The sequence below is a fragment of the Coptis chinensis genome, chromosome 2 (genome assembly GCF_015680905.1).
Source record: "Coptis chinensis isolate HL-2020 chromosome 2, ASM1568090v1, whole genome shotgun sequence".
NCBI lineage: Eukaryota > Viridiplantae > Streptophyta > Magnoliopsida > Ranunculales > Ranunculaceae > Coptis > Coptis chinensis.
The window spans coordinates 109,157,543-109,227,817 of NC_141457.1; the positions used below are offsets into that span (position 1 = coordinate 109,157,543).

The following is a 70,275-nucleotide window of genomic DNA, read 5'->3' on the forward strand; positions in this document are numbered from 1 at the left end:
TATCACTCATGACAACCTAAAACAAACATCACTATTATGAGTTTCACCAATGAATATCTACTAGATAATTCTAGGTCTCAAAAAGACTTCTTTTAGATTCATTCACAATAGCCTTGGCAAGACACCCCCCACATTTTGAAGCATTTTTGGATAGGCCCAAGACCTTTCCATACTTTGTAGTTCAATGTCTTTCCAATTATCTTGTGAGATGAACTATGGTAAAACAGTGTTATGCATATGGGTCACCACCCCCCACAGTTCAATAGTTACTCAACCTAATCAAACTTACATGCAAAACACATTATACCGCTACAAACACTAAAAGAAACAACAACAATAAAATGCACTCTTATGACAAGAATATATTTTACTCAAATATATGATTCTGGATCATATAAACATAGTCATATTATGTTCATGTTATCTATATGAAAGGAAATCCACAAAAGATTCTAATGAATCTTAAAGAATAGAAGAATCAGATGAAAAGGGTTTTACCCGAGATAATATCATTATCATCCTTCTTTTCATCATTCAACATTCCAACTATCATCATGGGAGACAATCCACGACTTGTACATCACCTTGGCTATTTATCCATAGTCATAGAGGATAATGCCTAATAAGACAATCCACAAGCGTTACATCTCTTTGTCTAAAATAGTCACTGGAGGATATTGTCTAAGAAGACAATCCATAACCTTACATCTCCTTGACTAAATTAGGTTTAGGAGGATATGATTGTTTCCCATATTGTTTCCTCTAAATGACAACAATAACAATACTCATTACTTAATAATATATGACATGGTTAAACTTCATGTCAATGTTAAATAATGCATTCATGCCAAACATGGTAAATATCATATCATAGGTTCGGAAAAGTAAACTTTAACCTGTACCCTCACAACAAAAAGTATAACGATATTTAAGCAAATCTAGCCACTGAATATGCAAAACAACTGAGGACTTCACCTCCTCTTTTTACATTAGCTCAAGCAAGATAGGATACCCTATTAACAAGACCTCAAGTACTACCATAACATCTAATGGCTCAACCCATTAATGTCTTCAACTAGAAAAATTTACCAATAAACTATTATCAAGTTTAAAGTAAATCCATCCACGATGATTAATATCCAAAACTAGCATGCTACACAACTTTAACATATGCTATATTAGATATAAGCTACAAGTTACTTCATCTAACATGTATTTTCACAACAGTACAATTATAACCATCGTCTAACAACACGTTCACTCAATAAAGGTAAGCAATTATGCATTGAATACATTATAATTACTATCCAAGATTTGAGTGTGGTTGATATTAACTATCTTAAGGTCACTCTTAGACCATCTACATACATCTACATATGTACAAAGAAAATAATATCAAACTACTTCTAGTCAAATCAATTAATATCTTAGTGATAAACACGTATAATTTGTTGACTAGGTTATTAAAGAAGTTTAAGCTTAGGGATTTTCCTCCTAAGAAAACTAGCATGCAACTCAAGGCAAGAATATCACCATATAATTAAACCAAAAGAATTGCAAAGAGTGAAAGAATACGATACCTAACCGATTGAAAAACCGGATTACCATATTTTCCTCCTTCTAGAAAAAACAGTTCAAAAGAACTGTAATTCTGAACCAGCTCAGGACGAATTGGGTATCAAGCCTTATACCACTGGAAAGCTCTTTGAATCAGCTATCCAACACAAGAAGCGGATTGCAAAACCGAGCTCTGAGCTGAAAGTTATAGCAGTTTCCGTAAATTGTGACGCAAGCTGTCAAAAAAAGACGAACTTTGACGTTTTTCTTGATAGAAATCTCATATTTGACTCCCACAAACGTAGGAGAAAAGTCTACAACCATATAGTGTTTGATAAACCACAAAAGATCAATAAATATTCAATCTTTAATTGGTTTCCCTATCAAAAACGAAATTATTAGAAAATTTCTAAAGTCATAACCCAATAACACAAACAATAACTCAAAGTAAAAGACTTATCTTTTGATTGTCGTATTAAAGCACTCTCCTTTGTTCTATTACAAAACTGATTTCGCCCCCTTCCAATGGTGCGAAAAGGCAACAGTGGCCTTCCTCACAGATTCAATGGTTAACAAAGTTCTGACTTTGCACTAGAAATGCACTACCCCCTCTGAACGTTAATATAACTCTCTCTATAAAGAAGAAAGAAGAAAAGAACCTGGTTTGAGTTTCGCTTCTCCGAGTTGAGTTTCGATCAAGTCTATTCTCTCTATGGACTCACAAATCCTATTTATAGAGGTTAGAGAAAGAGAGACCAACTCCTAATAGAACACCGAAACTTGTCGCTTAAGAAAAAGGCAAAACAAGTTTAGGCTATTGGTCAAACCACTACCCACAACAAGAAGCCAAGCCCAGCCCGAACCTTACCCACGATGTGGTGGATAACCAATGGGACTATCTACTATGCACTAAAGTGGAGAGAACACATATGGTTCATCTCCTCCACTTTGCACACACACTCACAAGTATTTCGAAATACACTTAGAGATTCCAACAGGAACTACACACAAACTAAGAATCTTTTTCTTCAAGTTCCATTCACTATCAACATAATGTGCAGTCACACACAAAGGCTTGTATGAGGCAAAGAAACTACGAACTCTGCTTTTATTGTTTCCATGAAGTGACTTTAGGGAAGCCCCTAAGAACATCTTCTCAAGTTTCCCATATCTGCAAGTAATTGAGTTTAAGTGGATGTGGCATTGAACTCTTGCATCGCCAAATCGGACATTTGACATGTTTGAGGTACCTCGATCTCTTTACACTTTCATTAAAAGATTGCCCGAAGATCTTTTATGACCTCGTCCAATTGCGTAACTTGAATCTTTTAGGGTGTTGTAATATTACCGCGACTAGAATGATGAGAATCATGACACGATTGAGACATCTCAATATAAAGGGTTGTAAATCACTGACTTGGATGCCAGCTCGAATAGGAGACTTAATTGAACTTCAGACCTTACCAATTTTTATAGTTGGGCAGGATGCCGAGAGAAGCCTTGAGGAGTTGCAACTACTAAACCTCCAGGGTGAGTTAGAAATCAAACACTTGGAGAATGTGAAAAATACATGGGAAGCTGCAGAAATTAAGTTGAAAGAGAAACAGTTTATTGAATTATTAGGACTATCCTGGGGAGAAGATGATTTGGATTGGAATGTGAGAAAGGAAAACAAAGTGAATCTCTTCTATTTCATATGATGAATAAAGGAAGTCCCTCTTCTCGACTTCGTAAAGAAAGATTGTAATATCGGTTGGGAGGCAATGTGGAGGAATTGCTTGAATGTCTCCAACCAAACACTAACCTGAAAATGCCGCTTCGAATGGATATCCAGGGAAAAAGGTTTCCATGTTGGATGGGGAATCTTCAACTCCCAAATCTTATAGAACTTGTGTAGTTCGACCGCAGAAAATGTGAACATCTCCCAGGACTTGGGCAGCTCCCCCTCCTCAAGACTCTTTACATGCATGGAATGTATGATGTGAAGCACATTCGGTTTGAGTTCTATGGTAATAACCCATATAGACTGTTTCCATCTTTGAAAGAACTTACTCTAATAGATTTTCCGAATTCGGAAGACTGGTTATGTATGGTCAGTAAAGAAGCATTCCCTAGCCTGGTCAAGCTAACTATCAAAAAGTGTCCCAAGTTAAAGACTATGCCATGGTTTCCATCGCTTCAATGTTTGGAACTACAAAATTGCAGTCAGGTGATATTAAGGTTCGCATCAGTCTAACGGCGAATAGGAAAATCATGCGTGTGTTTACTTTTTCATTTTAGACACAATTGAAAAGACCAAAAGGTTCTTTTATAAATTACTATACACACCAATAATAAGGTTAACTTGGTAATCAACCAACTAATTATTTGTTAAGTGAGGATTTTTTTGAAAATTTTGCTGACGTGGCTCACTATGAGCATCCTGGGAGAATAGATATTAATTTTGAAATCAAACACTTGGAGAATGTGAAAAATACATGGGAAGCTGCAGAAATTAAGTTGAAAGATAAACAATTTATTGAATTATTAGGACTATCCTGGGGAGAAGATGATTTGGATTGGAATGTGAGAAAGGAAAACAAAGCTGAATCTCTTCTATTTCATATGATGAATAAAGGAAGTCCCTCTGTTCGACCTTCAGAAAAGAAAGATTGTAATATCAGTTGTGGAGGCAATGTGGAGGAATTGCTTGAATGTCTCCAACCAAACACTAACCTGAAAATGCTGCTTCTGAATGGATATCCAGGAAAAAGGTTTCCATGTTGGATGGGGAATCTTCAACTCCCAAATCTTATAGAACTTGTGTAGTTCGACCCAGAAAAATGTGAACATCTCCCAGGACTTGGGCAGCTCCCCCTCCTCAAGACTCTTTACATGTATGGAATGTATGATGTGAAGCACATTCGGTTTGAGTTCTATGGTAATAACCCATATAGACTGTTTCCATCTTTGAAAGAACTTACTCTAATAGATTTTCCGAATTCGGAAGATTGGTTATGTATGGTCAGTAAAGAAGCATTCCCTAGCCTGGTCAAGCTAACTGTCAAAAAGTGTCCCAAGTTAAAGACTATGCCATGGTTTCCATCGCTTCAGTGTTTGGAACTACAGAATTGCAGTCAGGTGATATTAAGGTTCGCATCAGTCTAACGGCGAATAGAAAAATCATGCGTGTGTTTACTTCTTCATTTTAGACACAATTGAAAAGACCAAAAGGTTCTTTTATAAATTACTATACACACCAATAATAAGGTTAACTTGGTAATCAACCAACTAATTATTTGTTAAGTGAGGATTTTTTTGAAAATTTTGCTGACGTGGCTCACTATGAGCATCCTGGGAGAATAGATATTAACGTAGGTAAGATGCTAGTGACTAGACTACTGTTAATACCAAGATTGGTTACACTAAAAGCTCAAATGCAATTACTAATTGGGCTATGTTAAACTTATACCAAAAGCCCAACCCCATCTCACTAAGCCCAATTAGGTTAAAGCCCAATGCCAACACAAGCGCGCCAAATTTCTCTCTCTTTGAGTCTCGCGCCTCACTTTCCTCTATTCTCTGTCTCACTTGAATTTTTCAAATGGAACAAGAAATTAAAGCTGACTTTGAAAGCAGTGGGTTTACTCTTGATCAAGAAGAAGACATATTGAAGAAATGTAAGTCGCCCCCCTATATTTTTTTTTCCTTGTCATTAATAATTTATTGGTAATGACTATTTATTACTGTTACTTTTTTTTTGTTTAGGTCCCTGTATAAATTACAAACAGAAACTATGATGACGCTTGGCCAAAACTGAGTATATTCAACACCTACAAGGGACCATAGTCTTGATAAGCAAGTTAAATAAATTGTGTACCAAATTGTGTTTCATCCATTCTACAGTTGAGATTAATTTCTGATTAATTCCCTGAAAGTAGATCAAAGTGCTTCCATTTTCCATAGATTACACTAGTGCAAACCATACATCTAAACAAGACTACCGAAAAATATATACAAACTTGCAAGAAAATTCGCAATTGCAGTCTTGCGGCAAAATGGAAAACTATTACAAGGTGAAAACTTCACTGCTTTATGCACACACTTCAAACACTAGACGAGTAGATGAGGCAATGAAAAACAACATGTTCGAATGGTCATGGTATCCTCTGAAATTAAGTTTACAATACCTGATCTACTCCCAATGAAAGACCGTTCATGACCTCAACAAACTTCCCAATATTCATCTTCACAATAATATTCCCAGATGATGTGCTACACATATCTGACATAATGACATTCAAAATATCCACTCAGTATGATTGATGTGATCCCGACTCTCCCCCATTGTCTTTAACACACGCAACAAACATAGGATCAAGGCTACTGTATGGCGCGGTCTCTAAAAGCCTGCGAAAATATGATATCTTCAATCCATAATTTCGAGCAATATCTGATCGAACCCACCCTGAGTAGTTGTTAGTAGCACCAGTGACTACAACTGCTGTTTTTTCATCAGCAAGATCCACCATCGCCTCTGGTTCAGTAGTGGAAGAAGCATCGACCAGAAAAATATGACTAAAATGGCCGGAAGTTATGCCTTCATGGCTTCATTGTGTAGCCGAAAACTACTCACAAATGTTGATAGTACCACCTTAAATCTGTGGAGCTCTTGGAGAGGTGGACATGTAAAACACTCTCTGTTATAAGGGCACAACGGAAGGATTTCATAGGGTACACCATCAATCTCTCGAAAGGCAGCGTTAGCTCGAAAAACTTGAGATTCATGAATCTCCTCCATCAAGCTTTCCATTAGCACATCACATGTGTTATTGGTAGGTGCACTTATAAGGATTCGCAACCAGGAGACCTTCTGCAAATTTGGAGGACTGCTTCTCGAATTACCAAACCAGTTGCCGATAGTCTCTTTTCTCGAACAGCAGATCCTGTACTTGACAACCTTCTTGTAGTATATACAGAGAGCTGACCTACAACTAGGAAAGGTGGAAAAGCGTTGAGACTTAATATACCGCAGACTGCAGAGACCTGGTCCTTGTTGAGGTTTCGGAGGGAAGTGACGACACTTGGACTGGCCCAGCTAATCCTACTTTTCTGGCTTGGAAAGAAAAAGTTGCGAAACAAACGGTCAGTTGCTGATGCGACTGCTTGGTGACAACGTTTTAAGCAGACTCTATTGAATGAGAAGCTAACATCATATCTGCTTGTCGAAGAATGCTGCCGATGAAAATCATCTCCAAACTCTGCTAACACAAGATTACTTTTTACCACACGGTACAGAATCCCCTGTTCACGAAAAATATTAGAAACAAGTAAAGGTAAGAACTGTAAGACTCAGACAATGAATATAGAATCTTAAACTTTTGTTACAATGAGAGCAACGGTAATGTTTTATTTAGATTTATGAAGTATGCTTAAGCTGGAGTCAGGGTGTCTAAGTGTGTTTAACATCAGACCGTTGGCAAATAATAAAGGTACAAAATACACTCACCAACTCAGTCTGCGTCAAGCTTTCTTCAGGTTTGATTTGGCTTCAACTTGCATATTGTACCATAAGACAGCTGACAGCCTATCTCATCCGGTTTCCAATAAAATCAATGCAGACATGATAACTGGTTGGACTTGACTAGTTCATGGTTTCACATACGAATGTCTTGTAATAGTTAACACTAGCGGCACAAGCCTGATAATCACTTGCTACTCGGTGCCAAAGCCCATTAGAATGGTTATGTAGAGATTGAGTAGACTAAAGGCTTCCAACATAGATCCAAGTTAAACGTGAGAGTCTAGTTTTCTTTTCTTTTCTTTTTTTCCCGGGAGGCCGGGATAAATCAGCATTTACATGTTCTGTGTTCTTACTAGTTACTAGTACTCATCATAAATTATTAAAGATGTGGAACAGGATATGATATTGGATAAAATAGAGACTAACCTGAAATGGTTTTCCATTCTTTCCTGAAGGATGTACAAGAACAAAGTCCCTTGATAAGAGGAAAGGCCGCTTCTCAGGAACAGAATCGATTCGAAAGGCTACAAAAAGCTTGTCTTCATCATTCTCAATCAAGTTCTTGTTCTTGCTAGACTTTGAATATATCGCTGCTTTATGCAATTCTAGCTTGACATCATGTAAACAGTAATCATTCCATTTCTGATACCAATAAAATTCCGGTTAGCTAAAGCTTGACTCGAGCAACATCATTGTATCATAGCATAACTGCATATCTAGCCATACTACATACGAATTTCATAAACTAAATAATTAACAACTATTGCAAAATATGCATGCCCAGGTCCAGTTAGTTGCTAGTTTCATTGTTATGCAAACAAAAGTTTCAACAGTTTTGTACCTCGATGTAGTAATCCTCGGCATAAAGCAAAGCAGCAAAGTAGTTCCCATAGGTTGACAGAGTCAAAGGTTTGCGGAGAACTTCAGGTACGATGTCCTTCTCAATCAATTTCTTGATATCATCTGGAATTGAATAAAGAGGAGTAGTAGTACCCTTCTGAGCCCAAACATAATTAGTTTTGTTGGGTCCATTTGAAGGAGTTGGAGTTGATGGAGATGGAGGGGTATGTAAGGAACAAAGCGCAGGCGGCTTGAAGGAATTAGGTGGAAGTGGATCTGCTGCTGCTCCATTCCTATCTGGAACTGATGAGGTAGAGGTATTAGGAGCTATTGGTTTCTTTTCCTCCAACTTCGAAACATATTTCTTGGCAGTTGTAGTAGTTGGAATTGAACTGGGAACTTTTATAGAACGATTACGTGATTCTTGAGTCTTAGTTAATGAACCCGTAGGATAATGGGTAGATAAAGGAGGAGTTGGTGGCGGTGGACTGTATATTGGCTTCTGAACAAAGTAAGTTGACGAAAAAGAAGAATATCCATCTGAATTGCCGTGGATCAGAGGTGATCTTACTGAGTTGACACCAGAACGTTCGTTAAAATCGTGATGAAACTCAAATGATTCTTCTTCAACACAGCAAAACATGCACCGCAGAATTTTAAAAAAGCCTACCATCTTCCCTATGTAGTATTCTACACAGTGGAACCAGGAAATTAAGTGAGGTTGAGCCACCCAGACAACCAAACATAACAAAAAATAACAAATAAAAATAATCATTTTTTTAAAACTAATATTTCAAACTCAAAACAAGTCTAAGATAAATATCAAAATTCATATAAAATGATAGCAACAAATGTATTATAAAAAAGAAAAAAAAAAAAAGGTGGGATGTAGAGTGTAACTATATTAGTGTGTTGCTGTTTTCGGGTGGGTTTGGTTTCCTTTTTACGTTGTTCTTTTTCTTATTTGCTTGTGTTTTAGCAGGTTTTAGTTACGAGGGAGAGGAAATAGTACGTGAATATGATGAATAGTGTTTTTTTTCTTGTTTTTTTGGGAAAGTGAGTAGTAGAGAATAGAGATAGTGTTTTCATGGGGAATTGCTTTAGTCGGAAGCCTCCACCTCCACCTCGATCAAGTATACACATTATTAAATGTATACTGACACACAACTAAACACTATTAAATGTAAGCAACATAGTTAAGAGATGGGAATTGAACCTCGATCAAGTATAGATATCTAGGGTATTGAGATGATCCAATAATAAAAGCTTGTCTATGCTACTGAAATATGCTGTATGCACTTCATCTGCTACCGCCACCGCCACCGCTCTAATGCAAGTGTTGTTTGATAATTTGATTATCCCAATTCCCAAATTTTAATGGTTTTAAATAACCGCCAGTAAAGTGCGCTTTCCTCTTTCCCCATGGTAATACTATCTATTCTCTAAAGTTTAGTACGAACACTGTTACAATTCAAGAAATTGGTCCCAAGCCACCACTTTTTTTTTAAAAAAAAATCATTCTCAAGGACAATTTTCAGATGAAAATAACTTGAAAACCTATTTTCAAGTAAAAATAATGCTTAAAGACAAAATAGCCCAGATTTGAAATAAATATTTTCATATTATACCATTTCGATCGTTTTGCTATAAACAATAAATGTTCATACCTTATGTTGATGTATAAACAATTATTGCCTTATGTCCTGATAGGTAAACATACCTCATACAATATATTAATGTATGAACAGTGGTTGATAATAGCTTATGTTAAGGTATAAACAATGATTGTTCATACTTCAATAAGTGTTATTATTAATCATACATTATGTTGGGGTATGTATATTGATTGTTGATACCCCAAATAAGTATGAACAACGAGTGTTCATAGCTCTTGTTAAGGTATGAACAACCTAAATAGTAATGAACAATGATTGTGTATACTACAATAAGCTAAGTGTTTATTGTTGATTATAGATTATATTGAGGTATGAACAACGATTGTTCGTACTATATACACTGGGTTGTTTCGGGTGGGGCGAAACATTTATTATTTTGCGTTAGGGGTATATTTGGTTTTTCATCTACCTGAGCCGTTTTTAATTTCGCAACAAAGGTATACTTGGCCTTGTGAGTGATTTAAAAAAAAATGGTTTGAGAGTTACTTTTTCCCCTGATCTGTCCTGGAGAGTAACTCCCTGTAAAATTCACGTATTCAGTGTCTTGTCCAGCTATCCTAACCGCATTGGGTTGGGCACTTGGTCCCATATTTACTATCCTAAAATATTTGGCACCACATTTTTTGCAACCCAGCCCAGCTTGGAAATGGTACGGGTTTCAACCCGAATCCGAACATATCCGAATCCATTTTACCATATATGGTTTATGTTTGTGACTAGAATCTGTCCCGAACTATTTTAACAAGATTAATATTTTGATGCCTAAAAAATAATTTATATATGAAAATTATTAAAATAATGTATTTTTTTTATGTTTTTGAATGGATATGGATATCCAAAATCCGACCCGAATATAGAATCCAAATGATTCTAATATGGTAAAGAGTTTTGAGTGAGAATCCGACCCGAAACCCACTCCATTTACACCCATACACGTCCCTATGACTACATTCTCTCATAGTAAAGATGTCGGCCAAACTCTCTAAAGCACATAGTTGGAACACCGAGGGTGATAATATTATTCTAAGGTTTTGGGATGTCAATCCAATACCAAGGAGAGCACCAAGCATCAAGCAATGCTGTTGGATACCTACTGACAAGTGACAACAATATTATCAAGCTTAATACCGATGGTTCAACTATGGGTAATCCAGGTCTATCAGGTATTGGTATAGTTTTTAGAAACTGCTTGGGTGAATTCCTTCTCATTGTGTGGCAAAATATTGGAGTGGGTACAAACTTCAAAGCTGAGTGTCTAGCAATTATTGTGGGGGTCGAAACGGCTTTACGCAAAGGTTGGAAACAACAATGGGTAGAGTCCAATTCTGAAGCGGCTGTCAAGACTTTTGAGAATGACCAGATCCCTTGGGAGCTTGTATCGAAATAGTTGAGCTGCAAACTTGAATTTCAATCCATCAAATTCACCGCAATTTGGCGAGAGGCCAATATCACTGCAGATGCACTTGCACGAGTTGGTGGTGGTCTGCAAAATCAAGAGAAGTTCATTTACCTAGGAAGACCAAGTTGGATTCACAAGTGGAAAAGCTCATTTCCAAGTCTTCTACAGGTTTAAATGAATTATAACTAGATTTAGACTTGATTTGGCTAAAATATTGTGTATAGCATGATGTTGCCTACACTAATCATTTTTGTACTGTTTCCCATTTCTTTTAATACAATTTAAACTTATCTAGCAAAACAAAAAAATAGCAAAACAAAAAAAAACATTCTCTCGTAGTCTCAGATATTATCAAGGGTATTACCAAGGGTACCCTATAGACATGGAGTACGTATTCTTTAAAATTTTAAACACGAGACCAAATGATTTTGTGTTCCAATTCGTCTATACGAGGTTGTTTTGTCGGCATTATTACGCACTTTTCTTTAACCAGGGCTGCATCGAGCAACTAGTATGAAAGGGGTTGCTTTTAAAGTATTTTTGACTTTTATGTTTATTTTTCACACTCGTAAAAGCAAGAGCCCATCATGTACAAGAGTTGTTTCTAAGCATTTCTCCTTTCTACTCTAAGAAAAAAGACAAAAAAATAACTTTCAAGTAGAGAGACGCCAGTTGTCTCTCTCTTTGTTTGTAAAAGCAAAAGTAGAAAGAGTAGAGAAAGTGAAGTACGTGATGGGCAACAACAGTTGGGATCGGAGATGAATGTCATAGGTTTATTTTTCCCTTACTGTAGTGAGTAAAAGGAGTGGAAGGAGCTGAGGTTGTTTTTTTATCTACATTATTTCTCAAAACTGTGAGCTTGGTGGAAAGGAGAACCTACACTTAACTATCTCGTTTCACATGTGTTGTGCCGAAACTGCCAATGGTAAGTCGATCTACTACTTACCTTTTATTTTATGATGACTACTCAAGTTTCTTATTTAAAGCGCATCCTTTTTTTTTTTACATAACTTTTGGTTAATTAATTACTTTCCTTTATTGTTACTCTAAAAGTGTAAAGTGTCTGAAGATATGCATATAATATCATATCATTCTATTACATAAAAGATTCACTTGCTTATTACCAAGTTCTAGTTTTTCTTATGTACACTTGCAATTTTGAATTTTGAATCCACTGGCAGTTGGTTAGTTACTTGGCCTCGCAAGTTGACTTGTAGTCCCATGTTGGGTTGGATACGAATTAGAAAATACAATAAATTTGAGCCCACTTAAATTGGTGAACCGCAAAAAACTGCAAAGTATATTAAAAACACGCCGAGAGATAAACTAACAGGAAGCGGAAAAAAAAAAAAAAAAAAATAGTTGCAAAAAAACAGAGGGCATCTAAAAGCCTCTATGTTTAACTAGGGCAAAAAAATTTCTCTCTCTCTCTTCTCCATCTCTCTCCTCTAAAACTGGATTAGTAGTGGAAAATATCATTATAAGGTTTTAAAACATTAAATTGGATTTGATATAGAATCTAAAAGAACTACTAGGGTTTCTGGAGATTCAGATTTGATTTCTAATTTCCAATAAATTTGACAATCAATTTCGAAGCAAGGACATATAATATGCTGAGATCGATGAAATCAAAAAGAGTTTCTTGGCCATCAGATGTAAATCTTTGTCAGGTATAACACGTTATCTTTTTTTTTTGTCTAAAACTTGTAAATTTGATTGATCTCTGCGTTTTTCATTCTGTTTTGCTCATCCAGTTGCAATTGTTGGTATTGAAGTTGACTGGATTCACAAATTCTTATCATTCAAATTAACTTTAATAATTAAGGTATAATCTATAAAGTGGATTGATAAAAGCCCAATCTTTGCGTTTCGATTCTTCAGATAGGGTTTTTAATATCCCTGACTGTGTTTTAAGTGAAACGACTTTGTGTTACAGTGACAGTGAAGATGTGTCTGTAATCTCGCTACAGTTACAGGAGTTTAATCGTTGGAAAAAAAAAAGTTAATAAATATGAAAAACCTGCATTTTTAATCACTGAAGAATATTGTAAAAGGGTCGATTGAATGTAGAAAATATGCACTGGCTCATCGAATGAAGGAGGTGACTAGGGTTAGTATGAAAGTAATGGGAAAGTATATGTTCCTGTGCTGAGCAATTATATGGAAGGATTTGGACGAAGTGTATATGAAAATTTGTGGTTTCTGCACACTAATGCAATTCGGAAGACATAAATACACTGAACATGGCTTAAAATTTTCTGACAGATTAATCGAAAACTCTGATGGCAGTTAAACTGCATAATGGTATACTGTAGGCTAGACTACTTACCAAACCTTGTGAAAATGGACTTTCAAGTTAACAGAAAAACATGACTAAATGGCATCTTATTCAGCACACAGTCGACTCTGTCAAACATATTTATCGTCATATTTAGTCGAATCAGGGGCTTATATTTTGTTATAAACTGATTTATGTAACAGTATATGAAAAGTTGCAGTTACTCATTTCTGCACACTGTCACAAAGTTGCAAGCCATAAACCCAGATATTGAACACCAATCAACTAATAGCTCGGACAGCAGATTTATCTTAATACAAGAGAATGATCTAGATATTCTGAAAACCCTGCAGTTTATGTGGGCAAAAGTAACTATTGATTTGCTACATTATTTTCCTTATAGGAAACCAAAATGTGAGATCTATTTGGTGCTAGAACATGATTTTAACCGAAAAGGGAAAAAAATACGAGGAAAAAGAAAATTTACACAGTTTGCAATAATCATTATGCTCAAAAGTAAAGAAGTTGTCTAATTATTAGAAACAATGTGATGCCAAATAAATAACCTGGAAAATCAAATAAAAAAGATTTGAACAAAATGACAGCAAGAAAAGCAACAGTTTGCTGGAACACTGGAGTGCATAGCTTCACCGAAACGTCCAATGAAGATACTGTGGATCAGGAAGAAGCTCATTATGAAACTAATGAAAGCAACTTTTCCTCCTTACCAACCATGGCATATGATGTCTCTAATATTAGTAACTGCTATGCTGTATTGTCCTTAATATTGTTACAAGAGGCATCAGCTGTTGCAGAGAACAGTGAACTTGATCTATAGATCGGTCATAACTAGACGGCAGAAATGAGTGTATTGCTTAGATATGATTATTTATGGCCGTATCCCATCCAGGTAATGGACTCACTTATAACATATCATAAGTATATCCATAGTATATCCTTGAAGAATGAGATTATGCAACCTAGATTAGCCGTGGAAAGATCCATAGTATAGAGCATGACTTATACTTGCATATTTGGTCAAGAGTATATCTACACACAAGTACAAGCATAACATATCATAGTCTAGTTGGAACAGGAGGAAGCATTGTTGAATTTGTATGTGTGTGTTTTGTGATAAATAATAATTTAAGATAATCATGAGTAAGATCGTGAGACAGTACTCCTCACATTCAACTCTATACTAAAGTTACACGCTGCAGCACCAAAATTTTATGGATGGAACAATTTTTATGATCTTGTTGGGCTAGGCTGTTGCCCTAATTTACTGAGTTTTGAAGTTATGTTGAGCATGATCACTTTTATATGGATTGCGAGGGACTGCATGCCTTTTTTGTTTTTTTGCTTATATATTTGTTTGTAATGCTGTGCTGATGTGATCCTTGTTTTTCGAGCTGTTAGACTATCGAAAAATAGATAATACTCTTTGGCAGTAAATTGAAAGCCTTTGAAATAATAGTTTACCCTCTCTAGTCTGATGTTTTGGTGTTCAAACTGAAGCTTACTGCTACATTTTGTTTGGATTTTTGTATCGGACATAATAAACCAGTACAAGTGCAGGCTAAGAGCTGTGTCAGAAATGCCTACCAAAAGTTTATCTTGTCCAGTGTCTTGTATGAATTCTTAGATGAATAGGTGTTTAATTATCTTACATTTGATCAGTTATCGTTCTCTAGTTTATTCCTTGGATGTGTGACCTGTTTTGGGAGACTAATCCAATGAGCACAGAAAGAGTTGGTTCAATGCACAATTGCACATGTATTTTCTGCCTTGCGAGATTTGTGTTACTGAAACGAAAAAGTACAGAAAGACAAGGTTGAAAAACCTGTTAAACGGGAACCAATTAAGAAACAGCAAACTAGAACCATCGAATCATATAATAAGTGTGCAGACTCATCGATTGTGTTTAAGCCACTTGCTGTATAATAATAATAGTAAAAGAGAGTGCCCTACAGCGAACCGTCAGATAAATCTGAGAATTTGCAGAAGATTTTTAAGTTGCTGACAGAACCCTTGACAACCAAGATGATTCTAAGAAGTGACTCCAAACACAGTTTTAAGTCACTATTGGACATGCTTAACTAATTACCAGCCAACTTATATTATGACGAAATTTGTGTGTCAATAACGAATTTTTTTAAAAGAGACGAATAATCACTTTTAATCCGTGACAAGAAGTTGAAGTTCTTTTGGAGAGATCCAAATCAATCATTATGGAAAAATGAAGGAGCGTCTGGGAGTAAGAGTTTGAATTGTCTCATTGATAATATTCGCTATTTGGTATATCTGGCATTCTCGCGAAAGATGAGCTGGATACTTATTGAAGAAACACTGCCAAGGTTGTCAGCAGATTTTGCTAACTGATACTTGTTTTTCGTGAACATTTGGTCTGGTGGTAACTCCTCTCACGATACCAAATGGTTGATAAATCGTACATTGCACTTTGTTGCTAACGGTTGATAAGAATAGAGTTTATGATTGGTGTTAAGATTAGTATTTGTTGAACTTGATTAGATTTTGATTAGTGTTCCACTTCTTTGCCCTGTAGACTTATCCTTCAAGTTTATTCTCTGCATTGTTATCCATAGATCATTTCATGCATCGTTATGAATCTCCTTATATATATTCTTGATTTAAGCTTGTACATTTTGAAGATTATTTCTATTTCACAACTTGTAGAACCTTGTTTATATTGTCATTGGTTCTTAATCAAGCCTCGTAACATGTGGGTGATCCAATGGTTTCTGATGAACAGGTAAGGCTTTTTCTATCTGAGGATTCTCCTTCGCAAGTTGGACTAGGAGCTCAAGATAACCTCCAAGTGAAGGCGTCGTGGTTATTGCATTCATCTGGAGTTGGTTTTGAAGACCAATTGCCGCCTGGTTTTGAAGGAGCTCAGTCTACTAATCAGTTGACGAACAAACTGTCTCAAATCCCATTGATCAAATGGGAATGCCCTCCCAGAGTAAGCTAGTGTTTGCACATCTCTTTTGTATTCTCTTTAGTTGGCAATGTCAATCATAAATTTTAGGTGTGCTGTCACTTTTTTAAGTTTAACTAGTTCTAGTTGGACCTCTTTCATTGAAATATAAGATCTGTAGTGCAACCTTTTGACTGCTGGGTTGTTATTCGGTGTATAGTTTTTGTTAAATCCACATTGGCGAGTTGTTGCTGGCGAAGAAAGCAAAGAGGCGGAGGTTCAAAAGCAGCGGGAGATGAGAGTGTTTGAAGCTATTTATCCTCGCCCTTCTGCCATACCTGCAAGGTCTGTCTTGCCTCCCTGCAAAGCTTCATTAGGTTTCTTTTTATTTTATGCTAATCTTATACATTTACTCTGCACAGCCCATCTGTTTCATCAGAACTGGAAGATTCACATAATGAAGATCATCAGATTACTCTTATTCCCATCACTCCCATTGAAGATGAAGATGTGGCTCAACCATCATCAGATTCAATTAGAACAAATAACAGTCCCATAAATTCACAGCTGCAGTCGTTACCCCAAAGCCTGGTTCAAGGATTTACGCAGAAACCTCAGAGGAATATACTCACTGCTCCAAAGCCTCTTAGTTCCAATGAAAAATCTAGTGCTGGGCTTGTTCAACCAGATGTAGTTGCAGCTGCCTCTGCTGCCTTAACTGCATTCATGAGAAGTAATGAGCAAGGGAGCTTGATTGATCAGGAGTTGCTCATCAAAATCCTCAGCAACCCAGAAATGATAAAAAATTTGGTTACAGATTATGGACCAGCAGCCAACGTACAGAGTGTACAGATGCCAAGTACATCGTCATTGAACTTGTCAGTCACACAGCCAGGTATACCACCTGGTTATATCAACAGGGTAGAACCTAATATACCCTTGTCAGTACCACCTACATCTGGACTCTTCCATCCTGTGACAAATGCAGTGACATCCATGCGGCATGCACTGCCTTCACCTGGAATTGCTCATATAACCACACCTGCAGTTAAACCCCCTCCTGTGAAGGATATGAACTATTATAAAAGCTTAATACAACAACATGGTGGAGAAAAACCAGAAGCTCATGACAGGACACCTCAGTTCGTCAACCACCATCACATGGGAACTAAAACAGAACCATTACAGAGTTCCAAACTAAGAGAACCTAAAACCAAGAACAAGAAACATTGCCTCTACTTCAATAGTTCTAGAGGATGCAAAAATGGTGCCAACTGTGCATTCCAGCATGACATGTCAGTTCAGCAGCGGATTGGCAGCGTGCAGGAAGCACAGAGTGCAAAGAGAATGAAAGTAGATAGGCAACTTACAGGAAGAATATGAAAGAAATATTTAGGAGTACTTGCATGTCTTAGTTTCAAGTGAAAGTTGGTAATGGATTCTTGGAATCTCTTGCATCTCGTACAGTAAATAGAAACTTTCTATTTATTTCTTGCCTTTTTTTTCCCGTCCGTTCTTGTAGAGAAATGACAGAAATTATATTTGAAGAGAAATAGCTTTGATAGTTAAAATTGCAACCATTTTTTTTCCTGAATTTAAGGGGTATAGTCCTTCTACAATATGCTTCATAAAATGGAGATGGGGCAATTGTTCTTTGTTCGGATCACATAATATGCTTCATAAAATGGAGATGGGGCAACTGTTCTTTGTTCGGATCACATGCCTCGGCAAAATCCTTGGTCGACATATGTTTGTATCAAAACCGTTGAGTCTCCCTTTTTCTGGGGGTGGCTCTCTTATATGCTTAAAAGAAAAGAAAATTAATAAAAATAAAAATAACAGCAAAGGGTCTGAGAGTTTGACGCTACGATATAACAGAGGCAGTAAATAAAATAAGCATTGTCGAATTTAGAATTTTGTTTGCTACTTGGCGTTCAGTACTTCAGTAGGTCTACATCCAAAAGATGGTTTGATTGATGGTACTCCAGTTTATATCATTGTCAAATGAAAACTTATGGTTTGATTGATGATACTCCAGTCTATATCATTGTCAAATGAAAACTTATGTTGTCCATTCTATACAAGTACCGACTCTTGTTAGCAAAACAATACGGAAATAATTCAAGAATTATTCGGTGAGTCAAAAAAACGGTACTGTTAAAAATTCACAATACAATAATTATATTGTGCTTAATTAGTACGCGTTTTAAACGTTTGGCTTAAAAAATTCGGAAATCAAAATTCGTAATATTATATTTATAAATATTAATAATAGTTATTATTCTTTATAATATAACAAACATATCCAAACAGTTTAACTAAGAATATATTGAAACCAATTGAACGGTACCTTAATTTATATGCTATTTGATTGAAATTACAATTTAAACTTCAAAACATACACTCTAGCATGATAATTTAAATATTATCAAAAACGTATAAAAACAAAACTTTTGAATTAAGAATGTAAAAGTGGAGACTTATAAGAGTGAGGACAATAAATACATAAAAAATAACAAAAACACAACCGAATTTTCATTCATTTTTTTTAATGCCAACAACCAACGAATTTTTGAATTGAATTTTTGAAAAATTCGCCAAAAACCGTATTATTCCAAATCTTTCAAAAATTTGGAAGTATTAAACTAAACTAACTTATTGCCCTTCAAAGATTCTATTCGCAAAATATTCGGCGAATTGCTAATATATACAACACAAGTTGTGAATGAAGGGTACCGACATCATCTAATATATACAACACAAGTTGTGAATATTTTTCTAGGAGTTGATTGAGAGCTGTAAATGAATTTAAAACTGTTGATCACCCAATAGAGTAAGACATTAAAGCTTCAATTCAAGATTAAATTGCATAATGAAAATACTTCAATCCTTATTAACAATTTATCAGTTCCAACTCATCCAAAAGTGATACATTTTAAGAGATCAGCTTCAAACTGGATGAATTGCAATAACTAAAGCCTCAATAAGTTGCTGACCAACTTTTGCCTTGATCAGCTAATATTTTCTCAGCTGAATGAAGCCCCATAGATCTGGTTCTGTCATTAAAACTAAGGGGGCACATACAGCAAAGCAAAACCATTATTTTTTCTCTTCTGCCTTCCTTGGCTGCAAAAAATGAAACAGTTGGTGATATGAGTAAATGAACTTTCATGAATTCCAGTGTTTGGAATTTTATTCGAAAACAGAACCACTATTATTCTGCCGAAGCAGTAACTTGTCTTCCTCAACTGTAGGATGCAGCATTGCATCCTATTTCCCAGTACATGTCAGAAAATCATACATCAATAAATGATAACTCGTACGATTAGTAAATATACCAAATGCTTTTGTTAGGCTTTATTTAAATACATTTACATTAAAACACTGAAACCTGTTTTGCTTACATCTGATATCCATGATGTGATATATGGTCTGGCAGAATTCAGGATAGCAGACATTCAAAACTCTAAATAAAGTGCCTTTGGTATATTAAGTGTATTCGTAGACTAGTAGTAGCATAAACAAGTAAATACCGAGAAAGAAGAAACTAACTGTACAAACTATCGGACCCTTAGTTGTATCAAATTAAACTTTCTAACTCCAAAAATATCCAAATGAAGCAATAAACAAGAGTATACATCTTAGTTTACCTAGAACCGATAATAAAGACATTGGCTGCGTTTGGTTCACGGAAAATGGGAGAGAAGAAAGTGTTTTCCTGGATTCTAAATTCTCTTGGGTGTTTGGTAGACCATGGAAAGTGATTAACAGAGAAAACCTTTTCCATTTAGGGTCAATAATGAGGAAAACAACATCCTTTTTTACAAGAAAAAAGTTGCTTTCCTTATTCTTTAGACTGAGATTTGGCTGCAGTTCCATCGCTATCGCTCAAGAGAAACCGAGAAAGTCACTCGTAAATAGAAACCGGGAAGTTTTTGGTGGGGTTTGATCCAGTGGACCAGTTTTTTGAATTGTGAACCAAACAACTAGAAAACACATTCTTCATAAATGGATTCTGATAAATTAGTTTCTGAATTTTTCACTTTCTTTAAGATTCGAATTTTTTTGAACCAAACACTGCCAATTATGTCCAAAATAAATGGGCCAACACTGGAACTGAACAATTAGTATAAATTATGCTTAATCGGTTATCAGTATTTCGAACATAATGTGAACATGAGAGTAAATTGTATTACAACAAACAGACCAGATACCTGAACTGAAGCCTAAGCCCCATGTAACAACTAAGTGCCTAACAATTATTATTCGAGTCCTCTACTTTATCGTACTACATGTGACATTTACGATTTGTCCACGTAAACCACTAATCCAAGCACGACCTACAGTAATAACCATGTCATAGCAAACACCACCATCAGTGTACACCAACTGTTCGACCAATTGGCCAAAAGCAAAAAAGCACTTCGGTTCAAGACCTCTAATTATCGTACTACATGTGTAATTTGCGCTAATAATGATGATACTATGTACAACAGCCAATAACTAGATTAATATACAAATATTTGTCTACGGGCACCATCTGTTCGAAGAAATGTCCGAAGGAAATAATTTGCTAAATCAAAGGAGAAGAAATCACCTTAGTTCCAGGAAAGCTCTGATTAATCTCCTCTTCAGGAATCATAACAGGCCAAGTCTCATTATTATCACGAAACATTTGCTCAGTCTCTAAATACTGCCCCTTCTCCAAAATCAGCTCTCTAATGCTCTGTGCAGATGTGCTGGCAGCATCAAAAACTTGCTCAACTCCGTTAACAAATGTGACTTTGATTTCTGGTGGATGGTCGTCGGTTCTTCTTTGCACTTGAAGTTGACAGGCTGGGTTGGATTCCTTGGCTTTTCTAGCATTGCATTGGGCTAAAAATTCCATGCATGCAGCAGTACGTGGGTCTAGTGCATTGAATTCAATTCTCACTTTTGATAAAAATTTCAACATTTTTTTTGTCTCCTAATAAGAGAGACGGCGGTTTGCTTGATAGAGCAGACTCAGGGAGTGATTAGTATTATTATGTAATGTAATACAATAATGACTCGTGAAAATGGGCCCATGGGCTCGACGGTGGGTCGGTGGAAGGGCCGAACACACTCTTTCGTATAGGACAATGAACAATTTTGTTACTTGCTAATTTCTAATTTTGTTACTTGCGGCGGAGGTGTTGGGGCCTGGGGGTTGAAAAACACTTTGTTCTTAAAAGTGATGCATGTGGAAATGAAATTGAAATAAACTACATATGGTCATGGCACTCTTACTGGAGGGAGAAAAAATATAAACGTACAGATACAAAATTTACAGATTTGGCATTTGATCCCAAATGGTTAGGGAGTCCTTTGTTAAGTTTTCATTTGCAAGCTTACGAGCCAGAGAGTTTCCTTCCCTATGAATATGGGAGATCCGTCCTAAAACTAATCTAGACAAATGGAAGTGGATCAATGTCCAATTGTCCATCACTATTTGAAATTGTACCACCAAAACAAGCAACTCGTCTGCTTCCCATACAAACCTCTTTACTACTTCCAATGAAGTTGAGCTTGAACCATCCTGAGGCCTCGAATCTGATGGTCCACCAACATGATTAACCTAAACCAAAAAATAAAATAAGAGTATCAAGCCAAAATTTAGTTAAACCTACTTCTAACCCTGTGAATAAGAGTAACAATCCAATTTTTACTATTTTTTTTATACAAATAATGGCAAAACTCTAACCTGAGTAAGATCTAAATGGCTTGTTTGAGAACGTTGGAGGCTTGAAGATCCAACTGTCACATCCGGTCAAATTAATTAAAATGCACTGAATTATACATACCTAACAGAGCATGCCTCCTGCAACAATTACATTAATAAAAAATAACATACCATGTTCTTACCACATGCCCACCTGAATAAGATCAAATTTTTTTGGTTCAGAAGCCTTGATGCATGGAAGGACAGCAAAAGTTTCCTGTAAATGACGCAAAATCACTTTTTACAAAATTATTCACTTCTACTCCACCAAACAGAACACAAAGATTGTTCAATAAAACTAACCCAAAAGCTGCAGTTTCAGATGAGTGATACTGGTCGTTCAGATCACCTGAGGGACCAGGAGGGCAGCATATACACAAATGTCTGCGGACATGTTCTTACAGTAGGAAGTTTTTTAAACCATGTCAAGTAAACTCACAAGTTCATCACCGTATAGAACAGGAACAATTAGATCAACTTACAATAGTCTATGACTTTGAGTCTCTTGACCACCCACGTCTCCCGCATGGCAAAGATCATGCATTTCTTAGGTCAAACCAAATTAACATTCATCCACTGGGAAAAATAGATCTATGAATAGTAATATAAAGATTTGCATTTTATGAAGATTATCGTCAGATGTATATGAAAAGATACCTGGCAGCTATTGAGGTTTCTTCATTGTATCCTGATTTAATTGAACCCGACTTCGGGGGAGAGCTATCTGGGGCGCAAGCACTTCATATATGGGAAATTGGGCAACAAAAAGGTTCAAGGTGAAGTGAGGTTTTCATGCAACTCTAGCAAAGTAGTCAACCCTTAAAATTCACTTATCACTACACACGGTTGGATTTGTAAAATGACAACACAAAAACCATGTTACTGGAATGGGATGGATATTAAAACCTTAGACTGGGCTACTCTATGATGAAGATTGTTACCTGCTTCCATCTCAAGAATCCAATAGTCGCTGTCTTCCTCGTTACCCTTGGGAAGTCGCATGGCAAAAAGATGCTCGTCATACTTCTCAAGGTCTTTTAAAGACTCTTCGAGAATGCATTTGAAGGAAAACATTGTGCAGAACTGCAGCGAGATATTGGTCTGTGGAGAATCAATGTTGCCTGATCATGCTTAGTGATTCCAATGCGGACTAAAATTACAATATTTGCACTGCATTTTAAAATGCACTGTGCAGGTCTTGGTGCAAATAATTCGTAATTCAAAATTAACATTGTTAAGAGTAACCAAAATTTGACAACTCTCGCAATTTTCTTAAAGAATATGAACATAAACAAGAAACAAATAATAAATTGATATAACAAATCCCATATTGAAAGAAATAGAACAAATAATACATAAATGTTAATAAATTGACTAAGATATTTCTACAGGACAAGTAGCACGATTATAATAAACCTTTTGATTGCACCTACTGCACTTGCGAAGCTTCCTAATTTTCACACCCTTACTCTCTATTCTTTTATTCCTTCTACGACCTAGAGTTCTCCTAGTTTCGGGAGGCAAAATATGAGCACATTTATTTATTATTTATTTTTTTGATTGGCAAGCCTTTTTTAAATGAGATCAGTAACTCTTTGATGCTGGCGGGGTTCGATCTCCAGACCTCTGGTATCATCACCCAAAGGTTTTACCGACTTTGCTAGTCGGCACCTGCTGCACCTCTAGCGGTTTCTCGTAATCAGGAAGCGGCTCAATGGCATGTGAGTACGACTCACGAAATGCATTCACTAAAAAATATGAATCACAGAACTTATAAATATCTTCACCAATCCGCAAAATGCATTGTAAAGCATGCGCACAAAGAAACCCTTGAATAAGCCAACGTCTACAACTGCACCTAAAATAACTCAAATCAACACAGTGAGACCGCTCAGAGTAAACTTCAAACACAAAATCAGATGATTTTGTCACTTTCCATGTCCGACCTACAGTAATGTTCTGAGCCAACACCTTATCCATTTTAGGATACAGCTTAGAACTCCATCCCCTACATTTTTCCCAACGCTTAGACATCATATCCATAATCTTAATACGAATTTTATCAACCATTGATGTAACAGGCATGTATCGTTCAGCAGCTATCCAAGAATTGAAACATTCGGCAATATTCGAACACATCTCTTCGTACCTTATTCAAAAAGAAAATTTTACCAATAAATAATTAAATTAGATAATTAAAAAAAATAAGAAACAAAATCAAATAGTAGAATATTAAAATGTATCCAAATAGCAATACTTAACATGATTAAGTAGTATAAAAAACAGAATTACTATAATAGATATAAGTACCTATTTCCTGGAAAATATGCATTAGCCCAATTCTCAAAAGGCACGTCATCATTCAAATAATTATAAACTCCACTGCTAACAAGTCTAAAAACCTCCATGGCTTTCACGAATTCATCATGAGTCGCAGCATAAGCACAATCTGTAAACAACTTCTCAATGTAGGAACACCTTGTATCCATGCTTGAGACTTTTGATACTACATTCTTCTTTAGATGCCGAAGGCATAAACTATGGTATGAGTCAGGAAAAACCTTTGGGATATATGTAACCAACCCATGATGCCTATCAGAAAAAAAATGTAATTCTCCTTTGAGGTGAAACAACCTTCTTCAAATTCTCTAAAAACCACTCCCAATTTGCGTCATCCTCTGAAACTACTATTGCAAAGGCCAATGGAAATATCCCTAAGTTAAGAATTGGAATACTTAGAAGCAATCATTTAAGTAACAACACAAAAAAAAAAGTAAATAATTTGATGCTCAAATATTAAAGCAAAATTACATACTATTTAACTAAAACATCTATAAAATGAATTTTGAACATACCTTGATCAGCATTTTTCGATGTTGCCAATAACAAACAACCCTTGTATTTCGCTTTCAAAAAAGTGTCATCCAAGCAGACCATAGGACGGCAATAATTAAACCCATGAATACATGCCTCAAATGATATAAAAAGTCTCACAAACTGGCGTGTATTCTTGTCCAACTCCAACTGAATATGACTACCAGGGTTGGTTCTCTGTAAAACATCAGTATACCATTCCAACAGTGTATAAGAAAAAGCATCATCTCCATATACCTCCTTCATAGCCAATTCTTTACCTGTGTACGCATAATAATAAGTCAAATCCAATCCATAATCTCTTTTGAATTCTTTTATTATGTCTTTGGGTTTCAACAACGGGTTGTCCTTCACTTGATCAATAACAACACTCTTCACAAGTTGACTCGTCATCCTAGGATTCAATGAACCCTTAAAACCAGCACCACATGTATGATTAGGTTCCATTTTAGTAATTTCAAATAATTGGCTAATCTTAAACCTCGCAGTTGCACGAATTCTCCAAAGACACCCCATCTCCATATAGTTACCACAAACTGCCGTCACTAAATAACGGTTATTCTTTTTCAGCTTGTAAACAAATCCATTCTCATTGCAATATTTCAATAAAATATTCCTAAATTCAACCGCACCACCGTAAAAAACTTTGTCCAACCCCAATAATCAATGTCGCCCACAAACTAGATTTCAAAGGCTTGCATACTTCCGGAGTTGGTGCAAATAACATGCTACAATTCTCAACCTCATCACAAATCAAATTTTGAATTGAGTCATCCAAACCAACAAAAATCTTAAAGGAGGAAATTCCTTTTGCACAAAGAAATAAAGCTAATGATTGTAACTCTGAATCAGTATCAATTGAAGAATTTTTCTCATCACGAATAAAATAAAGCTTACAAGCCAATGGGGTAACATCTCTCCATTTATCATGTATGTTGCACTTTAGTGCGCTAACTGTAGAATCCAACCCAATACGAATAGCTAGTGTATCATACAGATATGATATCACAGCAAAAACATGATTATCCTTTTGAATTGTATGTGTATCAGTATTTTCCATTTCAACTGCACGAAAAAAAAAAACGTTATTATTATGTTTGTATGAAATATGAGTGAATTAACAATTCAAAACAATTCCATTTCAACACAATATGCACTTATATGAAATATGAGTGAAATAACAATATGATGCATTCTAAAATGAGAAAAGAGTCAAACCTTATTAATATCGGAGTATTGACAGAATTTATGAACACTGAGATTGTGGAAGAAATAAATTAGAAATAAAAAGAAGGAATTTAAGTGAAGAATATGAATTAAACAGGATATTGGGTATAGGTACACAGATGCAATTTTTTTAAGTTAAGAGGAAATAGCAAACTTTTTTTTGGTTTTCCCTCTATAAAAACTGAAATTTGATATCTGTCTCAAATTTTAGACTGACTTTTACAATTTTGACCTCTTTTATTAGTCCCAACTAAAGAAGCCAACTACCAATAAAAAAAACTACGAACTAAATTAGTTAGCAAAAGAGTAGTGGGTTAATCAAAATAACTAAAAGTGAGATGAATTTATGGAGAGACCAAAACAATGTGGAAAACATCAACTTCAAAAACGGAAAAAATGTTGATTACAACTAATTTCAATACAACTTTAACAATTTAAAATGCATCTATGATAATTTTGAATAGCATGTTTAAGCTTGATGTAATTCAAATTGTGAAATTGTGAAAGGACAAATGGTTTTTTTTATAAGACAATTGTATTATTTGATTGCAGTACATTTTGGAGAAGATGTTTGTATTATTTGTTTGTGGAAGAAATTGGCAGTTACAAATAAAAGGGTAAAAATGAGAAATAAGAAGTTTTAAAAACAGTTAATACACCCAAAAAGTGACGTGTTGTTAAAATTGGAGTAGAATCAAAAGATAATATTGGTCTTTCTCTAGACAAAAAGCACACTAAAGAAAGTGTCTAGAGCCCAATTTCTAGATGAATTAAACAAACTGTGAAGTAGTTTTTTTTTTTCTTTTTGTTTCTATCAAAAACAGTTAAAAGGTAAAAAGAGAAGAAGGAAAAGTTTGAAAAAAAAAGGTTTTGCGGTCAGTCTCGAGTTGTAACCCCAATTTCGAAAACATTTTAAAAAATAACGACTTTTAGTAATGCAAAAAATCCAAAATGGTATTAAAACCCAAAATAATATTTCCAGGTGGTTAAAACTAATTTTATTTTTGAAGCAGCTCTGTAGCCCAATTTCTTGGATGTGATATATGGTCGGGCAGAATTCAGGATAGCAGACACTGAAAATTCTAAATTAATAGGGGAGTGTGGCGAAAGTGCCTTTGGTATATTAAGTGTATTCGTAGATCAGTAGTAGCATAAACAAGTAAATACCAAGAAAGAAGAAAACAACTGTACAAACTGTCGGACCCTTAGTTGTATCAAATTAAACTTTCTAACTCCAAAAATATCCAAATGAAGCAATAAACACCTTGTTCTTAAACGTGATGTATGTGGAAATGAAATTGAAATAAACTACATATGGTCTTGGCACTCTTACTGGAGGGAGAATAAAAAACGTAGAGATACAAAATTTACAGATTTGGCATTTGATCCCAAACGGTTAGGGAGTCCTTTGTTAAGTTTTCATTTGCAAGCTTATGAGCCAGAGAGTTTCCTTCCCTATGATTATGGGAGATCCGTCCTAAAACTAATCTGGACATAATGGACTGTATCTCGAAGAACATTGGGGTAAACCTCCAAGGTGGATCAATGTCCAATTGTCCGCCACTTGACGACAAGTTCAGAATGCCCTACAATCCACACTGGGCTGGAAGGAAGGGTGGAGAGTAACTTCAATCCATTCCAAAGAGCCAGAACTTCTGAATCTACTGATGGCACTTCTCCAGCGGATCCAGCATAAGGCTTAATGACAGGTCCATCACTATTTGAAATTGTACCACCAAAACCAGCAACTCGTCTGCTTCCCATACAAACCTCTTTACTACTTCCAACGAAGTTGAGCTTGAACCATCCTGAGGCCACGAATCTGATGGTCCACCAACATGATTAACCTAAACCAAAAAATAAAATAAGAGTATCAAGCCAAATTTTACCTAAACCTACTTCTAAGTTCTAACCCTGTGAATAAGAGTAACATTCCAATTTTTACTATTTTTTTTTATACAAATAATGGCAAAACTCTAACCTGAGTAAGATCTAAATGGCTTGTTTGAGAACGTTGGAGGCTTGAAGATCCAACTGTCACATCCTGTCAAATTAATTAAAATGCACTGAATTATACATACCTAACAGAGCATGCCTCCTGCAACAATTACATTAATAAAAAATAACATACCATGTTCTTACCACATGCCCACCTGATTAAGATCAAAATTTTTTGGTTCAGAAGCCTTGATGCATGGAAGGCCAGCAAAAGGTTCCTGTAAATGACGCAAAATCACTTTTTACAAAATTATTCACTTCTACTCCACCAAATAGAACACAAGGATTGTTCAATATAACTAACCCCACAAGCTGCAGTTTCAGATGAGTGATACTGCTAGTTCAGAAGCCCGGATGCATGGAAGGACAGCAAAAGGTTCCTGTAAATGACGCAAAATCACTCTTTGCAAAATTATTCACTTATACTCACACCAAACAGAACACAAAGATTGTTCAATAAAACTAACCCCAAAAGCTGCAGTTTCAGATGAGTGATACTGGTCGTTCAGATCACCCAAGGGACCAGGAGGACAGCATATACACAAATGTCTGTGGACATGTTCTTACAGTAGGAAGTTTTTTAAACCATGTCAAGTAAACTCACAAGTTAATCAGTGTATAGAACAGGAACAATTAGATCAACTTACAATAGTCTATAACTATGAGTCACTTGACCACCCACGTCTCCCGCATGGCAAGGATCATGCGGTTCTGAGGTCAAACCAAATTAACACTCATCCACTGGGAAAAATAGATCTATGAATAGTAATATAAAGATTTGCATTTTATGAAGATTATCGTCAGATGTATATGAAAAGATACCTGGCGGCTATTGAGGTTTCTTCATTGTATCCTGATTCAATTGAACCCGACTTCTGGGGAGAGCTATCTGGGGCGCAAGCACTTCATATATGGGAAATTGGGCAACAAAAAGGTTCAAGGTGAAGTGAGGTTTCCACGCAACTCTAGCAAAGTAGTCAACCCTTAAAATTCACTTATTACTACACACGGTTGGATTTGTAAAATGACAACACAAAAACCATGTTACTGGAATGGGATGGATATTAAAAGCTTAGACTGAACTACTCTATGATGAAGATTGTTACCTGCTTCCATCTCAAGAATCCAATAGTCGCTGTCTTCCTCGTTACCCTTGGGAAGTCGCATGGCAAAAAGATGCTCAAGTCATACTTCTCAAGGTCTTTTAAAGGCTCTACCTCTAACCCCAATACACGTTACAGAACACAAAAGAAGTTGGAGCAATGTGATATCAGTGCTGATGACAGATTTGAGTGGAAGTAGAGGCAGCAAATATTCAATTTGGTTTAAGAGCATTCAACAAACCTACCAGAAAGGAATAATTTAGATTATCGAGTAGCAGATTTCTTAACGAATCAAAGATAGCTAATTGGTTTATGATGGTGGTGAATGTTATCAATTTAAGTAAGGTGTGCAACGGAGTCAAGGGAAGTACCTGAAGAAGAGTGAATTAGATGACCAGGATGAGAGAGCGGACGTTGAGGCCTTTCTTCATTGTATCTGAATGAGATTGACGATGATTCTGGGAATATGAGCTATCTTGTGTCAGTCCTCTCCTGTATCCTTTGGACATCGAAATTTCAAGGCATGACACCAACTTACCCTCAGTTCCCGTAGCCCGTTCTGGATCCATTCTGGCAAGCAAGGCAAATCTGGAAATCACAGATTTGAAGAACTTGAAGGGAAGTGAAGTTTTGCAGCCATTCCGGCAAAGTTATGAAAGCTATTATAGTTAGAAACTTTAAGGCAGTAAGGCGTCGCATTCTTCTGGCAGTGACAGGTTTGAGGACCTATAAAGCAAAAGTGACGTAAGTAATGGGAGGTTGCCCAACCCATTCGGCCAGCTCATCAAACTTCTACAATTATGGATCTCCAACCTTTCTAGTGTGGTGGGAAACAAGATTCTTTCTGGGAAAGCTTGCAACAGACCTTGACAATTCTTGATGACAAATTTCCTCAAGGCTGTGACAAACTGTAGCCCTGCAGTTATTGATGCCAGATTAGGGATGCTTTCAATCATGAGGGTAAGAAGTGAAGTAAGACCATCCATATTGTCCTCCGAAATATGCAACTTTTTACAACCTGCAAGATCCAGGTTTTGAAGTGCTGTTGGTTTAAGTAGATTAGTCTGGTAGAATGTACACTGATGTTACACTCTCTCAGGCCCATTTCGAAATTTAACCAACTAGTGTGTGATTGCCAAGAATAATGACAACCATGATGACATACGTATTCCAGAGTTCGGACCTCCTTGTAGCTGTGTTACATAGGCAACTGAAACCACGTACGCCAGCATTCACACTCAAAACTTGAAACAATATCATCAGGAAGAAATATGTCTCTATGCTTCAGCTCAAACCTGTAACCATTTTCAGAGGGACGGTATATTAGAAATAGGAGGTTCTGAAATAGGAAATACATGTTTAGCCAATCTAGAACGAAGCTAATTACCTTTTCGATCTTCAGAATGTAATAACCTTTGTTCTAATTTCCATCACACAATGCATAGGAAGCAACAAACTTGGAATATAATTTGGAGATATTGCACGCTTCTTTTAGAAAATTGATTAAATGGTAATATTTCCATAGTACAAAAAGACAGAACTGTCTCAATGTGATATCATCCTTCAGACTGTCAGATTGAATTCCTTTGATGCCTCACATAGCCAAGTTAGGTCCCACTCGTGCAACCTATCACAGGAAAATAGAATAGAAATAAAAAGTTTGCTTTTTCGTAACCCAAATGATGAGGATACAACAATTATTGGTGATGGTTTAAAAAAAAAAGATGGGCCAGTTCCAGTACTGAAATTCAAAGATAATAACCACTTATAACATAGTACTCTGGATTAAAGATTGTTACCAGCTCTAAAATCTCATAAATTGCAATAGTAACTGTCATCTTCAGCGTTACAGATACTGAAATAGTAAAATATGCTCCAGACATACTTCTGATGATCTTTCAATTGCTCTAACCAAAAGTGAGGCACTCTTGTGATTTGTGTGAATGACCTTTTTATTGCATCCATAAAACACATTACAGAACTATGACTAACTGGAACAAGTTGAGGACATACGACGGACCAAATGAACTAAGAGCCTCTACTAATCAATCCATAGAACATCGAACAACCTACCAGAAAAGAATAAAATAGAAATCAGAATATATTATATTCAAGGAAAAATGACGGAGCAACAAACATTTTGTATTCAGATAACGTCATATTAGAAAAGTTCACTCGGGGAGGAGGGAGAGAAAGCAAGGTCAATTTGTAGTGTCGGGAAGAGGATTAAAAGTAACTTCAAGTGGATTGTGAAAAAGATTGGTATAACACCCTGAAGAAGAAAAATGAGTTCACAAGGATGACACAGGCACACTTGATGGCGGCAATTCATTGTGTGTTTATTCAATCGAGCTCAATTCTAGGACCCGAGATATCTGGTGCCACTCCTCTCCTGTGTCTTTGAGCCATAGATATGTCAAGCAAACAAACAGATATAAAAATAGTTCGTTCAGAGGGGAGAATCATTGCATTCTTTTCTAGCAAGCGACACATCTAGGAAACCAAAAACTTGTAGCAAAGTAAAGTTTACTAGCGAGTCAGGCAAAGTAGATTAACCCTTCAAGCCTCTTATGGATAGACTCTGCAAGGGTGCAAAATGTTGCACTTCTTCTGGAGGAAAAGGCAGGCTCGAGGAAGAAGAAACACTTAGACCTTGAGTCATAAGAGGTCTCCCACAACATTTGGTGTACTTGTTGAACCCTCCCAATCCCCAATAACGAATTATCATACATCATAGTGTGGTGGGGTTTGACATCTTGTAATGGAAAACATGTGGATAAGGACAGCACAACAGATATTATCAATTTAAGTTGGTTGTGGGTGAAAGTGGAGTGACATACCTGAAGAATGACTATGCTGACGATGTCTAGAGAGCTGACATTGAAGATTTTTTTTTATTGTATCCGAATGCCATTGACCTTGACTTCTGGTATGTGAGCTATCTTGTGCCAGTCCTCTCCTGTATCTTTTTGACATCGAGTTGTCAAGGCATCACAGCGATTTATCCACAGTACTCGTAGTGCAGTGAGGCAATGGATCCAATCTGGCACGCACAGCAAATTTGGAAAATAATAGATTTGCAAGAAACGAAGGGAAGTGAAGCTTTTCAGCCATTCCGGCAAAGTCTTCAAACCGTCCCAACCTCCGATCGTTAGATCTTTTAAAGCAGTAAGGTGTCGCATTTCTTCTGGCAGAGACTGCAAGTTTCTGGAACAAGTAATCCCAAGATCCACAAGTGATGTGAGGTTTCCCAACCCATTCGGCCAGCTCATCAAACTGTCACAATTACCAATCCACAATTTCTCTAGTGTGGTGGGCAACGAGATTCCTTCTGGGAAAGCACGCAACAAACTCTGACAATCAATGATGCTAAACTCCTTTAATGCGGTGGCATTCTGTAGTCCCTTGGGTATTGATACCAAATTAGGGATCTCTTCAATCTCGAGAGTACAAAGTGAAGTGTGACCATCCATGTCGTCCTCCAGAATATGCATCTTTTCACAACGGGCAAGATGCAGGTTTTGAAGTGCAGTGAGGTACCTCATACCAGACAAAGAAGCCAAGCTTTCACAATCTGAAATCTTCAGAGACACAAGGGAGGTTAAACCCCCTAAACCTTGTTCTGGCAAACTTGCCATTCTGGGGCAAAATTTAATATTCAAAGTTTCAAGAGAAGCCAAGTTCTGTAACCCATCTTCCGACAAAGACAAAAGGTCATCGCAGGAAGAAATATCCAAATGTTTCAGATTGGCAAGAGAAGAAGAATTGGGTAAGGAGGAGGTTGGTGCGTTCTTTTCTGGATTCACTTTGAGCAATGACAGCATCAGCTTCTCACTACATTTCTCTATTTTCAATTCTTCAAGTGATGGAAGCATTGGCATTGTACTTAATTTGGGGCAATTGCGAACAGACAACACAACAACGCTATGGAGGGACACTTCTTCTTCTTCTTCTTTTACCCAACTCTCGAGGTTAGGGTTAGCAAAAAGGCAAATTTTTTTCAGTGATGGGAACCATTCTCTTTGTCTTCTCACCACGCTACCACCTTCAATGAACTGGAGAGCATCCAATTCCTCCAGATATACATCCTCAAGAGATGGGAGTTGACCAAGTGCTGGGAGATTTTGACAATTTCTACACTGTACGAGACCAATCACGACTAAATTTGGGAACAATGGATCCATCATCCACCGTGGGAACCTGTTATCTCTGTAACCTTTTATGCCCAACACTTTAAGATTTCGATGTGGCTCGAGGTTTCCCAGCACATCAAAATCAATTTTCACTCTGTTAACGCCTTCGTCATTCCATTCTAATCGTAACCTTGCAAGGTTGGGCTTACCCTTTAGATTCGCTTCCACGCAATCTCTAGCACTGCTCACATTTTCAAGATTGTAAATATTCAACAGGCCTTTGAGATGTATTAGTCCATTCAACTCATTCAATTTGCATCCAATCCCCTTCCCCACAAAAAAATCTTCTAACGTCCGAATAGAAGTTAAATGACTAAGGCCAGATGGCATGTATGTTAACACAGTGTCGTTATGGGTATAAATGTGCTCGAGTTTTTGCAATTTCCAGATTTCTCCAGGCAACAGTGTAATTTTACTACATAAAAGAATCAAGGTTTCTAAACTTTGCAGCTTAGTAATAGAGTTGGGGACAGTCGTAACAGAGTCAGACTCAATCCTAAGGTATCTTAGGCGCTTCAACTTACCAATGGAACTTGGAACTTCCCCAGTTTCTACCAGCAAACGCAGCACACGTAAGCATTTAAAGCTTGAGAGAATATCCTCAGTGAGAGAAAATTTCGAGTTAAAAAGAAGTGTCCGTAAGTTTGTATGTTTACGCAAGTATTCTCGGAACTCAACTGGCAAATCTTCTCCCACGCAGTGCAGATGCCGTACTCCATTAGGGATGTCTCCTTTAGTTTCCTTTCGCGCAATGAAGTACTCCGTTCCTGTAACAGATTGTGCAAGGTCATGAACAAGGTCATGCATTTTCAAAGTCCAAATCTCCCCGAAGTAATCTAGTTCTGCTTCTTGAAAGAACGATCTCCACATCAAATCTTTGACATACACATTACCTATATCTTCTAAGATTTGATTTTCTCCGAACGTGTGAACAAACCCTTGTGCCACCCATAATAGGATCAGGCCTTGCTTATTAAATACCCAACCTTTAGGATACATAGCACAATAGGAAAAGCATTGCCTCAAATAGAATGGCAAATGATTATAGCTTATTCTCAATGCAGGCAAAATCCCAACTTCTTCTAGAGGCAATCTCCAAAGATCACTATCTTTGATACTCGTCCACTCATGTTCCTCGGTCTTAAACCGCATTAAGCTTCCGAGGGTTTTAGCTGCTAGAGGCACTCCCCCACACTTTCTCACGATTCCCTTTCCAATTTCCACAAGGTTTGGCTTTTCTTGCTTTTGATCTGAACCAAATGCCCTTTGCTTGAACAAATTCCAACAATCATCTTCCGACAACCTTAACAGTTTATATCGTGAAACGGATCCCATTATAACTGCAACCTTTTCGCTTCTAGTGGTTACAATTATTTTGCTTCCCATTGCACCTTCTAATAACAAATCTTTCAAGTTATTCCATTTCTCACCGTTTTCATTCCACACATCGTCCAGAACTAGTAAAAATCTCTTCCCTTTAAGTTGTTCCCGAAGACGAGATTGTAACTGGTCCATCTCCAAATTAGGACATTCACTGTTGGTGGCAGATTTTATCGTCTTTTCTGTAATTTTCTTAACATCAAAATCCTCCCCGACACACACCCACAATTTTAAATTAAAAGTACGGTCTACTCTCTCATCATTGTAAACCAATTGAGCAAGTGTCGTTTTCCCCAGGCCAGGCATACCATAAATGGGAATGATCGAGAGGTTGCCTTCCCCGCTCAAGTCCAACAATAGTTTTACAATCTCCTCTTTCTCGACATCTCTTCCAAAAACTTTTGATTCGTCTACATGAGAATGCGTGTTTTCCCTCTCTGCATTACGCACTCTAGTTTCTTCAACTCTCGTATCCAAGTGAAAGGACCTATCAGCTTGAATCTCAGTTAAGCTTTCCCTAATATCTCTAATTTTACGAGAAATTTTAAAACGATATGCAATAGGATTTGAAGAGAAGCAGAAGTAGCAAACCATATTGACGACGCTATCCTGCATAACCAGTCTTTTCCGCAAAGCTTCAATGGCAAAGTCATCAATAATGTCATCCGCTTCATAAACGGCATCCTTGATCCTTCGAAGCCATTCTCTCACCTCACGCTGGCGGACTTCAAGCTCCTCAGCGTGCAAGAGTACAGCTTTGATGGTGGATAAAGTCCTTTCGAGCTTTTTCAGGTCCTTCTTGACTCCCATAGCTGATCCAAGCTCTTGGATAGCACGAGATCCTAACTCAGTCAAAACTTTCTCAGCAAGGCCAAAAGCAATTCCTTCCGCCATTTTTTGATAGTAAGAAAGCAGAAAGATCTTTCAAGGGTTTGTGTTGCGAAAGAGAAGAGAATGGGGTTCTGATCTAGCTATAGCAAAATTGACTTTAGGAAAGTTAGTAATTAATTCTAGAAAATGGTTACATAAATAATAGAAAATGAAGTTTACAAGAATAAAAAAATGACAAACATGGAGAGTCCTTCCCCACCTATCTTCAAAATGCAAGTGGAAGGAAATTTCTGTGAGTTGTTGAAGTAGTACTAAATTAAATCAAAAGAAAACATCTTATGTATACTACTATGAGATACTGTGTATAGTGGTCTCATTGACGTGTTTGCTTTCATTAGTTAAAACTCATGAATTTTTTTTTCCTCAAATTTCATATAATATGGAGTCCATAAATGCTGACACGTAATTTGGGATTAGGACGGTAGTGCAACAACCTTTAGTGGAATAAGCCATTTGTTGACAGACTTAGGCCGTGTGTTCGGGGCGAACATGGAAAGCCCAAGCCCGTCAGGAGGCGCAACCCTAATTTCTCCTCATAGTCCCTGTTGTAGCTTTAAAAATAAATACTCTTTTCTCTCCGGCGAAATTGACTATTCAACCGGATTAGAAAAGAGGCAAAAAAAATAGATCCGAATTAGTTTAGATCTTGAGAGAAAGAAGGGTGTTGGTAGATCGTTGTCCACAACGTCCAATCTGCTCTAAAGGAATACAAATGTAAGATCAAGGGGTTGATTGTTGATTCAGATTTGATAAAGTTTGGATTCTCAGAGTTATCTAAATCGGATTCAAAGGTATGTTTTCCAATCACAAATCGTGGACACCAATTAATTTCGCTGCGCGTGGTGTTCGCGGTTTGTAGAAATATTCGCTCAATAATCGGTTCCTACAAGATCTGCATTGTGTACCAAATATATCGGGGAAAGAACTAAACTACCATCATAATTCCTTAGCATACATCCCAACCCCGAAGGACCTAGGTTTATGTAACAAGCAAGGGCGACTCTGAGGGTAGCCGAGAGAGGCGGGCAGTTGGGGCCCCAAAGTTTTTGCTCATAACTAGGGCCCCGAATTCAGTGACAATTATTACTACACGTTTTATGTTTTCTCACTGCCAACTAAGAAAACCACTTGTTTGCTCACAAGACAGAACGTGTACTGCACAAAGGCACTTTCTTCTTCTCCAACCTATCAATTCAGCTCATTTTAATCAACTCTCTCTATAGGTTTTTTGTTAGATCTCAAAGGTGGGGAGCCTCACATTAAGTGCTTGGCTAGGTCCCTTAAGAACTCAAGGCCGCCCCTGGTGACAATCGCCATCTGTGTTTAAGGTAATATATGGGGCTGTATGAGGCTTCCAGCAGAGATGAATGAGTTGTTTCTGTCTCTTGGTCTTAAGGAGTAATGTCTGGACATTCTTTGTATACTTCTCCAAAAAGCAAGACTAGATCTGAGTGTGCCTTGAGGTGTCACCCTTTTGTGTTCAAATAGCATTGCATTTCTACTATTCCAGATGTTCCAACAGATGATTGCAAAGAGTTCCATAACAAAGGGTATATTACTATGTTGATTTCTCATCAAGTTATATATGGATCTTATTCATCCATATATGTGGTGTTTCATTGAAGGGTACGGAGGCAATGTGGGGGATTGGACTGGTTCTCCATATGGTTTGGGTGAATGGGTATTCATGGAATAGGTGTTGTGCGGTATCTGGGTGGCTTTTGCAGAAGATGTATGCAGTTTAGGTTAATAAAGTTCAACCCTATGTTGAATAGATAAGAGGAAGAGTTCAGAGCATCTCGCAAAAGTTTCCACATGAATACTTTCACTCACGGGGGATATCAGAGTTTCCATATGATTCTCCAATCAAAGAAAGGGGTGGTGTACGTGGTCTGAGTTTATTGCCTATCTAGCTTATTGCCCGATTTCACCGTATATTTCCCATTTACTGATAGAGTCAAAATTCTTCTGTCGGGTTTTTCACTGTCGGAAAGTGGAATGGAGATTATTTTCTTCGCAATTTCTGCTGGCCAGCAGTGGTAGATGATGTTTGAGCGCCATTTTCTTGTGGTACTATCAATGAGGTCCAAGACGAAGGTGGGTTTGATGGTGGGATTTGAGTATATTGGAGCGGTAATACCTTCATTACTTGGAATCCAGCTCTCGGTGAAAAAGTGGATTGATGATCCATTGCCTATCTCCCATCCCAATCCTTTATTAAGGACTGTACGGGCCTTGAGGATATCTCTCCAGACTCTAAAGTCAAGTGGTTTGGGGCACATTGTTAAGAAGTCTTGACTTCGAAGGTATTTTGCGGCCTTGACAATATCGACCCATAGAGACCTGCCGCTTGCAATGACTTCCCAGCCTTTTTTAGCTAGGAGGGCTAGATTCGTATGTTGTAGATTTCAGACTCCCAGACCTCCCTTTAGCTTTGGTTTCTCGATCGTTTCTGATAAACGTAAAAACAACCGTTTTACTTACTCTTAACTAATTATGCTAGGAATAAGTAAACACATGAATTTCTACTTAATGATCAGAGTTTCTACTCTTGATTCTATTGCAATATGTGGAGTAGAGAATTCATTCCACTCCTAATTGTTTTAGACGTAAAGTTTCACTAATTTAACAATCCTACTTAATCCGTGAGAGTAATGTTTTAATTATACTAATATGGTGATTGAACTAATTAAGATGTTCTAACTTATACTATGACAATTAAATACTAAGATGTGAATATCGATAAGGAATTAGGGGGATTTGATTCCACCTTGATTAATTTTTAATATGCTAGTATATATTTGTTATAATCTTAGTCTTTATGTTTTCACATAATTTCACATAAAAATTAGGTCTTTTTAATCCCTAATTATTCATGGCAATCTCTACCAACTAATAATTAGCATGTGAGGCAATTTAAATCCATTCATTGTTCGATCACATGCCTTGGCAAAATCTTTGGTCTTCTGGGGGTGGCTCTCTTATATGCTTAAAAGAAAATAAAATTAATAAGAATAAAAATAAAAATAATAGCATTGTCGAATTTAGAATTTTGTTTGCTACTTGACGTTCAGTACTTCAGCAGGTCTCTATCCAAAAGATGGTTTGCTTGAAGATACTCCAGTTTATATCATTGTCAAATGAAAAATGAAAACTTCTGTGGTCCACTCTATACAAGTACCGACCCTTGTTAGCAATACTGTACGGGAATAATTCAAGAATTATTCGGTGACTCAAAAACGGTATGGTTAAATATTCGGTCAAAAATTCACAATACAGTAATTATACAATGTTTAATTAGTACGCGCTTTAAACGTTTGGTTGCAAAAATTTGAAAGTAAAAGATTCGTGATATTATATTTGTAAATATTAATAATAGTTGTCATTTTCTACAACATAACAAACATATTCAAGTAGTTTAGCTATGAAAACATTGAAACCAATTGAACGGTCCACATAGGTACCTTCATTTATTTGCTCTTGGATTGAAATTACAGTTCAACTTTCAAAATACACACCATGACATGATAATTTAAATATTGTCCAAAAAATATAAAAACAAACTTTTAGATTAATTTATTATTAAGGTTAAGAGTGGAGGACTTAAAGTAAGAGTGAAGACATAAAATACATAAAAAATAACAAAAACACAACCGAATTTTCATTCAAAATTTTTTTAATACTAACAACCAATGAATTTTTTAACCAATGCCTTGATCAGCTTAATATTTTCTCAAATAATGAAGCCCCATCTGGGCGGATCCAGTGGGGTGGGCTGCAAAGACACCCAAGCTTTGGTAAAAAAAAAAAAGTAATAGTGTTCAAATTTAAAAATAGAAACTTAAAGCCAACAAATTTAGCCCAGCCCATTAACTCATTGAACCCAGTCACTTAGAAACTAAGAAATTAGAAACCCAAGAATTGCCAACGAACAGGAACAGAGAGAAACTCTCCTCTCTCAAACTCTTGGCAGTCTCGGGTAACTCTCGGGTGACGGGTATTATCTCACACAATCACACTCTCGGTTCTTCTTCCTCGCTATTGGCCTCTTGGATGTATTTTCTTATTATTTTCTTCGGTTATTCACTTATTCGACTCTTGCAAACTCTTATTATTCTCATAAGGTAAAAAATTTAGTTCAATTATTCTTAATTAATTTATTAATTTATTATAATACTTGTTTAGTTGTTTAAATGTTTGTGCATTAGACATTAGTTTAGTTAAGACACCAATTTATTTAAATTATTTATATGAATTCATTTATTTGTCTAGGATTTAGTGACACTAATATAACTATTTTGTTTGAATTGGATTTTGTTTTTAGGCATTAGAAATTTTAGATTATATGGATGATGTGATAACGCCCAATAATAATTATTTTCTCTATATATTGCATATTGATAATTATTTAATATCTTAGGTTACAGTGTCACATCATCAAGCACCCAAAAAACCAGTAACTCTTCTATCGTTCTATAAGCGAAAAGATGATAAATCGGAAAGTAGCGAAACTTCAACATCTATTCTTGATACTTCAAAACTTGATGGGGATGAGCAACGTCCTACCAAAGTTCAAGTTGTCGAAATTGAAAGAGTTGAACATTCCTCTCGAGTCCAAAGAGTCGGAGTTGAATATTCTTCCAAAGCTCAAGAAGTTACACTTATAGAAGTTGATGTCACTTCTCCATTTGAACGTGATCCGGGTAAACGTATTGTTATATACGAATACCCGCTTAACAAACATGATGAAGTCCGAGTAGCTTATCTTAGAATGGGACCTTGTCGACCGGCTCATGAGAACAAAAAAGATTATCCATTGACTATGTTTGGAAAGCAAGGACGTCGGGTTCAATGCTAATTGGTACAAACTATTTCCTTGGCTAGAGTACTCACTCCACAAGGATAGAGCATATTGTTTCTATTGTTTTCTCTTTGAAACCAATCCTCCGAAGCATCCGGTGTTTACCATTGATGGGTTTCAAAATTGGAGAAACAGTGAGAAGCAATGTCCTTTTTTGAAACATGAAGGTGGTCTTTGTTCTCCACATAGGTCGGCAACATTGTATTGTGAGAATCTAATGAATCCTTCTCGACATATAGATAGTGTTATCAATAGACTTTCGAATGAAGCGATTGCAAATAATCGGATCCTACTCTGAAATGTTGTTCAATGTATTCGGATGCTTGCACTACAATGGTTTCCTTTTAGAGGTCATGATGAGTCAAAGAAATCAAAGAATTGTGGAAGCTTCCTTGCAATGTTCGAGTTTTCAAAATTGTTGAACAAGAAAGTTGCTGAAATAGTAGGTAATTATTCGGGAAATATCTTGTATACTTCACATGGTATTCAAAAGACACTTTTGCATATATTTGCCGAAAATGTGAGAAAAAAAATACGTGAGGATGTTGGTGATGCAAAGTTTTGTATCCTTGTGGATGAAGCACAAGATAATTCATGGAGAGAGCAAATAACAATTATTATAAGATTTGTTAATCGTGATGGCTTTGTTAGAAAGAGGTTTTTTGCTATTGTTGGTGTTGAAGACACTTGTGCATTAACTTTGAAAAAAGAGATTTCCAAAGTTCTTGCTAGTAATAATTTGCTTATTGGAAATATGAGAGGCCAAGATTATGATGGTGCTAGTAATATGCGTGGTCAATGGAATGGATTACAAGCACTATTTCTTAAGGAGTGTCCTTATGCATATTATGTGCATTGTTTTGCACATCGACTACAACTTGCATTAGTTGCAGCTTCTAAAGATGTTTCCGATGTTTGGTTATTCTTTTCAAAGTTGGCATCCATTGTTGATATTTATGTTCCGCCTAAGAGGAAGAAAGAGTTAGAGAAAGCTTGAAAATAGGAAATTGAAAACTTGTTAGCAATTGGTGAGCTTAATAGTGGACGAGGTGCTAATCAAGTCTGTACATTGCAACAAGCTGGAGAAACTCGATGGAGTTCTCACTATGAATCTATTTGTAGCTTGATGGAGATGCATGATGCAATTTGTACGGTTCTTGAACTCATCATGAAGAATAGGTATAGTAACACCATGCGTGGGGAAGCTAAGGGTTCTTATGTTGCTATGAGAGACTTTGAATTTGTCTTTATGTTTCATTTATTGCATAAGACTATGGGAATCACAAATGTACTATGTAAAGTCTTGCAAGTGAAGTCTCAAGACATTCTAAATGCCATGGGTTTAGTCTCAAGTACGAAGGAGCTTCTTCAAGAGTTTAGAGAAACAAGTTGGCATAGTTTCCTTGGGGATGTGATTTCTTTTTGCAAGAAGCATGACATTGATATTCCTAATATGAGCTCTCGTCATATGACGGATACACGTCGTTCTTGCCAGCAGAATGATTGTATTACAGTTGAGCACCACTACCACGTTAATATATTCAATATTGTAATAGATTACCAGTTGGTGGAGTTGAACAACAGATTCTCTAAGGAGGCAATGAAGCTTCTTTCTCTTAGTTCGGCTTTGGACCCGAAAGATGCTTTTAAGCACTTTCATATTGATGATATTTGCAAGCTCGCCGAGAAATATTATTGTGAAGACTTCACAAAGCATGAGATACTTATTTTGAGAAGTCAACTACAACATTATAAGCTTGATGTGACTCGTCATCCTTGTTTTCAGAAATTGTGTACCATTTCTGAGTTATGTCGAGCTTTAGTTGAAATAAGAAAGTCAACTATTTATCATTTGATTGATAGATTGATTCGTCTTGTCTTGACTATTCCTATCTCCACAGCGACTGTTAAACGAGCCTTTTCAGCTATGAAACTTGTCAAAACACGACTCCGTAACAAGATGGATGACGAGTTTCTTGCGGATTGCATGGTTATATACATCGAAAGGGAGTTTGCTAACAAGTTGATATAGAGTTATAATAGATAAATTTGATAAGAAACCTCGCAAGTCACGATTTCATTAGTGTCATGTTTTAACTTTTGGATGTCTTTTGTTATACTTGTCAAGATCTATTATGAGTATGTGTCTATGTGAAGACATTTGTTTTTGTTCATTTTGAATAGTATAATGAAGATGATTACTTTTTGGTATGATGTTTGTCGGAAATATGAAAGCGAAGATGATGCCTGTGTAGTTTTTGGTGGGATATTGTTATAATTTTTTTTTTTTTTTTTTTTTTAACTTAAGTATATCACCCCCTAACATTCCTGGATCCGCCCCTGGCTCCATAGATCCGGTTGGGGGCACATACAGCAAAGCAAAACCACTATTTTTTCTCTTCTGCCTTCCTTGGCTGCAAAAAATGAAACAGTTGATGATATGAGTAAAATGAACTTTCATGAATTCCAGTGTTTGGAATTTTATTCGAAAACAGAACCACTATTATTATGCTGAAGCAATAACTCGTCTTCCTCAACTGTAGAAGCAGCATTGCATAACCATTCAATAGTTCCGAGCAGGGAATGCTTGAAAAAATCATCAACAAAATCACTAACCATTCTGCTTTCATTTTGAGCATCAACTATTTCCCAATCATGTCAGAAAATCATATCAATAAATGATAACTCGTACGATTAGTAAATATACCAAATGCTTTTGTTAGGCTTTATTTAAATACATTTACATTAAAACACTGAAACCTGTTTTGCTTACATATGATATCCATGATGTGATATATGGTCTGGCAGAATTCAGGATAGCAGACATTCAAAATTCTAAATTAATAGGGAAGTGTGGCGAAAGTGCCTTTGGTATATTAAGTGTATTCGTAGATTAGTAGTAGCATAAACAAGTAAATACCGAGAAAGAAAAAAATAACTGTACAAACTATCGGACCCTTAGTTGTATCAAATTAAACTTTCTAACTCCAAAAATATCCAAATGCAGCAATAAACAAGAGTATACATCTTAGTTTACCTAGAACCGATAATAAAGACATTATGTCCAAAATAAAAGGGCCAACACCGGAACTGAACAATTAGTATAAATTATGCTTAATCGGTTATCAGTATTTCGAACATAATGTGAACATGAGAGTAAATTGTATTACAACAAACAGACCAGATACCTGAACTGATGCTTAAGCCCCATGTAACAACTAAGTGCCTAACAATTATGATTCGAGGAAAGCTCTGATTAATCTCCTCTTCAGGAATCATAACAGGCCAAGTCTCATTATTATCACGAAACATTTGTTCAGTCTCTAAATACTGCCCCTTCGCCAAAATCAACTCCGTTAACAAATGTGACTTTGATTTCTGGTGGATGGTCATCGGTTCTTTGCACTTGAAGTTGACAGGCTGGGTTGGATTCCTTGGCTTTTCTAGCATTGCATTGGGCTAAAAATTCCATGCACGCAGCAGTACGTGGGTCTAGTGCATTGAATTCAATTCTAACTTTTGATAAAAATTTCAACATTTTTTTTGTTACGCGGCGGGGTGTTGGGGCCTGGGGGTTGAAAAACACCTCGTTCTTAAACGTGATGTATGTGGAAATGAAATTGAAATAAACTACATATAGTCTTGGCATTCTTACTGGAGGGAGAAAAAAAAACGTACAGATACAAAATTTACAGATTTGGCATTTGATCCCAAACGGTTAGGGAGTCCTTTGTTAAGTTTTCATTTGCAAGCTTATGAGCCAGAGAGTTTCCTTCCCTATGATTATGGGAGATTCGTCCTAAAACTAATCTAGACATAATGGACTGTATCTCGAAGAACATTGGGGTAAACCTCCAAGGTGGATCAATGTCCAATTGTCCGCCACTTGACGACAAGTTCAGAATGCCCTACAATCCACACTGGGCTGGAAGGAAGGGTGGAGAGTAACTTCAATCCATTCCAAAGAGCCAGAACTTCTGAATCTACTGATGGCACTTCTCCAGCGGATCCAGCATAAGGCTTAATGACAGGTCCATCACTATTTGAGATTGTACCACCAAAACCAGCAACTCGTCTGCTTCCCATACAAACCTCTTTACTACTTCCAACAAAGTTGAGCTTGAACCATCCTGAGGCCACGAATCTGATGGTCCACCAACATGATTAACCTAAACCAAAAAATAAAATAAGAGTATCAAGCCAAATTTTACCTAAACCTACTTCTAACCCTGTGAATAAGAGTAACAATCCAATTTTTACTTTTTTTTTTATACAAATAATGGCAAAACTCTAACCTGATTAAGATCTAAATGGCTTGTTTGAGAACGTTGGAGGCTTGAAGATCCAACTGTCACATCCTGTCAAATTAATTAAAATGCACTGAATTATACATACCTAACAGAGATGCCTCCTGCAACAATTACATTAATAAAAAATAACATACCATGTTCTTACCACATGCCCACCTGATTAAGCTAAAAAAAATTTGGTTCAGGAGCCTTGATGCATGGAAGGCCAGCAAAAGGTTACTGTAAATGACGCAAAATCACTTTTTACAAAATTATTCACTTCTACTCCACCAAACAGAACACAAAGATTGTTCAATAAAACTAACCCCAAAAGCTGCAGTTTCAGATGAGTGATACTGGTCATTCAGATCACCTGAGGGACCAGGAGGGCAGCATATACACAAATGTCTGCGGACATGTTCCTACAGTAGGAAGTTTTTTAAACCATGTCAAGTAAACTTACAAGTTAATCACTGTATAGAACAAGAACAATTAGATCAACTTACAATAGTCTATGACTTTGAGTCTCTTGACCACCCACGTCTCCCGCATGGCAAAGATCATGCGGTTCTTAGGTCAAACCAAATTAACATTCATCCACTGGGAAAAATAGATCTATGAATAGTAATATAAAGATTTGCATTTTATGAAGATTATCGTCAGATGTATATGAAAAGATACCTGACAGCTATTGAGATTTCTTCATTGTATCCTGATTCAATTGAACCCGACTTCGGGGGAGAGCTATCTGGGGCGCAAGCACTTCATATCTGGGAAATTGGGCAACAAAAAGGTTCAAGGTGAAGTGAGGTTTTCATGCAACTCTAGCAAAGTAGTCAACCCTTAAAATTCACTTATCACTACACACGGTTGGATTTGTAAAATGACAACACAAAAACCATGTTACTGGAATGGGATGGATATTAAAACCTTAGACTGGGCTACTCCATGATGAAGATTGTTACCTGCTTCCATCTCAAGAATCCAATAGTCGCTGTCTTCCTCGTTACCCTTGGGAAGTCGCATGGCAAAAAGATGCTCAAGTCATACTTCTCAAGGTCTTTTAAAGGCTCTACCCCTAACCCCAATACACGTTACAGAACACAAAAGAAGTTGGAGCAATGCGATATCAGAGCTGATGACAGATTTTAGTGAAAGTAGAGGCATCAAATATTCAATTTGGTTTAAGAGCATTCAACAAACCTACCAGAAAGGAATAATTTAGATTATAGAGTGTTACATAGGTAACTGAAACCACGTACACCAACATTCACACTCAAAACTTGAAACAATATCATCAGGAAGAAATATGTCTCTATGCTTCAGCTAAAACCTGTAACCATTTTCAGAGGGACGGAATATTAGAAATAGGAACACAGAGGATACATGTTTAGCCACTCTAGAACGAAGCTAATTACCTTTTCGATCTTCAGAATGTAATAACCTTTGTCCTAATTTCCATCGTATAATGCATAGGAAGCAACAAACTTGGAATATAATTTAGAGATATTGCCCGCTTCTTTTAGAAAATTGACTAAATGGTAATATTTCCATATTACAAAAAGACAGAACTGTCTCAATGTGATATCATCCTTCAGACTGTCAGATTGAATTTCTTTGATGCCTCACACAGCCAAGTTAGTTCCCACTCGTGCAACCTATCACAGGAAAATAGAATAGAAATAAAAAGTTTGCTTTTTCGTAACCCAAATGATGAGGATACAACAATTACTGGTGATGGTTTAAAAAAAAAAGATGGGCCAGTTCCAGTACTGAAATTCAAAGATAATAACCACTTATAACATAGTACTCTGGATTAAAGATTGTTACCAGCTCTAAAATCTCAAAAATTGCAATAGTAACTGTCATCTTCAGCGTTACAGATACTGAAATAGCAAAATATGCTCCAGACATACTTCTGATGATCTTTCAATTGCTCTAACCAAAAGTGAGGCACTCTTGTGATTTGTGTGAATGAACTTTTTATTGCATCCATAAAACACATTACAGAACTATGACTAACTGGAACAAGTTGAGGACATAAGACGGACCAAATGAACTAAGAGCCTCTACTAATCAATCCATAGAACATCGAACAACCTACCAGAAAAGAATAAAATAGAAATCAGAATATATTATATTCAAGGAAAAATGACGGAGCAACAAACATTTTGTATTCAGATAACGTCATATTAGAAAAGTTCACTTTCGAGGAGGGAGAGAAAGCAAGGTCAATTTGTAGTGTCGGGAAGAGGATTAAAAGTAACTTCAAGTGGATTGTGAAAAAGATTGGTATAACACCCTGAAGAAGAAAAATGAGTTCACAAGGATGACACAAGCACACTTGGTGGCGGCAATTCATTGTGTGCTTATTCAATCGAGCTCAATTCTAGGACCTGAGATATCTGTGCCACTCCTCTCCTTTGTCTTGGAGCCATAGATATGTCAAGCAAACAAACAGATATAAAAATAGTTCGTTCAGAGGGGAGAATCACTGCATTCTTTTCTAGCAAGTGACACATCTAGGAAACCAAAAACTTGTAGCAAAGTAAAGTTTACTAGCGAGTCAGGCAAAGTAGATTAACCCTTCAAGCCTCTTATGGATAGACTCTGCAAGGGTGCAAGATGTTGCACTTCTTCTGGAGGAAAAGGCAGGCTCGAGGAAGAAGAAACACTTAGACCTTGAGTCATAAGAGGTCTCCCACAACATTTGGTGTACTCGTTGAACCCTCCCAGTCCCCAATAACGAATTATCATATATCATAGTGTGGTGGGGTTTGACATCTTGTAATGGAAAACATGAGGATAAGGACAGCACAACAGATATTATCAATTTAAGTTGGTTGTGGATGGAAGTGGAGTGACATACCTGAAGAAGAGTGACTATGCTGACGATGTCTAGAGAGCTGACATTGAAGATTTTTTTTTATTGTATCCGAATGTCATTGACATTGATTTTTGGTATGTGAGCTATCTTGTGCCAGTCCTCTCCTGTATCTTTTTGACATCGAGTTGTCAAGGCATCACAGCGATATATCCACAGTACTCGTAGTGCAGTGAGGCAATGGATCCAATCTGGCACGCACAGCAAATTTGGAAAATAAAAGATTGCCAAGAAACGAAGGGAAGTGAAGCTTTTCAGCCATTCCGGCAAAGTCTTCAAACCGTCCCAGCCTCCGATCATTAGAATTTTTAAAGCAGTAAGGTGTCGCATTTCTTCTGGCAGAGACTGCAAGTTTCTGGAACAAGTAATCCCAAGATCCACAAGTGATGTGAGGTTTCCCAACCCATTCGGCCAGCTCATCAAACTGTCACATTTAACAATCCACAATTTCTCTAGTGTGGTGGGCAACAAGATTCCTTCTGGGAAAGCATGCAACAAACTCTCACAATCAAAGATGATAAACTCCTTTAATGCAGTGGCATTCTGTAGTCCCTTGGGTATTGATACCAAATTAGGGATCTCTTGAATCTCGAGAGTACAAAGTGAAGTGAGACCATCCATGTCGTCCTCCAGATTATGCATCTTTTCACAACGGGCAAGATGCAGGTTTTGAAGTGCAGTGAGGTACCTCATACCAGACAAAGAAGCCAAGCTTTCACAATCTGAAATCTTCAGAGACACAAGGGAGGTTAAACCCCCTAAACCTTGTTCTGGCAAACTTTCCATTCTGGGGCAAAATTGAATATTCAAAGTTTCAAGAGAAGCCAAGTTCTGTAACCCATCTTCCGACAAAGACAAAAGGTCATCGCAGGAAGAAATATCCAAATGTTTCAGATTGGCAAGAGAAGAAGAATTGGGTAAGGAGGAGGTTGGTGCGTTCTTTTCTGGATTCACTTTGAGCAATGACAGCATCAGCTTCTCACTACATTTCTCTATTGTCAATTCTTCAAGTGATGGAAGAATTGGCATTGTACTTAATTTGGGGCAATTGCGAACAGACAACAGAACAACGCTATGAAGGGACACTTCTTCTTCTTCTTCTTTTACCCAACTCTCGAGGTAAGGGTTAGCAATAAGGTAAATTTTTTCCAGTGATGGGAACCATTCTCTTTGTCTTCTCACCACGCTACCACCTTCAATGAACTGGAGAGCATCCAATTCCTCCAGATGTACATCCTTAAGAGATGGGAGTTGACCAAGTGCTGGGAGATTTTGACAATTTCTACACTGTTTGAGAATAATCACGACTAAATTTGGGAGCAATGGATCCATCATCCACCGTGGGAACCTGTTATCTGTGTAACCTTTTATGCCCAACACTTTAAGATTTCGATGTGGCTCGAGGTTTCCCAGCACATCAAAATCAATTTTCACTCTGTTAACGCCTTCGTCATTCCATTCTAAATGTAACGTTTCAAGGTTGTGCTTACCCTTTAGATTCGCTTCCACGCAATCTCTAACACTGCTCACATTTTCAAGATTGAAAATCCTCAACAGGCCTTTGAGATGTATTAGTCCATTCAACTCATTCAATTTGCATCCAATCCCCTTCCCCACAAAAAAAATTCTTAACGTCCGAATAGAAGTTAAATGACTAAGGCCAGATGGCATGTATGTTAACACAGTGTCCTCACGGAGACCAATGTGCTCGAGTTTTTGCAATTTCCAGATTTCTCCAGGCAACAGTGTAATTTTCCTACATAAAAGAACCAAGCTTTCTAAACTTTGCAGCTTAGTAATAGAGTTGGGGACAGTCGTAACAGAGTCAGATTCAATCCTAAGGTATCTTAGGCGCTTCAACTTACCAATGGAACTTGGAACTTCCCCAGTTTTTATCTGCAACCACAGCACACGTAAGCATTTAAAGCTTGAGAGAATATCCTCAGTGAGAGAAAATTTCGAGTTAAAACGAAGTGTCCGTAAGTTTGTATGTTTACGCAAGGATTCTCGGAACTCAACTGGCAAATCTTCCCCCATGCAGTGCAGATGCCGTACTCCATTAGGGATGTCTCCTTTAGTTTCCTTTCCCGCAATGAAGTACTCTGTTCCTGCAACAGATTGTGCAAGGTCATGAACAAGGTCATGCATTTTCAAAGTCCGAATCTCCCCGAAGTAATCTAGTTCTGCTTCTTGAAAGAACAATCTCCACATCAAATCTTTGACATACGCATTACCTATATCTTCTAAGATTTGATTTTCTCCGAACGTGTGAACAAACCCTTGTGCCACCCATAATAGGATCAGATCTGGCTTGTAAATTACCCAACCTTTAGGATATATAGCACAAAAGGAAAAGCATTGCCTCAAATAGAATGGCAAATGATTATAGCTTATTCTCAATGCCGGCAAAATCTCAACTTTTTCTAGAGGCAATCTCCAAAGATCACTATCTTTGATACTCGTCCACTCATGTTCCTCAGTCTTAAACCGCATTAAGCTTCCAAGGGCTTTAGCTGCTAGAGGCACTCCCCCACACTTTCTCACGATTCCCTTTCCAATTTCCACAAGGTTCGGCTTTCCTTGCTTTTGATCTGAACCAAATGCCCTTTGCTTGAACAAATCCCAGCAATCATCTTCCGACAACCTTAACAGTTTATATTGTGAAACGGATCCCATTATAACTGCAACCTTTTCGCTTCTAGTGGTTACAATTATTTTGCTTCCCATTGCACCTCCTAATAACAAATCTTTCAAGTTATTCCATTTCTCACTGTTTTCATTCCACACATCGTCCAGAACTAGTAAAAATCTCTTCCCTTTAAGTTGTTCCCGAAGACGAGATTGTAACTGGTCCATCTCCAAATTAGGACATTCACTGTTGGTGGCAGATTTTATCGTCTTTTCTGTAATTTCCTTAACATCAAAATCCTCCCCGACACACACCCACAATTTTAAATTAAAAGTACGATCTACTCTCTCATCATTGTAAACCAATTGAGCAAGTGTCGTTTTCCCAGGCCAGGCATACCATAAATGGGAATGATCGAGAGGTTGCCTTCCCCGCTCAAGTCCAACAATAGTTTTACAATCTCCTCTTTCTCGACATCTCTTCCAAAAACTTTTGATTCGTCTACATGAGAATGCGTGTTTTCCCTCTCTGCATTACGCACTCTAGTTTCTTCAACTCTCGTATCCAAGTGAAAGGACCTATCAGCTTGAATCTCAGTTAAGCTTTCCCTAATATCTCTAATTTTACGAGAAATTTTAAAACGATATGCAATAGGATTTGAAGAGAAGAAGAAGTAACGAACCATATTGACGACGCTATCCTGCATAACCAGTCTTTTCCGCAAAGCTTCAATGGCAAAGTCATCAATAATGTCATCGGCTTCATAAACGGCATCCTTGATCCTTCGAAGCCATTCTCTCACCTCTGGCTGGCGGACTTCTAGCTCCTCAGCGTGCAAGAGTACAGCTTTGATGGTGGATAAAGTCCTTTCGAGCTTTTTCAGTTCCTTCTTGACTCCCATAGCTGATCCAAGCTCTTGGATAGCACGAGATCCTAACTCAGTCAAAACTTTCTCAGCAAGGCCAAAAGCAATTCCTTCCGCCATTTTTTGATAGTAAGAAAGCAGAAAGATCTTTCAAGGATTTGTAAGTAGTACAGTGTAGTGTTTGTGTTGCGAAAGAGAAGAGTATGGGGTTCTGATCTAACTATAGGATAACACACCTGTGGCTAAAGCAAAAAAAAGAAAAAAACAAAGCAAACTTGACTTTGGAGACCATGCAGTACACTATGTGATGTGATTTGTCGGGCAAGTGGGCAAGAAAGATACCTATAATAGTTAACTTTCCCACACCTACCGAAGGTAGATCGATATTTCGTTCGGCAGATGTTTTGATATATCTATTCTAAGTTGTAATGAGCACTGTTCTAAAAATTGGTCTAGGCGTTTAAAAATCGGGCCGGCCAATTGGCGGGTCTGTAGACGGACCGATTAAAGCGGGTTAGGAGGGCTAATTTAAGGTCCAAATCAATTTTTTTTTGAATGATTAAATGTCGAAAATTAAAAGCCGTGATAGACTTAAGATTTGAATGGGTTTAAAAGGCATTAAAAGTCTTCATATAAATTATATGTCACTATAACAAAGAATATGTTTTATATGAAATTGATATTCTTCAACTATTACACATTTTTGTAATAAATATCTTTATTTGTGTTTTTTTGAGTTATGGTAAATGATTTTCTTTTTATTTCAGTATAGGTATGTATTACTATATATATTAGGAAAAAAAAACGCCTAGCGCTTAGCCTGTCTAGACACTGCCTAGGCCTAGGCGCTTTCCCACCGCACGACTATCGCTTAGCTTTTTTTAGAACACTAATAATGAGGCGTAGGGGAGTGAGCTGAAGGGTTTTGGAAAATCCGTGCACAAAAGACAATTTCATTTATATTTCTTCGGACTTTTTTGTCTCCAGTATTTATCTAAAATTACAATAGAGTCAGCTAAATATTATTGTAATATTGAAGAGATTGTAAGGGCTAAAAGGTAAATATTAAGGCTGACTTGATAATTGGCGTGGGCCAACTTTTTATTGAGTTATCTCAATCAAGATAATCTATTTAGACGATTCCGTCCCTATTTGGATTCTTAAATTACAAAATAAGTATTTAGATATTATACTAATAATTGTTATATTTTAGGGACAAAAACGTCTTCAGATTTTTGTAAACAAGTTTGGTATAACAGACGAATTTTAGTACAGACCCGTGGCGTAGCCCCTGCTCAAAACTGGTAACTGGTTAAAGGGAACATGCATGCAGAGCCGGGCCCATAAATTTCATCCAAGTAGCTAGGGCACCACAGAATGTGACTTCTGCCGATAAATTCCTGTTAAGGAATTTCTCCACAGTTTCGTTTTAGTGCGTAATGCACTTGATTAGCGGGTATCTTCTACTACCATAGCCACAGGTGATTGATCAGGAATAGATTTATTTGTGAGGAAGTTCATAGGTGATTGATCAGAAATAGATTTACTTGTGAGGAAGTTATCCATATTTACGCAAAAATCAATTGTATATCACTATAAAAAAAATTATTTATTTCTTAAATGCTAATCGATTCGCAACTTTACAAAACATGCCAATTTAAATCTTTTAAGTCTCCATTAGAAAATCTATTCTTGCTCCCAATCTCCCATAAACTAACAACGTAACGTAGGCACTTCACATATAGTTCATAAACAACTTAACATAAAATTATGAAAGTGTAAGCACTCAACTAAAATAAAGGCAATAGCAAAATTGAGTTTAGGAAAGTTAGTAATTAATTCTAGAAATTGGTTACATAAATAATAGAAAATGAAGTTTGCAAGAATAAAAAAATGACAAACATGGAGAGAAGGGGTCTATGGGTGTGCACAAAATAACAACACATAGGTCATATGTGGTCTGGGTAAGTTTGCACACCTGCACTTAGGCTTTTTTCTCTTTTTTTTGGGTCTGGGATGTAGATTGTGGGCCTAAGGTAGGATGGTAACACTACTATTTTCCCTACATGCATGTGTTGATGTAATAGGAGTTTCTCCAATAATAGAGTTTGGGAATAGAGTTTTAGAAGTGGGTAAGCCGCCAACAGGGTTTTTTGACATCATCTGAGTCGGTGGAACTCTTTAGGAGATTACAAATAAAAGGTGACGGATAGCAATGTAATGACTGCTAGTTCAAATGAATATATATATATATATATATAGGGGCTGGCTACCTTGACAGCTCCAATTGACAGCTTATCTTGACAGCTCGTCACGTCCGTTCGATCACAACCCATCCAACGTCCAAGAAGTATTCCTTCTCAAATAAAGAATTCAGGGTGGGTATAATGGTCATTTTGATTTTTTATTCATAAAAAAAACAAAAAACCCAACAAAACACCCTGAGACTTCTTCTTCCTCTCTCTTCCTCACTCACTCTCCACAGAAAACCCACGGTTTTTTCTTTCACAAAAGATCACCCGAACTATTCAATTGGAGCCCATTCTTTCTTTCTTCACAAAAAAATCACTATACTATTTTTGGAATTAGCCATCTCTGTAAACCAAGGTAAGTTAATTTTATTTTATCGTTCTTTTGGTTTTTCCGATTTGTAAGAAGTTAATATTCTTTGCTTTGATATTGTCCTTTTGAACTTAAGTGCTTTCTTTTCAAATTAGAATTCTTAGTTGTTTGTTCTCGAAGAATTGCTCTATAGCCCTCTTTTATACCATAATCGTTTTTTGCTAATTAGAATAGACGTTAAAATTGTCAATTTAATATATGGGAGTCATTAATATCTATTTTGCGTCATTTGATATTTTCTCTGTTTTTTTTTTTTTTTTTTTTTGCTAGAAATGTTAGAGCTTCTATTGGCACTTCTTCTTGTTGTACTGATTCTCAAAGTAATGACGTTAATAAATTAGTTGCTCCACACTTAGGTATGAAATTTAATAGTGTTGATGAAGCAAAGACTTACTACAGAGAGTTTGGTAAACATGAGGGATTTGAGATTCGTGTTCGGACTACGGATAAAAAACAAACAGGTGTGGAATTGCCTTCTAGTTGTCTATTGGTTTGCTCACGCGAGGGGGTCCATAACAAGAAAGAAGAAATTGAAGGTGTAGCTTCGAAGTACTTCACTATTAGGTGTGGTTGCCAAGCTAGAATACGAGTTACAAAAAGAAAACTTGAAGATATATATGATGTGAGTTTGGCTGAAAATCACCATAGCCATGGTTTCAATCACTCCATCAAAGAGACAATATATGAAAGGTAACAAAAATATGCCCTGCCGCAAAGAGTTTGACATAGGTTTTTCATGACAACGGTATACCTATAGGGAAAGTGGCAGACGTTTTCCATGGGGATGAGATTGGGTTTAGGAGAAAGCATTGTTGGAACCACCATTATGGTTTGACGAGAAAAATGCCTAAAGATAATGATGCAACAAATATTGCTTCACTATTTTAAGCCCGTAAGAGTGCCGAAAATCCTCGGTTCTACTATGCCGCTCAATTAGATACAAAAGGTGTAGTAGTAAATTTCTTTGGGTTGATGGAAGGTCTCGTGTCCAATATGAGTACTTTGGGGATGTCGATCTTTTGATACAACATATAGAACTAATGTTTACGATATGCCTTTTGGCCCTTTTATCGAGTCAAACACCACATGCATCCATTCAGTTTGGTTGTGCCCCTGCTACTTGACGAGAGACGAAGAGACATTTGTGTGGTTGTTTCGCATACATGGCTTGCGGTTATGGGTGGTCGCCCACCAACTTCAATACTTATCGACCAAGATTTAGCGATGATTGCAAAGCCTTAGAAGAGTTTTCTCTACTACTTTCGACATCGATTTTGTCTTTGGCACATTATCAGAAATTTTCGAGAGAAGTTGTCATTTGTCTACCATAGGCTCGATGCATTATGTTCGAGCTTACATATATTATTTGGAAGTCATATAGGATTGTTGATTTTGAAAGCGTGGTCCGTGACTCATCAAGGAAGTATAACTTGACCGAAAATACTTGGTTGACAGAAATATATAAAACCGCATCGCCTTGGGTTCCGGCTTATCACAATAACATTTTTTTTTTGGTATGCATACGATTTGGCTGAAGTGAATCAATGAATTCTCATTATGATCAATTCGTTCAATTCACGACTACACTTATGGAATTTGTCCATGGTAACGAGAGGTCTTTGGAATCGATAGCCGAATGAAAGGGAACCGACATTACGCATCAACATACTTCTCGCATTGTGGCTAAAGATGCTTTCCTCCTCAAGCATGCGGAGGTAAAGTTTATACCATTAGTGCTTTCAATAAATTCAAGAAACATTTAGAAAAGGCTAAGATGAAATATATAATTGTTGGAGAAGAGATAGACATACATGGAACAGAATTTATACGGTGAAGACAAGGGGACATTAAGCAAACTTCAATTTGGAAAGTGACTTTTAATAGAGGAACTTTGGAGGGTGATCAGAATGTAAGAATTTTCAATTCAAGGATTACTTTGTGCTCACATTTTAAAAGCTTTTTCAGCGTTATGACATCGAAGAGATTCGAGATCATTTTATTTTGAAACGGTGGACGCAAAAGGCAAACACATACAGAGCAGTGTTTGATGGTGGACTAGTGGCCGGTCATGAAGACCATGAGCCATTAAGAGTTGCCCATTGTATCAAGGTTGCTACTCAATTGGCTTACGATGCATCAACTAGTGTTGAGACATATGCATATTTTATTCAGAAGATGAGTGAAATGTCTATTGGAGTTTCGGAGCTCAAGGAAACAATTAGTTTGTTTTTTTTATCTTTGCAATGATAAAAATCCTATTTGATTTTAACTCTTAAATCTTCTTTTCAGCTCTTGGTTTTAAATCCTAACATTTCTCAAACGAAGGGGAGGAAAAAGAAAACAGAGAGAATGAAAGGCCCCAGGGAGGAAGCCTTAGAGAATCCAGGAAGAATGTGTAAATCTTGTAATAAGATTGCTAAGCACGACTCCAGAAATTGTCCAGAAAAATTAAAAAACAAGAGTGTGGAATGACATGCTTGTTGAGTGTGGAAGGACCGTTGGTTATGTTCTTACTTGCCTTGTTTTTTTTGGGTGTTTTTTTTAATTGTAAGAATTATAAAACTATCCAATTTTTGGGAGCTTACACCGGTGATTTCAGTTTTTTTATGTCGGATAATTGATACTAGAAAAATGGTATGAGGCAGTGATCCTAGGTTGTAGAAAGTCCGAGTGATTTCGATTGTTGTTCCCGATGGAGCGGCTTTGTTCCGCATATCGATTATTTTTTGAGAATGTGAGGAATTTCCTTGTAGCCGTGGAAGAAATGGGACTTCCCAATTTTGAAGCATCTGATCTGGAACAGGTAGACACAATTTTGAGAAATTTCGGTTTTTGAGGATGTACATTGTTGCTTAGGTAGCTGAATTTGGACAGGCGGATGTGGTATGTCAAGATTTGGTAGGAGTCTAAAACCTAGCAATTCTGGAAAATATTTCACAAGGAAAAATTAAGAACCGTTTATGAATTCCTTGTCAAGGAACGCATCCAAATCATTTGGTGTGGAACTGAATTCAAATGGTGATCTTGTCCGTGATACTGATATGGTTTGTAGACTATAATTATTTTTCGGTTTGTGCTCAGAGTTTTCCGTGTTATGTAGTGAGTTCAAAAGTTAAAATATCTGCAAATTAAATTGGTGCAGAATAATCGTTCATTGAACATGTTTGTCCATACTCTTTTTTGAGAGAAGAAACCAGAAGATGTCCCAATTGTAAGAGTTCTTTCTCTGGTCCAGTTATTTCCTTTCAGTATATTAGTAAAATTGTTGTCCCAATTGTATGAGCTATAGAACAATGAGTGTTCATAGTCCATACTGTACCATGAACAATCAATGTTCATAGTCATGAGCTATGAACATTCTTTGTTTATATCACAATTGGACTATGAACAATGATTGTTCATAGTCCATACTGTACTATGAACAATTAATGTTCATAGTCATGAGCAATGAACATTCTTTGTTCATAAATCACAATTGGACTATGAACAATGATTATTCATAGTCATGAGCTATGAACATTCTTTGTTCATATCATTCAAAAAATGAGTTGGTGCAATCACAAGATGCTTCTATATCCCGTGCACTATAAGAGGCGCTGGGCTTATTTGGGTTTAGGGCACGCATATAGCCCGCACTACTATAAGGGCGGGCCTATTTGGGTTTAGGGGTGTGCGCCTATATCCCAGGCACTATAAGAGGGCGGGCGCCTATTTGGGTTTACGGGCGTGAGCCTATATCCCAGGCACTGTAAGAGGGCGGGCGCCTATTTGGGTTTTACTTTTCAGTTTTTATTTTCGGTGAGTAGATTGTGGGCTTTGTGACTATGAACAATTGGACTATGAACATTGATTGTTCATAGTCATGAGCTATGAACATTCTTTGTTCATAGTCCACAAATTGTTCATAGTCCACAAAGAACTATTTCTGTATCCAATTGGCATTCAAATACAACAATAATGAATGAACCCATATAAACAATAGCATAGCATTGAATTATTTTTTACATTGCTGATAACAAAGCTTTAAGTTTACAAAGCTTTCAATGTATACACTAACACACCTTGATCAAATACTTGAAGCTACACAAAATACAAACCAAGAAATGGCTAGATTTTCTTAATCAAACATTGCTTTTTCTTAATTCCCATAAAAAAAAAGTTATTTAAGCTCAGCTCAAATTGCAACATGAAACAAGCTTGAGGGAGCTAGAACGAAAGTAGAACCTCGAAAGTAGCTCGAAGTTCACTAATACTTTGTCGGAAGTCAAATTTCAGCATGTTCAGACTCGGCCCATATTACAGCACAAATGAACTTGCTCGAGCCAAGAATGAGCGGCGCCTCAGTAGATCAATTAGTTTAGCAACCCTACGTGAAGCGGGGGCTCATCGGTGAGTTTAATAGCTAAACGACCAAGTGTTACAACTAAGTGAAGTAATACATTAAAATTAAGTCAGAATGAAACTTACTGCAACTTCAGAAGCTGTAGTGCCAAAAAAAAAAAAAGGCCTCAGTTTTAAGGTCCAACATTATAGCCTTAAGGGAATCAACTTGAGAGTCCAAAGCCTTTCCTCTTCTTTGTAATATATCAACAGTTTGCTTGGATGTTCGTTCGTCATAGTACCCTTCTGCTAACAGAACCTTCAGAGACATAATATAAGAACAAAAGGAAAAATTACACTTAGCAATTGTAGTGAAACGAACAACTTACCAAAAACTCATTCGTGTGTTTTTCCTGCCAAATATGCTGCTTTGCCAAATGGAACCTGCCAAATATGCATAACACTTCATTTTCATATAGTGCAAATGTCAAGTAAAGAAGACTTACCATTACATCATGAAAAAATTCATCTGGTAGCTTCTTCACAAGTTTGATCAAGTTATTATTGTCAGCGATGAAATATTGCAATTAGTACTATTTTACTCAAACCTCCATATGCTTATATGCTTCGGTTGCAATTAGTACTATTTTAGCAAGAAGAAATCTATAAGCTCCTATAATATGCTTATATGCACCTCTACAAAGCTCTGCTTATAGTTCATTCTACCTAGGATAGTGTGGATGCAGACGGGTGCTATATATCTCATTGGTCAATATCCTCTATTGAAATATGAGATCCTTAGTTTAGGCCGATGCAAAAATTTCAGACCCCACAACTTAAATTCATTGTTTATCAAAGAGGGAAAAAAAAAAAAAATGATCAAATTAAATAGCATCGAAAATTAAATTATCAAATTAAATTGCATTGAAATCCACGCTTATCATAACAAAACATCAATTTATCCAATTTAGAACTCAACACTCATCTCAAACACTACATAATAGAAGAAAAGAGAGTTAATAGAAGAAAAAAAAACTTACATCTTTTGAGTTAATCAAACGTGGAGGTGGGTTTCTTTGTAGTGGCGATGAGTTTCTCGATCTGTAGTGGTGGTGGTTCTCTCTCAGAAGGTGGTGGGTCTCTCCGGTGATTTCTCCAGAGTGGTAATGGATTTCATTTTCGTTGTTGAGGGGAGGAAGCCACTTCGTCATCTTCACCGCTCACCACTTGTTGGTGAGGAGAGAGACAAATGAGAAAGGGAGAGGTTTGTGCGTTTTTTTTGGGTTTATTCAACAAGAAAGTTAAATGACTATTTTGCCCCCGTTCTATTCTTTAGTTGTTTGGGTGCGCGATCTGGCCATTGGATTAGATGGGATCGAACGGACATGACGAGCTGGCAAGATAAGCTGTCAATTGGGGCTGTCAAGGTAGCCAGCCCCTATATATATATATATATAGGGCGAATTGCCTTTGCTATTAAAAAAGAGGCTTGCGGTGCAATTTGTAGCGAGCTTGTCCACTATTACTTTTGTATATTATTTATTTTGGATAAGGAATAAAGTATACCGTTAAAAAAAAAAGACACCTGTGGACTGTGGCTATAGATGATGATTGTATATATGTAGAAGAATCTCTACTATTACGAACTTTTGGGTCATACAGTGGGAGCCATGCAAGGGAGCTTTTCCCCACGGAGTCCGGTTCCTCTATAACCGGGTACAGAGATTGATCTCTGTACCACACACACACATCTCGTATCTCGGCGCACACACACACATCTCGGAGCACACACATAGGTATTGAGGCACACACACACATCTCGGATTCGGATCAACGACTAGATAACACGGTTACAGAGATGATCTCTGTACCCGGTTGTAGAGATCTCGTGTCCTTCCCCACCTACCTTCAAAATGCAAGTGGAAGGAAATTTCTCTGAGTTGTTGAAGTGGTACTAAATTAAACCAAAAGAAAACATCTTATGTATACTACTATACTGTGTATAGTGGTCTCATTGACGTGTTTGCTTTCATTAGTTAAAACTCATGAATTTTTTTTCGTCAAATTTTTGCATATTATTTATACTAATCTGGGCTTTGAAAAACCCATACAGTCGAAATAGCTTAGATCGAGTTCTTTAAGATAATATCATCAGGTGGTCGTCTACCATGCCAACTCATGTATCTAACTAAAATAATGTCATGCTGTGTAAGATTGTCTGCTGTGGAGTTGCCTTCTTTGTAGATGTGATTGAGGAATATATTTTCGAAGAAGGAGAATAGTTGTCGAATATCCTCTATGATTCCAACTGCCTCCCATGTCCTTGCCATCTCCCTTAATGCAGCTTATTAAGGCCTTCGAGTCACTTTGGATGTGTATATGTGTGATGCTATAGGAAATAGCTAGATAGAGACCTAGTCTCATTGCCAAAGCTTCGACAAGGAAGAATGTACATACAGGTACCAAATATACTGAAGCAGCAACGAAACTACCGTCATAATTCCTTAGCACACATCCCAACCCCGAAGGACCTAGGTTTCTGTGACAAGCAGGGGCGACTTTGAGGGTAGCCGAGAGAGGCGGGCAGCTGGGGCCCCAAAGTTTTTGCTCATAACTAGGGCCCCGAATTCAGTGACAATTATTACTACACGTTTTATGTTTTCTCACTGCCAACTAAGAAAACCACTAGTTTGCTCACAAGACAGAACGTGTACTGCACAAAGGCACTTTCTTCTTCTCCAACCTATCAATTCAGCTCATTTTAATCAACTCTCTCTATAGGTTTTTTGTTAGATCTCAAAGGTGGGGGGCCTCACATTAAGTGCTTGGCTAGGGCCCTTAAGATTTCAAGGCCGCCCCTGGTGACAATCGCCATCTGTGTTTAAGGTAATATATGGGGCTGTATGAGGCTTCCAAAGCAGATGAATGAGTTGTTTCTATCTCTTGGTTTTAAGGAGTAATGTCCGGACATTCTTTGTATACTTCTCCAAAAGCAAGACTAGCTCGAAGTGTGCCTTGAGGTGTCACCCTTTTGTGTTCAAATAACATTGCATTTCTACTATTCCAGATGTTCCAACAGATGATTGCAAAGAGTTCCATAACAAAGGGTATATTACTATGTTGATTTCTCATCAAGTTATATATGGGGTTTTTCACTGTCGGAAAGTGGAATGGAGATTATTTTCTTCGCAATTTCTGCTGGCCAGCAATGGTAGATGATGTTTGAGCGCCATTTTCTTGTGGTACTATCAATGAGGTCCAAGACGAAGGTTGGTTTGATGGTGGGATTTGAGTATATTGGAGCGGTAATACCTTCATTACTTGGAATCCAGCTCTCGGTGAAAAGGTGGATTGATGATCCATTGCCTATCTCCCATCCCAATCCTTTATTAAGGACTGTACAGGCCTTGAGGATATCTCTCCAGACTCTAGAGTCAAGTGGTTTAGGGCACATTGTTAAGAAGTCTTGACTTCGAAGGTATTTTGCGGCCTTGACAATATCGACCCATAGAGACCTGCCGCTTGCAATGACTTCCCAGCCTTTTTTAGCTAGGAGGGCTAGATTTGTATGTTGTAGATTTCGGACTCCCAGACCTCCCTTTAGCTTTGGTTTCTCAATCGTTTCTGATAAACGTAAAAACAACCGTTTTACCTACTCTTAACTAATTATGCTAGGAATAAGTAAACACATGAATTTCTACTTAATGATCAGAGTTTCTACTCTCGATTCTATTGCAATATGTGGAGTAGAGAATTCGTTCCACTCCTAATTGTTTTAAACATAAAGTTTCACTAATTTAACAATCCTACTTAATCCGTGAGAGTAATGTTTTAATTATACTAATATGGTGATTGAACTAATTAAGATGTTCTAACTTATACTATGACAATTAAATACTAATATGTGAATATCGAGAAGGAATTAGGAAGATTTTATTCCACCTTGATTAATTTTTAATATGCTAGTATAGATTTGTTGTAATCCTAGTCTTTATGTTTTCACATAAATATTAGGTCTTTTTAATCCCTAATTATTCATGGCAATATCTACCAACTAATAATTAGCATGTGAGGCAATTTAAATCCATTCTTTGTTCGATCACATGCCCCGGCAAAATCCTTGATCTTCTGGGGGTGGTTCTCTTATATGCTTAAAAGAAAAGAAAATTAATAAGAATAAAAATAAAAATAATAGCATTGTCGAATTTAGAATTTTGTTTGCTACTTGCCGTTCAGTACTTCAGTAGGTCTCCATCCAAAAGATGGTTTGCTTGAAGATACTCCAGTTTATATCATTGTCAAATGAAAAATGAAAACTTTTGTGGTCCACTCTATACAAGTACCGACCCTTGTTAGCAATATGGTACGGGAATAATTCAAGAATTATTCGGTGACTCAAAAACGGTATGGTTAAATATTCGGTCAAAAATTCACAATACAGTAATTATACAGTGTTTAATTAGTACGCGCTTTAAACGTTTGGTTGCAAAAATTCAAAAGTAAAAGATTCGTGATATTATATTTGTAAATATTAATAATAGTTGTCATTCTCTACAACATAACAAACATATTCAAGTAGTTTAGCTACGAAAACATTGAAACTAATTGAACGGTCCACATAGGTACCTTCATTTATTTGCTTTTGGATTGAAATTACAGTTCAAACTTCAAAATACACACCATGACATGATAATTTAAATATTGTCCAAAAAATATAAAAACAAAACTTTATATTAATTTATTATTAAGGATAAGAGTGGAGGACTTAAAGTAAGAGTGAAGACATAAAAATACATAAAAAATAACAAAAACACAACCGAATTTTCATTCATTTTTTTTTTAATACTAACAACCAATGAATTTTTTAACCAATGCCTTGATCAGCTAATATTTTCTCAGCTGAATGAAGCCCCATACTGAGGCTGGATCCTCCGGGGTGGCAACCAAGCTTTGGTCCCAAAAAAAAAGTAGTAATGTTCAAATTTCAAAATAGAAACTTAAAGCCAACAAATTTAGCCCAGCCCATTAACTCATTGAACCCAGTCACTTAGAAACTAATAAATTAGAAACCCAAGAATTACCAACGAACAGGAACAAAGAGAAACTCTCTTCTCTCAAACTCTCGGCAGTCTCGGGTAACTCTCGGGTGACGGGTATTATCTCACACAATCACACTCTTGGTTCTTCTTCCTTGCTATTGGCCTCTTGGGAGTATTTTCTTATTCTTTTATTCGGTTCTTCACTTATTCGACTCTTGCAAACTCTTATTATTCTCATAAGGTAAAAATTTTAGTTCAATTATTCTCAATTAATTTATTAACTTATTATGATACTTGTTTAGTTGTTTAAATGTTTGTGCATTAGACATTAGTTTAGTTAAGACACCAATTTATTTAAATTGTTTATATGAATTCGTTTATTTGTCTAAGATTTAGTGACACCAATAGAACTATTTTGTTTGAATTGGATTTTGTTTTTAGGCATTAGAAATTTTAGATTACGTGGATGATGTGATAACGCCCAATAATAATTATTTTCTCTATATATTGTATATTGATAATTTTTTAATATCTTAGGTTACAATGTCACATCATCAAGCGTCCAAAAAACCAGTAACTCTTCTATCGTTCTATAAGCAAAAATATGATAAATCGGAAAGTGGCGAAACTTCAATATCTATTCTTGATACTTCAAAACTTGATGGGGATGAGCAACGTCCTACCAAAGTTCAAGTTGTCGAAATTGAAAGAGTTGAACTTTCTTCTCGAGTCCAAAGAGTCGGAGTTGAACATTCTTCCAAAGCTCAAGAAGTTACACTTATAGAAGTTGATGTCACTTCTCCATTTGAACATGATCCGGGTAAACGTATTGCTATATACGAATACCCGCTTAACAAACATGATGAAGTCCAAGTAGCTTATCTTAGAATGGGACCTTGTCGACTGGCTCATGAGAACGGAAAAGATTATCCATTGACTATGTTTGGAAAGCAAGGACGTCGGTTCAATGCTAATTGATACAAACTATTTCCTTGGCTAGAGTACTCACTCCACAAGTATAGCGCATATTGTTTATATTGTTTTCTCTTTGAAACCAATCCTCCGAAGCATCCGGTGTTTACCATTGATGGGTTTCAAAATTGGAGGAAAGTTAACAGTGGGAAGCAATGTCCTTTTTTGAAACATGAAGGTGGTCTTTGTTCTCCACATAGGTCGGCAACATTGTATTGTGAGAATCTAATGAATCCTTCTCGACATATAGATAGTGTTATCAATAGACTTTCGAATGAAGCGATTGCAAATAATCGGATCCTACTCTGAAATGTTGTTCAATGTATTCGGATGCTTGCACTACAAGGGGTTCCTTTTAGAGGCGATGATGAGTCAAAAAAATCAAAGAATTGTGGAAGCTTCCTTGCAATGTTCGAGTTTTCAAAATTGTTGAACAAGAAAGTTGCTGAAATAGTAGGTAATTGTTCGGGAAATGCCATGTATACTTCACATAGTATTCAAAAGATACTTTTGCATATATTTGCCGAAAATGTGAGAAAGAAAATACGTGAGGATGTTGGCGATGCAAAATTTTGTATCCTTGTGGATGAAGCACAAGATAATTCACGGAGAGAGCAAATGACAATTATTATAAGATTTGTTAATCGTGATGGTTTTGTTAGAGAGAGATTTTTTGCTATTGTTGGTGTTGAAGACACTTGTGCATTAACTTTGAAAAAAGAGATTTTCAAAGTTCTTGCTAGTAAGAATTTGCTTATTGAAAATATGAGAGGCCAAGATTATGATGGCGCTAGTAATATGCGTGGTCAATGGAATGGATTACAAGCACTATTTCTTAATGAGTGTCTTTATGCATATTATGTGCATTGTTTTGCACATCGACTACAACTTGCATTAGTTGCAGCTTCTAAAGATGTTTCCGATGTTTGGTTAATCTTTTCAAAGTTGGCATCCGTTCTTAATCTCCATGTTCCGCCTAAGAGGAAGAAAGAGTTAAAGAAAGCTAGAAAAGAGGAAATTGAAAACTTGTTAGCAATTGGTGAGCTTAATAGTGGACGAGGTGCTAATCAAGTCTATACATTGCAACGAGCTGGAGAAACTCGATGGAGTTCTCACTATGAATCCATTTGTAGCTTGATGGAGATGTATGATGCAATTTGTACGGTTCTTGAACTCATCATGAAGAATGGGTCTAGTAACACCATGCGTGGGGAAGTTAAGGGTTCTTATGTTGCTATGAGAGACTTTGAATTTGTCTTTATGTTTCATTTATTGTATAAGACTATGGAAATCACAAATGTACTATGTAAAGCCTTGCAAGTGAAGTCTCAAAACATTCTAAATGCTATGGGTTTAGTCTCAAGTACGAAGGAGCTTCTTCAAGAGTTTAGAGAAACAAGTTGGCATAGTTTCCTTGGGGATGTGATTTCTTTTTGCAAGAAGCATGACATTGATATTCCTAATATGAGCTCTCGTTATATGACGGGTACACGTCGTTATTGCCAGCAGAATTATTGTATTACAGTTGAGCACCACTACCACGTTGATATATTCAATGCTGTAATAGATTATCAGTTGGTGGAGTTGAACTATAACACCCCGTTTTTTTTCCCTATAATCTTATATATAATGGGAAAACTTGCCGCCGTTTATTAGTCTCCGTATTCTCGGTTTTAATCCAATCTTTTAAATGAAAAGAATCAAGATGGTAAGCAAGAAGCAGACCAAATAGTAGACATATTCCTCCTACTAATAATACTCGCAACCCTCAAAATTCAAATCGCCAATGCAAGAACCGTTGAACAATCAAGTTGCTCCTAGTGGTAGGATTAATTCTCAACATCCATTAGTAGTGCAACCGCCACCGCAAAAGGCGGCAAGACAACCGCCGGCATCAACCCTAACAGCCTTTGCAACAAGAAAACCGACAAGTCGGTAATCCTCCATGTGGTCCGCCGCCTATCCATGTCGATCCTTCCGGTTGACATGGATATGGACGGACATTACTCTCACACCAACTAACGGAAAAGGTGATAGTAATGTAACCTAATTCACCCATAATACGGTTGGCGCGGAGTTACGACGAGTCAAAAATTTAAATAAGAACTTGAGAAGGAAGCTGGCAAAGAGGCAAAGGCGGTGGACGATCTTTGCAAATTCAACAACATCAAGGCGACCACGAAGGACGCGAGGCCATTCCAGTGTATGGGACCGTCTTGAAGATCCACTTCATCGTCCCCGAACGTGTTATTTCTCAAACACAATCAACCAAGATTACGCTCTAAGAGTAATGACCCTATTACCCGTATTTATGGGGAGAATCGGATTGGCATGGATAACTACTACCTAGACATGTCCGATCTAAAAGGGAAGATTTACCTCTGAGAAGCAATTTCAGGGGAAGACCGCCCGTCCGAGATATGTCCGACATGGTGGGGAAGGCGGGCATCCGCAACAAAGCAACAAAACATGGAGAAGTGGTATAATTATTCCGACCACCCGGCCAAAGGTGACTCTTGGCCTAGACAGCCGGGTTTCTGAGGGATAGACAAAGACAATCACCGGTCGGAGCCGATCGTATGCGTCGCCAAAGATCTCTAACTTCGAATAAGAGATAATGGAAGGTATCCTCCTCCATGGGCACGACTGAGGGTGTCTAGTTGTTCGAGCCAATACTGTAACTCTAACAGAACAACAGTTGAAAGAGTTGATTGCAAAAGAACTTAACGATAGAGAGTCGGAAGGAGATCCTGGCTTGCATGTTCTATCATTCAAAAATAAGTTGGTGTTATGGGGTGGAGATTATTCGCTCATGTGTAAGCTCTTTCCATCAACTCTAAAGGGAGAAGCATTACGCTGGTTTAGTGAGTTGCCTTCAAAATCAATTCACCAATACAATAAACTAGAAAATTAGTTTGTTAATCGTTTCTGCCACAATTGCAAGACGCCAAAGGATGTCAACTCACTTTTGAACATCAAGCAACAACGTGACGACAAGTTACGTACTTTTGTTACTAGGTTCTGGAAGGCAAGCAAAGATCACGCGCCGCCGCTACCGCGAACGGCGGCGATAAAAACGCCCTCGAAAAGAATCCGCCACGGAAGAAAGTATAAGGAAAACCTTCATCCCGGATCGACCGACCGACACGGGGAAGGCCGACCTCGCAGATTTGAGGAAAATCGCCATCCTAGACAAAAGTTCGACGCACAGGGAAAGAAGGCGCCGCGGAAGAAAGTATAAGGAAAACCTTCATCCTAGATGGACCGACGGACGGGGAAGGCGCCGACTCGCAGATTTGAGGAAAATCGCCATCCCGCATGTGTCCAGGGGCGCGGGGAAAGAAGGTGTCACGCGGAAGAAAGTATAAGGAAAATCTTTATCCTAGATCGACTAACGCCGACAGGAAGGCCGACCTCACGATTTGAGAAAACCGCCATCCCGCATGTCCCACCAAGCGAGGGGAAAGAAGGTGTCACTGCATAAAGAGAGGGAAGACCACAATCCCGGACAAAACTACCGACCTAGATAGGCCGGGTTACACGCAAAGAAAAAGACAATCTCCGGTTGGACTTGAACGCGTGTACCACCTAAAATCTCTAACTCTTGTAAAGAGGTAATGGCAGTGTCATCTTCCACATAGGCTCGACCGGGCGCCTGCATTTTAAATCTTCGGATAAAATGGATTTCACCCACTTAACACGAAGTCCCCTTGATGTAACTTCCCACTCATCATAAAGTTCATCCGAACCTTAATGAACCTTTAACGAAGCTTTTGTCCGATTCATCCATTATCCGTTGCCACGAATTTACGAACCGGTGAACGCCACTTCGGGCTTCCAACGCCTATCTTTCATGGATGCTTCTTCAGGGTACTACCAGATATCTTTGAATGTGGATGACCAAGACTTCACCGCTTTCATCACCGACCAAGGCATTTTCTGCTACACTGTTATGCCTTTTGGTCTGAAAAATGCCGGTGCAACCTACCAAAAGCTTGTCAATACAATTTTTTTCCGATCTGCTGGGAAAAATAATGGAGGCTTATATCGATGATATAGTCGTTAAATTGAAGCATACTGGTGATCATCTTTCCGATCTTCAACTTGTTTTTGATAGGCTTACGAGTATAACATGAGACTCAATCCCACCAAATGTTCTTTTGGCCTCTTTTCTGGAAAATTTCTGGGATACCTCATGACTCGTAGAGACTTTAAAGAGGGCGAAAACTTGAAACATTGATTGTAAGATGGCATTGCAACAACTGAAGAAATACTTGGATGAATCTATGGAAGACATTCTGCCGCCACTAACTGGGGGCGACGAAGACCAACATGAAAACCTAATTCCTAATCCCATTGACCTATGGATTGTTTACTCAGATGGCTCCCATAGTAAACTGGTGCCGAGTTGGATCGTTTTGTTAAACCCGGCGGAGAAAAGATTGGGAAATTCAGGCGACTTGGCTTCGCCGCTTCAAATAACAAAGCCGAGTATGAGGTCGCCATTTGTGCCTTGAGAATAACCCTTTGACAGCGCAAAAGAAAAAGTTATCCGCTTATTCGCCTTGTTGCCAATCAGTTTGGTGGGTCTTTTGAAGCAAGAGATGATCGTATGACGGCTTATCTTAGTTTAATACATAGTCTTGCTCGACAATTTGATAGCCTCTCTATCACTCACCAAAGACTGAAATGACTTTACGCCATGCCGATTCATTTGGCTTATCTCTCGCCGCCGTTAGAAGCGAAGGTCAAGACACATCACTTTTGCAGTCATCTTTTCGTCAGTCTAAGTTTGAACGTTTTTAAGCTCGCTTAGTTCGTTATTCTCATTACGAAAAAATCTGACCAAGTTACCACATTTAGCTTCATCAGTTTAAGTTTGAATGCTTTTACGCTCGCTTAGTTCATTACTATCATTACGAAAAAATCGGACGAAGTTACCACATTTAGCTTTGTCAGTCTACTTTTGAACGCTTTTTACGCTCGCTTAGTTCGTTATTATCATTACGAAAAAAATCTGATGAAGTTACTACGTTTAACTTCGTTAATCTAAGTTTGAACGTTTTTACGCTCGCTTAGTTTGTTACTATCACTATAACAAAATCTGGTAAAGTTACCACGTTTAGCTTCATCAGTTTAAGTTTAAACGCTTTTACGCTCGCTTAGTCCATTACTATCGTTCCAACAAAATCTGACGAGGTTACCACGTTTAGCTTCGTCAGCCTAAGTTTGAACGCTTTTATGCTCGCTTAGCCTATTTTTGCAAAGTTAAGTACGCATTGGGGGCCTTTTTCTCTACGTGGAGGTGTCTCGTTCTATTTCATTTCAATTACATAAATCTACAATATTGTCAGTTTTCCGCAGGTATGTTATCTGACACAACAACAATATTCAATAGCAAACCTATCTTTATTTTTATTTTTCATCAAAAGAAGTTTTAGCTCTATGGTATTATATTCACACAATTACCTAATCAATTGTCTCTGTCAATTGTCTTACGGTTGTTCGATTAAATCTTCATTTTCTTCTTCGAAATCTGCATTCGCTTCGCTTAACGCTTTCGGTTAACTATTTTCCGCAGTCATTCTTTTTTCTAATGCATTGTGCCGATCTTTCTACGAAAAATTTTCCGAGCGAAAATTTTCATCAGCATCATTATTTTCTCTAAGGCATTGTGCCGATCTTTCTCCGATAAATTTTCCGTTAAAAATTTTCGTTAAAGCCATTATTATTTTTTCTAAGGCATTCTGCCGATCTTTCTCTGAGAAATTTTCCGGTTTAAACTTTTCAGTCAACTTCATTATTTTTCCAAGGCATTGTGCGATCTTTTTCTGAAAAATTTCCGTTTAAATTTTTGTCAGCTTCATTATTTTTTCTAAGGCATTGTGCCAATCCTTCTACGAGAAACTTGCCGAGCGAAAATTTTCGACAGCTTCGTTATTTTTTCTAAGGCATTGTGCCGATCTTTCTACGAAAAATTTTCCGAGCGAAAATTTTTGTCAGTTTCATTATTTTTTCTAAGGCATTATACCGATCTTTCTACGATAAATTTTCCTAGCGACAATTTTCGTCAACTTCATTATTATTATTATTTTTTCTACGGCATTGTACCGATCTTTTTACGATAAATTTTCCTAGCGACAATTTTCGTCAACCGATCTTTCTACGAGAAACTTGCCGAGCAAAAAAATTCGACA

At 37.1% G+C, this 70,275-nt stretch overlaps 8 protein-coding genes and 2 long non-coding RNA genes across 10 annotated transcripts; 3 read left to right on the top strand and 7 right to left on the bottom strand.

Annotated features, from left to right (window-relative positions):
• Positions 1-5,474: 5,474 nt before the first annotated feature.
• On the bottom strand, positions 5,475-9,324 carry LOC147520407 (uncharacterized). The gene is made up of 4 exons (XM_086591931.1): positions 9,117-9,324; positions 7,902-8,590; positions 7,487-7,702; positions 5,475-6,840 (listed from the first exon to the last, which is right to left on the bottom strand). The coding sequence occupies exons 2-4, from the start codon at positions 8,571-8,573 to the stop codon at positions 6,382-6,384; spliced, it is 1,347 nt and encodes a 448-aa protein (XP_086448057.1). The 5' UTR covers positions 8,574-8,590; positions 9,117-9,324; the 3' UTR covers positions 5,475-6,381.
• A 2,958-nt stretch (positions 9,325-12,282) lies between these two features.
• On the top strand, positions 12,283-17,762 carry LOC147520408 (zinc finger CCCH domain-containing protein 6-like). The gene is made up of 4 exons (XM_086591932.1): positions 12,283-12,645; positions 16,027-16,236; positions 16,412-16,536; positions 16,614-17,762. Exons 1-4 carry the CDS (start codon positions 12,586-12,588, stop codon positions 17,572-17,574), a joined length of 1,356 nt encoding a protein of 451 aa, XP_086448058.1. The 5' UTR covers positions 12,283-12,585; the 3' UTR covers positions 17,575-17,762.
• Positions 17,763-19,025: 1,263 nt separating this feature from the next.
• LOC147520409 (uncharacterized) lies at positions 19,026-21,181 on the bottom strand. Its single transcript, XM_086591934.1, has 2 exons — positions 20,789-21,181; positions 19,026-19,317 (listed from the first exon to the last, which is right to left on the bottom strand). Exons 1-2 carry the CDS (start codon positions 21,143-21,145, stop codon positions 19,291-19,293), a joined length of 384 nt encoding a protein of 127 aa, XP_086448060.1. The 5' UTR covers positions 21,146-21,181; the 3' UTR covers positions 19,026-19,290.
• Positions 21,182-22,412: 1,231 nt separating this feature from the next.
• LOC147520410 (uncharacterized) lies at positions 22,413-23,370 on the bottom strand. The gene is made up of 3 exons (XR_015212609.1): positions 22,873-23,370; positions 22,589-22,767; positions 22,413-22,507 (listed from the first exon to the last, which is right to left on the bottom strand). It is a non-coding gene; the product is annotated as an uncharacterized LOC147520410 (long non-coding RNA).
• A 267-nt stretch (positions 23,371-23,637) lies between these two features.
• On the bottom strand, positions 23,638-25,426 carry LOC147520411 (uncharacterized). The gene is made up of 2 exons (XM_086594950.1): positions 24,787-25,426; positions 23,638-24,645 (listed from the first exon to the last, which is right to left on the bottom strand). The coding sequence occupies exons 1-2, from the start codon at positions 25,325-25,327 to the stop codon at positions 24,527-24,529; spliced, it is 660 nt and encodes a 219-aa protein (XP_086451076.1). The 5' UTR covers positions 25,328-25,426; the 3' UTR covers positions 23,638-24,526.
• A 1,899-nt stretch (positions 25,427-27,325) lies between these two features.
• LOC147520412 (putative disease resistance protein RGA3) lies at positions 27,326-35,834 on the bottom strand. Its single transcript, XM_086591935.1, has 10 exons — positions 31,974-35,834; positions 30,933-31,202; positions 30,521-30,760; positions 29,505-30,428; positions 29,137-29,374; positions 28,498-29,031; positions 28,335-28,410; positions 28,186-28,248; positions 28,014-28,076; positions 27,326-27,879 (listed from the first exon to the last, which is right to left on the bottom strand). Exon 1 carries the CDS (start codon positions 35,598-35,600, stop codon positions 32,028-32,030), a length of 3,573 nt encoding a protein of 1,190 aa, XP_086448061.1. The 5' UTR covers positions 35,601-35,834; the 3' UTR covers positions 27,326-27,879; positions 28,014-28,076; positions 28,186-28,248; positions 28,335-28,410; positions 28,498-29,031; positions 29,137-29,374; positions 29,505-30,428; positions 30,521-30,760; positions 30,933-31,202; positions 31,974-32,027.
• Positions 35,835-40,777: 4,943 nt separating this feature from the next.
• LOC147520413 (uncharacterized) lies at positions 40,778-42,490 on the top strand. Its single transcript, XM_086594277.1, has 2 exons — positions 40,778-41,439; positions 41,581-42,490. The coding sequence occupies exons 1-2, from the start codon at positions 40,778-40,780 to the stop codon at positions 42,488-42,490; spliced, it is 1,572 nt and encodes a 523-aa protein (XP_086450403.1).
• A 1,649-nt stretch (positions 42,491-44,139) lies between these two features.
• LOC147520414 (putative disease resistance protein RGA3) lies at positions 44,140-51,385 on the bottom strand. The gene is given in 11 exon segments (XM_086591933.1): positions 44,140-44,627; positions 44,754-44,816; positions 44,903-44,987; positions 45,074-45,169; positions 45,254-45,347; positions 45,429-45,825; positions 45,955-46,080; positions 46,166-46,405; positions 46,578-46,847; positions 47,617-50,648; positions 50,651-51,385. Coding segments are annotated over 2 exon segments (3,570 nt in total). The 5' UTR covers positions 51,246-51,385; the 3' UTR covers positions 44,140-44,627; positions 44,754-44,816; positions 44,903-44,987; positions 45,074-45,169; positions 45,254-45,347; positions 45,429-45,825; positions 45,955-46,080; positions 46,166-46,405; positions 46,578-46,847; positions 47,617-47,673.
• A 6,627-nt stretch (positions 51,386-58,012) lies between these two features.
• LOC147520415 (uncharacterized) lies at positions 58,013-59,190 on the bottom strand. The gene is made up of 3 exons (XR_015214414.1): positions 59,108-59,190; positions 58,457-58,511; positions 58,013-58,386 (listed from the first exon to the last, which is right to left on the bottom strand). It is a non-coding gene; the product is annotated as an uncharacterized LOC147520415 (long non-coding RNA).
• Positions 59,191-64,408: 5,218 nt separating this feature from the next.
• LOC147520416 (uncharacterized) lies at positions 64,409-65,673 on the top strand. Its single transcript, XM_086594279.1, has 2 exons — positions 64,409-65,564; positions 65,654-65,673. Exons 1-2 carry the CDS (start codon positions 64,409-64,411, stop codon positions 65,671-65,673), a joined length of 1,176 nt encoding a protein of 391 aa, XP_086450405.1.
• Positions 65,674-70,275: the final 4,602 nt, after the last annotated feature.

Bases quoted from the DNA above. Each gene is read 5' to 3' on its own strand.
- LOC147520407 (XM_086591931.1), bottom strand. From the start codon at position 8,573: ATGGTAGGCTTTTTTAAAATTCTGCGGTGCATGTTTTGCTGTGTTGAA. The intron at 7,703-7,901 runs GTACAAAACTGT...TATTGGTATCAG, and splicing joins CCGAGGATTACTACATCGAG to AAATGGAATGATTACTGTTT. The intron at 6,841-7,486 runs GTTAGTCTCTAT...TTTCGTGAACAG, and splicing joins AGAATGGAAAACCATTTCAG to GGGATTCTGTACCGTGTGGT.
- LOC147520408 (XM_086591932.1), top strand. From the start codon at position 12,586: ATGCTGAGATCGATGAAATCAAAAAGAGTTTCTTGGCCATCAGATGTA. The intron at 12,646-16,026 runs GTATAACACGTT...TCTGATGAACAG, and splicing joins CAGATGTAAATCTTTGTCAG to GTAAGGCTTTTTCTATCTGA. The intron at 16,237-16,411 runs GTAAGCTAGTGT...TTCGGTGTATAG, and splicing joins AATGGGAATGCCCTCCCAGA to TTTTTGTTAAATCCACATTG.
- LOC147520409 (XM_086591934.1), bottom strand. From the start codon at position 21,145: ATGTTGAAATTTTTATCAAAAGTGAGAATTGAATTCAATGCACTAGAC. The intron at 19,318-20,788 runs GTGATTTCTTCT...CATTTTTTGCAG, and splicing joins AGAGCTTTCCTGGAACTAAG to CCAAGGAAGGCAGAAGAGAA.
- LOC147520411 (XM_086594950.1), bottom strand. From the start codon at position 25,327: ATGGAGATGGGGTGTCTTTGGAGAATTCGTGCAACTGCGAGGTTTAAG. The intron at 24,646-24,786 runs GTATGTTCAAAA...TTCTTAACTTAG, and splicing joins ATCGAAAAATGCTGATCAAG to GGATATTTCCATTGGCCTTT.
- LOC147520412 (XM_086591935.1), bottom strand. From the start codon at position 35,600: ATGGCGGAAGGAATTGCTTTTGGCCTTGCTGAGAAAGTTTTGACTGAG.
- LOC147520413 (XM_086594277.1), top strand. From the start codon at position 40,778: ATGCTTGCACTACAATGGTTTCCTTTTAGAGGTCATGATGAGTCAAAG. The intron at 41,440-41,580 runs GTTAGAGAAAGC...ATCTATTTGTAG, and splicing joins CCGCCTAAGAGGAAGAAAGA to CTTGATGGAGATGCATGATG.
- LOC147520416 (XM_086594279.1), top strand. From the start codon at position 64,409: ATGCTTGCACTACAAGGGGTTCCTTTTAGAGGCGATGATGAGTCAAAA. The intron at 65,565-65,653 runs GTACACGTCGTT...ATAGATTATCAG, and splicing joins GAGCTCTCGTTATATGACGG to TTGGTGGAGTTGAACTATAA.